The following is a 72,089-nucleotide window of genomic DNA, read 5'->3' as shown; positions in this document are numbered from 1 at the left end:
ATTATTATTGGATATTGTATGAATCACTTCACATAAAACTTTGTAAGAAAATTTGATTCACCATTCAATGCACTTTGGTGGAGCGCGACACGAGCAACTATGACAGGATAGTGTATATATTTTTTGAAAAAATCTAAAAGCAAAATCAGTCTGCATATTATTATAGTATCATCGACGTGAAACTAAATTTTTGGTCTATATCTCATTTTTTAAGAAAAATATATGGGTATTTGACATCTAATATAGTAGAGACCTTTAATTCGTGAATTTTCTTCATACATGACACGCCCCTAGTATATTTTCTTGATAAACTTTGTATCATATCGAGTAGAAAATGCCATACATTATTGTGTCTAAGGTAAAAGAAAAGATAGAAGTGTTGAAAAACAATACAACAACTATGTGTGGTTGTCATACATTGCTATTGACATCGGTATGAATGTTGTGACTGATGTCACAGTTACAACATTGATTTTGAAAAGAGTGAACGCTCATGTAATGAGTAACATGTGAATGAGATTCCATGTGAATATGCAATTATATGCATTCTATAAGAGCAAGCTAACATAAAGTTATTGCAATAAATACTTCAAAATTGATTAGTATAGAGTTATATATCACACATTTGCATTTTTTTTAATGGTAAATAATGTTTGACACAACTCTCTATTAACTCTTATTATAGTGTATCCATCGTAAGTGACATGTAGACTAGTGTGACCTTATTTAATAATGTCTTTAGTTTGTTTAATGCACACTCATATTAGGTATAATTAATGTTGAGTTTTAGGTATATTATTTTATATAACAGTTGACTATGATGTTTATAATAAATGACAAATTTGGACCATGAAAGATATTCCTCTACAAGATAATGAGTAATTACTTTATATATAATTGTTAACTCAATTTATATATATATATATATATATATGTGTGTGTGTGTGTGTGTGTGTGCAATTATTATAGGTATGATTGTGGTATATTTATTTTAATGCACTTGAAGTACTTAGTATATTTATGTTACATTGTTATATGGAATACTTAATTTTACACAGGTACACTGTCATGTATAGTTTTATTGGGTGTTTAAAATATAAGTTAATTAGTTGTTTATTAATAACCTTTTAAGGAAAACGTAATATATATGAAGAGAATGATGATAGAATACTATGATGATCTGGAGAAGAAGAAGGCGAAGGAAAAATATGCCAACAAAGTTGTGGAGGCATTCATGTTAGTGATGGAGATAACTAGTGAGATAGAGCCAAAGGTATATGATGAAAAAGCTGCTCTTGAATAAATGTAAAAAGATTTGATATGAATTATTATGTGCTTTAACATGTGTATGATGATCTTTGACCCTATATAGGAGTAATATCGCATATATTGTTAACATTTTCTTTCATATTAACAACTAGTTTTTAACTTAAGATCATGTGTTTGATGAATGGATTTGCATGTGATTATATATAGGGTTGAATATGTGCAAGCAGGGTGTGATATACCAAAATGACATAAATATATGAACGAATATGTGTTTGAATATATGAACAAGTGACAGATGCTTTAAGCATATCTTGAATTCAACATAAAAATTTTGTAAGGTGATTTTGGCTTAATGTATGAGCAAGAACTAAAGCGGTTCACATATTTGAAGTGTGTGGACCTCAAGACATTCACGGATATATTTATAGTCAATCTTATGAGGTTTGCATATTTGAAGTATGTGGACCTCAAGACATTCACACACATATTAATAGTCAATCTTAAGAGGTTCACAACTCATCAATTGGGTGGTTAAGTAACTGTGTGATTGTCTTAATGTCCACGTACTTTAACATGTGAACTTCATCAGTTAGGTAAACCCTAATATGTGAATATCATCAATTGGGAGGTTAAAAAACTGTGTGATTGCCCTGATGTCTGCACACTTTAACATGTAAAGTTCATTAGTTGAAAAATTAACTCTAATATGTGAATATCATTATCTGAGAGATTAAGTAATTGTATGATTGTTCTTATATTTGCACACTCTAACATGCAAACTTCATAAGTTAAGAGGTTAACTTCGATATGTAAACCTCATAGGATTGGGATATTAAGTGATTGTGTGATTGTCCTAATGTTCACACACTCTAACATGTGAACTTCATTAGTTGTGTGGTTAACTCTAATATGCATACCTCGTAAGATTGGGAGGTTATGCAACTGTGTAATTATCCTGATGTTTATATGCTCTAGAATACGAACTTCATCAGATAGGATGTTAACTCTAATATGCTAACCTGATAAGATTTGAAAGTTATGTAATTGTCTGATTATCGCGATATTCACATACTCTAACATGTGAACTTTAGCATATTTATATAACATTTCATGTTTTTATAAAAATTATATATCTGTCAATATATTCATTCAAATTCAATTATTGCAACATTAAATAATTACAACAACAATTATCACAATATAAAAAGTATGTTATTTACATAACATTAATTCAAATTAAGGATCACTTGTCAACCAAGAAATCTATGGGTTGTGACTCTTGTGGATATTGTAGAGCATGCACACATGCTCTAAGTTCATGGATGTCCTTATCCTTCATAGTGAGTAGTTCTCCCTAAGCTCGTGAAATCTTGTCCTTTATCGCAAGTAAATGATTCATGGTTATTAAGTCGAATGTCGTTAAGAGATTTTAACCTTGGTAACTACTAATTTTGCCTTTTTATCTAACTGATCAAATGCAACTCCCACTTAACTTGTTCTTTTATGCTTTAAACTCTTAGCCTTCATTTGCCCACCCCATGCCATTATAAACAATGTATATATCCTAGGGCGACAACTACATCGAAGTAGTATACAATGTCATCTTCACCATCGCACCAATTTTGCAGTTTCTTAAGGAACATGGTGAAGTAATCATTCGACCAATCCTTGAGACAATATGAAATGGTTTTGCTCATAGAGGATGGATGGCCGAGTGGTGGGTAACAATAGCCAAGTTGTCGCACTACTCGACTCAATAATTATTGCTTAAATTCATTCATGTTGTGCATTCATATGTCCTTTTTGGCGAGCTCCATTGCATGGACAACCACAACCATGTCATTATATTCATGTTCTTCATAGGGGCACCACATTACCTACATAATAAAATTTCAAATATTAATAAGTATATTGCATTATTTCTAAAATCAAGAACCCACTATTTTACGTATACTCACTCAAGCTTTGGTTAGCCTGAGTAACTTTGCATACAAAAAATTTCTTCATATGGTATGACTCTTCCCTATTCCATCATTTGTATCCCCCTCTTCTTCTTGTTCTTCGTTATCTACCTTATGTGACTTGCTCTACATTGCCATACATAAAAACTCACGCACTAGGTCATGTTTAAGAGCCTTATAATGTTTAGGTGCTCCCACGTGCAAACCTGTAAAATGAATAAGTTGTGCTACGAATATTACATCAAAGATCACAAATTCATGTTTTCATATAAATCAAATCACGATTTTACTTTTCATACCTCCAACAAAACTCACATGTTAGCTAAGTTTTTTCTAGTATGCTTTACCTTACTCAGTCATCAACATGATTCAAGTCTCGCACAAGTTGCACATAAGACACAAGGATGGTCTTTCTACTAGTATCAATGAATGCACAGGTGCCAAGAAAATACAACAGAAATAACTTTATCTTGTCTATGATTGACCTTCTCTCCCATGTAAGGTATATTATCATTCAATCTCCTCAATTTATTGTTGTCATATGTCTTCCTCAACCATGGCAGCTTAGCCTATCACATTCAAATTCATTATCGGTTGTTCTCAATATGACATGGCATTCATACTTGAAGTTTCAAACCTTGGTGCATTTACTGGTTCTTTATGACACTTAAATCATGTGATGCATGCCACATCTTTCAAAGTGATGGTGAACTTAAATTTGGAGAATTGAAAAGTGTTAGTAGCGAGATTCTAAAATTGCATGATGGCATCTATAAGATTATGACCAATAGTTCATGGTGCAACTTTAAAAAATCGTCGAAAGTGCATTGGACCCCATCAGTCTTTTTGGTCATCTGTCAAAGTTATAAACTACTTGTATGCTTGGAACCTATAGAACCAATGTGTCGATGACTGTGAAACTTTTATTATTTATGGTTGTGGATCCTGCAATGATAATAAAATTTGTATGGACTCATTCACATATCACAATTTAATATACTTCATACACACTCATGTGTCGCAATTTAATCATTGAACAAATACTAAAATTGATTCATCGTAAAATTTGTATGGACTCATTCACATATCACAATTTAATATACTTCATACACACTCATGTGTCACAATTTAATCATTGAATCAATACTAAAATTGATTCATCGTAGTATACTAGTTACAACTATATACATTAACAAATAACATATCCACTATTGCATACACAAATCATTGAATACATGATTATGGATTGCGATATATAATTGGTTCTCTTATAAATATATTTTTAATAATTGAATCAACACTAAAATTGATTTATTATAGTATATTAGTTATAACTATACACATCAATAAAGAATTGATCCCCTATTCCATACATAAATCATTAAATATATGATTATGGATTGCAATATATAACTGGTTCTCTTGTAAACATGTTTGATGCCACACCTAAATAATTGAATACATGATTATGGATTGCAATATATAATTGGTTTTCTTTCAAACATGTTTCATACACACCCATGTATTATAATTTAATCATTGAATTAATATTAAAAATGATTCATTATAGTATACTAGTCATAACTATACACATCAACAAATAACTTATATACTATTGCACACATAAATCATTAAATATATGATTATAAATTATAATATATAATGAGATATCATATAAACATGTTTCATATATTGAATCAATATTAAAATCGATTTACTATAGTATACTAGTTACAACTATACACATCAACTTATAACTAATCTACTATCACACATCTAAATAATTGGATACATGATTATGTACTATAATATATAACTAATTTTTTTAAAAATATGTTTCATACACACTCAAATATCATAATTAGTCATTGAATCAATATTAAAATTGATTCAATGTAATATACTAGTCGCAAGTATACACATCAGCAAATAATTGATTCATTATTGCATACACATCAAGTACCTGTCAACGAGCTTCAGTCTGGGCACTAAACCTTTTGACCCACAACGACCTCTTCATGGGAGCATGCACTTCCTCCTCTATCAGATGATCTTCCCCCTCCCTCTTCTCCACCCTCTTATCATTGTCATCCTACACCTCCATTGGGTCATCCTCCCTCTCGTCCACCTCATCCTTGAATTCCTTCCTTTATTGTGGTTTCTTCTCTGCTCTCTCACCACTCATACTTTGAGTCTCTACCTTAGTGTTGGCATCCTTCCTTTGCTGAGATTCTTTCCCTTCCCTCTCACCACCCACACTCTGACTCTCCACCTCAACATTGGCCTCCTCTTTTTGCTGAGGTTCTCACCAACCATACTTTGATGCTCTACCTCAATATTGACCTCTTTATTTTCTTGAGAAAGATCTTCTCCCACCTCCACCCTAGCCTTGGCCTCCTCCCTTTTATGAAGTTTCTCCTCTGCCCTCCCCAGCCTCACAATGTCAACCCTCTTGATTTCATTATTATCATTGTAAGTGGCTCTGTCTCCTACTTCTTTCAGTCAAACCTACAAGTTAGCAATGATCAGAGAATCAAAAGTTATGGGCATCTTAAACTTCTTGCCCACTGACTACTTACTAACACTCCCCTATTTAGATGCATCTTGAATGTACGACATGATACTAGATACAAACTCAATAACCTTTTTCTGTAACTAAATTTCTCATAGATGGATCAACTGTAAGTGTTTTTGAAGATACTTATTTGATCACAGTAATCTCAGTCTCCTCTTATTAATGCTTTATTTTTTATGAATCATATGAAAAAACCCATGTTTTTGGCCATGGAGTAGGTTTACTGTTGATCCAACAATCAACTTTCTATTGTACAACAGTGTATGAACCATCAGCCACTGGTAGGGGTGTCAATGTGCCTGGTTTACTCAGACCCGACCTGAACCAAACCTATAGGGTCTGGGTATGGTGATAAATAAGAAGACTTGATTAAGACCTAGGTTTGGACCTAGAGGTTCAATTAATACATGGACCCAGGTATAGTTTGTGAAATTGTATACCAACCCGAACCCAACCCGAGTTTCGATTAAGACCTGCAATTTTTCAATGTAAAAATGATAAAAAAAAATATGGTTTTACTGGGTGCGGTTTGGGTTTGGTTCATGTTGTTCTTATCGGGTCTGAGTATGGTTTTTCTTATAGTGGACTCGATTAGACTCGGGTTCGGACTCGATATTATACCCAAAAATCCGGTTCCACCTGAGTCCGAACCAAACCCGACCCATTGGGTATTTTTTCTGAAAATATCAATATTCAAGAGAGAGCAACTTTAATATGCTACATATGGTTTATGGTAAAAAGAGTAATTTCAATTGGCCTTTTGTTAGCATGTACATATCCTACATGTTTCTTTGATCACCTAGTAGATGTTTATGCCTTCGTGATACTTTCTTCCCTCATTATCTTTATAATATAAAATAAATAATTTTTTACACAACTAAATTTGAGGATATAGGCTTATCACATTAAAAAAAAAAGATGGGTAAATGAGACTCACATGAAATTGAAATAAAAAAAGAGGAATATGATATTGAATATGCAAAAATAACTTGAAAACCATGCAACTATTTTTTCAAATAACTTATTCAACCATTAGAATGAGTGAAACTTATGCTTACTGGAAAATCTCATCACTGATGATGTGTCAAAAGCTAAAAATCTCGTTGATGATGTGCTGACAATGACAGGTCATGAAACTCAAGTAATAATCCTTCCTTACCAAAAAAACTAATCGAAAAATAAGATTTGGACCACACAGGTTAGGGACCAAAAAACCCTTGCAAAGAAACACTAATGTTATACGAAAATGATCCTTTACTTACACAAAATTATATTTAATGCGCGTATGGAGATTCACAAACATAATGCACGAAGGTCACAAGATGCACGCAAAGGTGATGAGAATATTCGCGAAGTTGATAAGTTCAAATATTGAATATGTGAATGTTTAGTAAGTCCGCAATTGAGGTCAAAAGGTTTGCATATACAAAAGAGGTTCGCAAGTGGTATCTTCAAACGTCAAGAGGACATCTGCAAATGTATAGTACGAACATGTTGAACTCGAACTAGAAAACATGCGAAGGTAAGAACATTCACAAAATAACCTTAAGACATTCGCATGTTAAATATATTTGTGTTGCATTAATAGGAGGTTCACATATAATATTTGCAAATTTTTATTATGTTGTGAAGGTCACGACATACATTTGTGGACATCTTAACTTTATGTGATTTTTTAGTTAAAGGAAGTTTGCATGTTGTCAGTGAAAGTCAAGACATCCATAAATGTATGGTGAGGACCTGTCGAGCTTGAACTTTTAAATTCTTTAAGGTTTGCATCAAGCTTGCGAATCGCAGAAAATTTGTGTATTTCATATGTGGATCTTCTGTGTTGGGATTCAAGCTAACCAATGTTTGTTAAATTTTTATGCAAATCCCTTAGTTATTGATATCTTGATACCTTTGGATGATGTATGTATCTATCGTATGAATATCAAGAGGTTCACTTGTGTGAAGGGTAAAAATGTCTTACAAAAATTAGAGATCGAGGGTTTCGGTAAATTAGTAGGCATTTTTAAAAACACACAATTTTAGAAAGACCAATCATTTTTCAAAAAATCAATGGGTGGCTTCTTACTAGAAAGTGTAATAGACAAACTTTTTTTTTATAAGCAATTAGATAAACTTTTCAAGGTAATGGTTCCACTGTATTTTTTCTACTTATGGGAGAATGGTGATTGCTACTGGATCCTCGTTCTATGGGAAATATCTTTTGTCACAAAGATTTGTGGAAGCAATGACACGGGATGCGGGATTCGACTCACAAGTTTGATTTTTTTTTTCAAAAATAGGACACGATGACATATTTTTTTTTGTTTTTAATCAATAAGAGACAAACTTTTTAAAAAAAATAATATTTAAAATTGTTTTTATTAAAACATTGTTAAAAACATGAAACTATATTAAAAGTATTAAAATAAGGCCGTATGAATCAATGTGCAAATCAGCGTGTCCACGCGTGTCACCAAGGACACACTGCCATATGGCCAAAATGAATTGGCGTGCCCGGGTGACATGGGAAATTCCTTTGAAAGAAAATCTTCGACATCTTTCAAAAGCTCAAAAGCGTAGCATGGGAACCGAATCTAGTGCAGTATGCACTTGTTTCATGTTTGCATTTGGTAAATGGCAAGAGGGAATGTGGATCTTCTAGAATGATGCGGGTTCCCTCCTGCATAATGGGTGGGCCATAGTCAATGTGGTCCTATATCCAAGGATGCTTGGAGAGGGGAATATTGGCACTTTTTGTCACCACAAATGATAGTCTAAAATATCCGAATATGCATTATAGGTTTGACAACCCCAGTTCATTCATTGGGGTCCTCCATAAATGCAACTTTAGCATATGACGTTGTATTCCATCCATGTAGACTAGTATGGGACACAAATGGCATAGTACGAACGATTGGACTAATTTGTTTGAAAGTGGGTTACTGGTAGGGGTGGAGCCACTTTATTGGGAGGGTGGGCACCCGTAGAAAACCCTTAAGAGGGTATGGGTAGGGGTGTCAATGGGTTGGGTTTGGTTCAGACCCAGGTAAAACCAGACTTGGACCCAATTTTCAGGTATGATATAAGAGAAACATACCCGGATCCGACAAGAACTACATGAACCAGACCCAGATACCTGATAAAATAATATTTTTTGATCATTTTTACATTGAAAATTTGTGGGTCTTAATTGAAACTTGGGTTGGGTATAAAATTTCACAAACTATACCCGGATCTATGTATTAATCGGAACTTCGTGTTCGGACCCGGGTCTTAATTGGGTTTTCTTATCTATCACCATACTTGGACCCTATAGAGTTTGATCATGGTTGAGTTCGTGTAAACCAGCCCCATTGACACCCCTAGGTATGGGTGCCCACCCTGACCCGCATAATATGTGGAAGTGCCCATCGTGACTCGAGTCAGGGTGGGCACTGGTGCCCAATCCAAAGGGTCGACAAGCGATCCCTTTTTACCCCCAAATCCCTCCCCCCCCCCCCTCTCTCTCTCTCTCTCTCTCTCTCTCTCTCTCTCTCTCTCTCTCTCTCTCTGCAACCCAACAATGCATGCCTACCCGCAACCCTATAACACCTGTGAAAGGAATATAGATGCTTGGGAAAACTCATTTTTCTCTATGTATTTTTCACAGAGAAACCAAGTGTATATATATGCAAACATTGTTACATCAATGAGAATACCGAAAACTATAAAATACAATACTGATAAACGATAGAGACTATCATTTTTAATGGAACCAGGCTCTATCGTTTATCATAAACGATAGAGCTGATAACCATGGACTCCTCATGTTATGCCAAATTCAATCTTCTCAGAACTTCTACTAGCTTCCAGAGCATTCTTGTCTTTCAACGAATTCAGACTTTTATTGATATTGAAAGTCGGTGTTCTAGACTGAACCAACTTTGTGTTAACTCTATATTTATCCTTATCAATCACATGTATACTTATGTTTTCAGTAACTTTATCTTTATCCTTATCATGCCTCTGCAAGCTCAGCGTGGGGTCGGCAACATTGAGTTTGCTATGGATAATAGTAAATCATGAGATTGGTAGAGGCTTGGTAAGGTCATCGTAAAGTTGATCGACGGAGTTAACAAACCACACCTGAAGATGTCTTTTTTGCACATGGTCATGCAAAAAATGAAAATCAATTTCCACATGTTTGGTGCACGCATGAAAAACGGGATTAGCCACGAGATATAATGCTCCCAAATTATCACACCAGAGAGTAGGTAAAGAGGAAGGAACAAGTCCAAGCTCAGAGAGGAGAGATTTGAGCCAAAGAAGATCAGTAGTAGCACAGGCCAAGGACTTGTATTCAGCTTCAGTACTGGACCAGGCAACAATCCTTTGCTTGCGGAAGAACCAGGAAACTAAATTTGAGCCAAGAAAAACTGCAAATCCGCTAGTAGACTTGCGATCATCAAGATTGTTTGCCCAATCAGCATCAGAGAAGGTGCTGAGATGTAGAAAAGAAGACCGTGTTAGAAACAGGCCATGATGCATGGTTGCCTTGACATAGCAAAGAATGTGTTTGACAATAGACCAATGTGTGATTGTAGGTTGATGCATAAACTGAAATACCTTATTTACTGCAAGCGCAATGTTAGGCCTAGTGAAAGTAAGATATTGGAATCTGCCAACAATGTTGTGATATAAAGTAGAATCATGAAAAGGAGTAGCAACATCCTTAGATAACCAAGACGTGAAGCTTAACAACGTGGAGATGGGCTTGGCGCCAGTCATAGAGGTATGCTGGAGTAATGTAAGAGCATATGTGCACTGACTGAGAAAGAGCTCCGAGAGGGCATAGATAACTTCAATGCCCAAAAAATAATTTAGTCGCCCAAGGTCTTTAATGGAGAAGGCAATGCTGAGGCACTTAATCAAATCCTAAATAACAATAGAAGAACTGTCAGTAATGATAATATCATCAACATAAACAAGTAAATAAATAACCAGACCATGGTCTTGAAAAATAAATAATGAAGCATCTGAGAGTGAGATACAGAAGCCGCGGGACGACAGATAAGAACTGAGACACTGGTACCATGCATGCAAAGATTGTTTGAGGCCATATAGAGCCCTGTCAAGTTTGTAGATGTACTAAGAGAAAAAAGAATCAACAAAACCAAAAGGTTGTGTCATATAAATGTCCTTAAAGAGGAGACCATTAAGAAAAGCATTATTAAAATCAAACTGATGAATCAGCTAGTTTAAAGAAACAACAAGCGCAAGAACAACACAAATGGTAGTAGGTTTTGCTACAGGATTGAAGGCCTCAAAGTAATCAACACCCTTTTCTTGATGCAACTCCTTAGCAACAAGACGAGCATTATAGCGTGCAACAAATCCATCAACATTTTATTTAATTTGAAACACCCATTTGAAGTCAATAACGTTATAATGGGAAAGAGGAGGGACAAGGTGCTAGGTGTGATTAAGTTTGAGAGCATTGAATTCATCGGTCATGGTCGTGCGCCACTTGGGATCAAGATTGGCTTGCTTGAAGGAGGTTAATTCGGTTGGGAGGAGGACAATGCTAAAGCACTCAAGGGAGATGGGATAGCGAGTAGAAAGAAAGACATGAGGCTTAAGGGAGTTGGTCATGGAACGAGTGACCATGGGATGAGTGTGATCAATTGGCCGATTGACAACAGATGTAGGTATTAAAGATGAGGAGACGGGTGGATCTGAAACAAGGACCAGAATCAGAGGAGGACTAGAAACGAGAGAAAGCAGAGGAATTGAGTCATCCGGGGGGCGTTGGTTGAGGGGGGAGAAGGACATGGTTAGTGAGGCCCTAGTCAGAAAGATGAGGAGAGGAAGAAGAAGCAGATTGTAGTTCAATACCAATAAGGGACTCATCAAAATAGACATGACGAGAGATATATGTGCGATTGTGAGAGGGATCATAGCAAAGGCATCCCTTATGGCGGGAGACATAGCCAAGAAGAACACACAGAGAGGTTTTGGGCTAAAATTTAGAGGTATGATAGGGTGTTAAAAGAGGATAGCAACGGGCACCGAAGATATGGAGATTATTGTAATCGCCAGGTTTGTGAAAAAGAAGTTTGTATGGGGTCTTGCGATTTAGAACAAGGGTTGGGAGATGATTAATAATGTAAGTCGCAATATGGAAAGCATCAACCCAAAAAGAATATGGTAAAGAAGAGGTATGCAAAAGATTGAGCCATGTTTTAATGACATGTCGATGTTTGTGCTCAACAAGCCCATTTTGTTTTGGTGAGTGTAAACACCCCAAATTTTCACCCTCATCCAGTACTTACATTTCATATGTCGCTGCATATCATTGCGTGTATTTGACATGTCATTTCATTGCATTGCATAGCATTGCATGTCATTACATCTCATCATCGAGATCCAGAACTCTTGTTTTCAAAATATTTAATCCAGATTCGGGTTAAAACTTTTCTTTCAAAATCAATTTTAAAACCTGGGTTTTTAATCAACATTCTGTCATTTGCCAACCCCCAGGACCTTATATTTTGAAATGTTTTTCTCAGAAAACAATATAGATTTGTTTTAAACTCAATTTTCAACTGATTTTAATTCTCAGATGAGACCCATTTAGGTAGTGTCGCTTCTGGATTCTTTCATTTATCAAATTTCTCAAAAATTTGAGAGTTCTAGTTGGATCAGGACTCTGTATTTTTATCTGTTTGAATCTTTTTGAACCTTTTTAAAACATCATTCTGATTTTTAAACCAGTTATGGTCATATCCTCTGTCCATTTCCTCCGTTTTAGCCAAAATCTTAGAGTCCTACTTGGATCAGGACTCTTTTTTTTAGAGTCTCAGTCGGATCAGAACTCTACTTTTTACTATCTTTTCTACCTATTTTGGAGAAAACCTTTCAAAATCTTCTGTTTTAGCCAAAATCCTAGAGTCCTAGTTAGATTAGGACTCTTCTTTAAGAATCTCAGTCAAATTAAGACTCTTCTTTAGAGTTTCAGTCGGACTAGGACTCTGTCTTCTGTCACTATTTTTACCTGTCTTTAACCAAATCTTTCAAAATGAGTCAGAAACTTAGAGTTTTAGTCAAAACAGGACTCTGTTTAGAGAGTTCTAGTTGGATCAAGACTCTGATCCTGATTTCAATTTTGAAAGAATCTTTCAAAAATCTTTCCATTTATCAAAACTGTTACACTTTTATCAAAGAATTTTAAAATTATGAGGTTTTATCCCAGAGTCCTGATTGAATCAAAACTCTATCCAAAATTGGTTTTCATACTTCATTTTCACTGGTTTTCAAAAGCTTTGCCCAAATTTCATCATTTGCTTATCAGAAAATCAAAATTCATAGAGTTCTGATTGAATCAGGACTTTTTCTCAGAGTCCTAATTAGATCAAGACTCTGAACCAAAACTTCAATTTCATCATGTTTTCACTTGTTTTTCAAAATCCTCTTATTTGTTTTCTCAGAAAATCCAAAAATTGGAGAGTCTTAGTTCAATTAGGACTCTGTCCCCAGAGTCTCAGTTGAATCAGAACTATGTTTTATTTCAATATTTGTTATTGTTTTCACTGTTTTCACAAGTTCTTTCATCTGTTTTTCAGAAAATACCAAAAAAAATCTAGAGTTTCAGTCCGATCAAGACTCTGTCCCAGAGTCCTAATCTAGTCAGGAGTCTGTTCTAGAGTCTGTTTTTACTTCTATTTTCATTTATTTTCATTTTTTTTTCAAAAATTAGGTCATTTTGTAGAGTTCAGTTGATTCAGGACTCTATTTCAGAGTTCTGATTGAGTTAGGAGTCTAACTCTGACTGTATTTTCTGACTTGTTTCACCATTTTCGATGAAATCTTTTCAAAAACTCCTTTATTTGGCTTTTAAAAACCAAAATCACAGAGTACTAAAAATCCAGGACTCTAACCCGGAGTTTCAGTTCGCTTGAGACTCTACTTTCAAAACTTTGAATTTCAACTATTGATTTTAACCCCTTTTCAAAGCCATTTTCAGTAATTATTTCAAATTTTCAAAACTCTGATGTGGGGTTCACTCAGTTGGCGCCATATCCACAGGAGTTCTGACCAAGTTGGAACTCTATGCCATTTCAAAACTTTTGATTTTAAGTCTACTTTTGAATCTCTTTTGAAAAACCTCTCATTTTCAAGTTTTAAAATAATTTTTGAAAATTCAAGTGGAGCACACTCGGGGTGGCGCCACATTTGAAGAAGTCAAGGTTAGACTAAGGTTAGTCATTGTCCTAGTTAGGTTAGGGGTTTATAGGAGTCAAAATCAATTTTAAAAATCCATTTTATTTAAGTTTTAAACCATTGGTTTTTAAAGGTTTTAAATTCAAGTTTTAAAAACCAAATGTAGGTCCATACTAGGTGGTGCCACATTTGGACTTTCTAGGGTTTAATTATGTGTTAATTAGGGATTAATTAGAGTCCATTTAGGTTAGAATTCTGCAAAAAAATAGTCTTCCCCATGTGGTTTATCAAAAACAATTAAAAAGAGTCCAAAAATCAAAACTCTCCCTAAACAAATAAAAAAAATCTATAAATAGGGGACCTAAAGGGGGTCAAAGGAAGCTTTTTCTCTCTGAAATTTTCGTGGCTTCTCTCTCTTATCTAGCACCTCTGCCTTCCTCCATTGCAGCTGCAGCCCCAAGGTGAGTTATTTAATATTATTTTATTATTTTTTATTAGTTTTTTATGATTTTTTAATAGATTTCACCATGGAAACTCCTCTTTCATGGATTTAACCATGGATTCAACCTCAAGAACCTCAAGTTCAATTCAAAAAGATGATCTAACCCTGTTCCATGCTGTTTTCCATGATTCTAATACATTAGAATTGATTATTGCATTATTTTTTATATTCTTAATCAAGAAAATATGAGATTTACCCGTTAAATGGGTTAAATCCATGATTTCAAAGGTGAAAGCAAATCCAGCCATGGATTCCCTGTGTTTTATTTATTTTTTTACCTATTAATGTTTATTACATGTATTCCAGCATAGAAATTAATTTAATTTTACTGTTTAAGTATTTTTTTATTGTTTTTATTGATTCAAGCATGTTTTATTGAGTTTTATTAAATTTCTGTGTGTTTTAAGCTTAGATCAGTAAAGAGCATGTTAGTTCGTATTGAACTACTCACTGTAAATTTCTGATTTTTTTATATGTGATACACGGATATGTCAATGAACTACTGTAAAAAAATCAGGTGTTTTCAGATTTGGAAACTCTGTCAGAAAAATAAAATATTAAACCATGATTTTAAATCGTTTAGAATCATTGTTGAAATTCATAGGTAACTTGCAGTTGTGTTATTTCTCTCATCCGATATCCGATTTGAGATCCGTAAAGTATAGTAGATTCATGTTGATGTGAACTATTTACTGTGAAATTTTGATAATTGTTTGTTTCTATTTAGTATTTTTTCTCTGTCAGAGAGTCAGATTTTAAATTTAAAACTTGTTAGGGTTTACCAAAACCCTAATCAGATTTGTAATGATCATAGATCTCAAACCGTAGATCTGAATCATGATCTGTAAAAATAAAAGTTTATTATTTTTATGTCTACTATTCACTGCTGAAATTTCAAGAACTTTTGATGAAGTTTGTTATTTGTTTCTGTATTTTCAACCGAAAGTATCTGTTTTAATCAATGTTAGATTCGTTATATTTAAGTCCAGATTGCCGGAAGGGTTTCTCCCTTATCGGAGATGGTTTTTCCAATCTGTAAAATAGGAAATTTTTGTTTTTCTGTATAGTTTATCTCTGTAAAATTTCATGGTCAGTTGACTCCTGATTTGGGTGTAACACTGAAACTGGTCTATGACCATGGGTTAAAATAGCTTATTTTAGGGTTTTAATGCAATTTTTGAATTAGAATAATGTCAAAAATATATTTTTATGATTACAATATTATTTTAGGGTTATAACAAGTGCAGATGTCGATTTTTATGAATTTTGTAATCCATTGGATGCTTGAATGGATTGAATTGCAAAATAGGGTACCCGCAGGATCCCGAAACACTGCCAAAATCATGATATTTGTGATATTTCTTGATTTTCGTGTATAAGTTCATGTTTTTAGGGTTTGTTCATGTTTAGAATCATATTAGTATGTTTCATGTTTGATTTTATATTTATTTTAATCATAAATCCCAAGTTTTTACTAAAATCTATTTCAGAAAACCCTTATTTCAAGGCCATAGTCTTGCTATTAGGGGCATTTTGGTTATTTGACCTCAATTTTGAAATTCTAAACCCCAATTTTCATGTTTTTAATCATGTCATATCATATTTGGTTTGATTTATCCTCATTTGAATTTCAAAACTTGCATTTTACAAAATATCTTTCTGAAAACCCTGGTTTCAAGGCCATAGTTTTGCTATCAGCGGTATTTTGGTCATTTTGACCCCAATTTTGAAAATTTCAAATCTTATTTTTATATTTCTTCTATTTTACTTCATATTTTATTGTGTTTATCTAAGAGAATCATGAAAAAGGCTTATATCTAGCAAAATCCAACAATTTCCAGATATTGTGAATAAACCTAGAAAAGCCAACATATCTTCACTAACAAGTTTTCTAGTTTTGCAGAGACATTGAAGACTTTACTTTTATGCATTTAAATTCAATTAGTGATGTAAATTGTAATTAAATTAGGAATAAGAATTTCAATTTCTGCTTAGATTAGGATTTCTATTGCATATAGATTAATTCTGCAAATTTTAATATCTGATGAATGCATTATTCATGCACATATTACAAATTCACCATGGTCTACACAAATGGCATGTGCACAAGCTCTTATGGAGTTGAAAAACTTGGTGGAATTTGTATTTATGGCCATAGTCAGAATACGAATGAGACCCAGATTTGTGATGTCCGTATTAGCCACATTCAGTCTACACTCTTAGGCTAACTTCAAAATGCACTACATTTCTCAAAAATACAAAAGAATTTTCTCAATTTCTCAAAATCAAGTCTTTCAAATCCATATTCATTCATTTGCAAATTCCAATTCCCATTCAGAGAAATCGATTTTCTCAAAATTTTCCAAGTCTTATTCAAAAATCGATTTTCTCAAAACTCTGAGCTTTCAAGTGATATTTCAAGTATTTCTCAACTTCAAATCATGATTTTCCAAGTCATAATATCTTCAATTTCAAAGTTTGAATTCAGGGAAATCAAAATTTTCAAAGTTACTTGAAATTCCTCAGAAATCCATTTTCATAAAACACTCTATATTCTTCAGAAATCGATTTTTATTTTCCTCAGAAATATTCTTTCAACATGATTCACGATTTTCCAAGTGACATCTTTTCCAAGTATTTTAAATCTCAGAAGCAAACATCATGTTTTCAAACCTGCATTTTCAGAAAATTCATAGCACATGCCTGATTCTTTGTGCATTTAGGAAATAGAATATGATTTAGACAAGTTGGACAAAGCTAAGCACATTTTTTATCCTTGGTTTGATTACCCCTGGTAAAAGCGCCAGGAACGGTTGAACCTTGCACCGACAGACGAGTCCCATTCTTCAGAATTATCCCGCATTTTAAAACGGAGGTGAGTTATTTTCAAAATCTTTTTCAAATGTCAGTTTGACTTGCAAAAGTAAAATTTTGCGATGATAACACGTTTGGCGACTGTGATGGGACTTGTCTTCGCCTGATCAATTGTGTGCTTGACTTAGTTCAAATTGTCAAAATCGTGTTCCATGGAATGTCAGCTTTTATTTCATGATATCATGTGAACCTAGGAGCCTAGACTTGAACCCAGCTGACATGGATTGCATGTAGACTAGGCATGGTTTTGTAGGACCATATTGAGGAGAATTATTCATGCTCGCATAGACCTAGGTCTAATACAACACTCCTCAATCTAGGATTTGTATGAAAACAATATTTGCTTCTTCAAAAAAATTTAAATCTATATCTCTTTAGGTTTTAGAGCCTTCTGATTTCCTTGCATGTGCTCATGTTTTCAAAAACCACCCCAGCTATCTTTACTCGGTCTTCACGTTGTTGAGCTTTCTTCCAAAACCATAGTTCGGGACAAAGCCTCACAACTGGGCCACCTATTTGGGTGAAAACCCCCTGCCACGTACCAAGGGCCATAATCCAACGTATATCGGCAGGTGCTCAAGGATGTTGGAAAACTTGAACCTAGAACCAGAGAAATTGATTTTATGCCACGTACATCGAGCCTTTGCTTGAGTATATAGGCATAGCATGATTGGACACAGATGATCTGAACCTTAGAGTTAGGATTAAGGTCCTACAGCTATTTCAAAACTTGTGCATCTAGAGTCAGCTTTTAGGAAATGTTGTATGTGCATACTTGATTGTACAAAATGTGATTGAATGTCAATTTCTTTCATTACACTTTTCCATAAGTTTTTCTAAAAACATTGGACGATTTTCAAAAGTCTCCGGTTTTTTCATCTGTTTCCATATACTATCTAAAAATTCCTATTTTATTTAAACCCTAGACGATTTTCTAAATTCTCCTTGATTTTTCCTCAAAACTCCAGGTGATTTTCCATCCTTTCTTCCTTCTAGATCTTGAATTTCCTGCTTTATTTTCATCCTGTCTGTAATTTTTCAAAATTTATGTATTTTCCTGAGTCTTATTCCAAATTCTATATGTTTTCCAGTCTGATGGCATCCTGTCAACTTGATTCAATCTTTCCTGAAGGTCACATCTCCTACGAGATGCGACAAGGTCTTCCTGAACATCGAGTCCTCAGCACCAGATCTTTCATTCCCCGGTGGTATTATTCATGGCTCAAGAACTTTTCTCGTATGTTTCCGGACCATTTGGACGATTGTGGATTGGAACTGGCATCCGCAGTGAGAAAGCAGACAATCAACGGCAATTTGATCCACGCACTGGCAGAGCGGTGGAATCCGAGCACTAGTACCTTCTGGTTCTCATGGGGGGGAATGACTTTACTGATGGATGAATTCTCAGAGATTATGGGATTACCTGAACCAGATGGCAAGCCTGGAGATCCATTGGAGAAATAATTTTTTATCAATGTCAAGGGTCTGGATCCCCGAGACGCTTTAGCTCGCATGACAGGACGCAAGTCTTGGTCATTGATAGAGGAGAATGGAAATGAATATGTGGATCTGCTCGAAATCTACAAACAGTATGGGACATTTGTGGAAGTCAGTTCCTTATCTCGAATAGCTCGAGAAAGAATTCAGCATGTGATGGTCTTATGTACTGTGGGATTAGCTCTTTTTCCAGATGAACGAAATTACATGAATATCAGGATAGTTCAACTTCTGCGAAGGTGGAGAAGTCGACAGACCAGCCGCCTCTCCATAGCCATGGCCGCACTCGCTTTTCTATACCGAGGGTTGACCCGTTTTACACTCGGAGAATCAATTCTGGTCGAAGAATGCACCTATGCATTACAATCTTGGTTCCTCCGGCATGTGTCAGTCCGAGCCAGTTCATTCAGATACAATGGTGAAAAGCTTATTCCAGTTGCTCGATACCGATTCTTGATCGATAACCTTTAGGAGGAAGAATTCGTATGGGACTACTTTGATCGTCATGAATCACCTCTCAGATATACTTATGCATACGGCAAGCGGTTCAGGCCACTTGGCCCATTCTTTTGCGCATACTACCATCTAGAGCGTTGTGTCAGGTAGTTCTCTCAGAGACAGAAGCGCATAAAAAATCATCTATTATCAGGGATCTTGCCAGAATTTCATCTCACATCAGATCAGTGGTCTGGAGCATATCATTCTGCCAGACATGGTTGGGGTCTTTTATTACTCTCACTATTTTTCCTGGTCCTCGAGTGTCCTCTGATTATCAGGAGTGGTGGAAAATTGTTTGTTCCCCTCTCCTTTGTCAAGTGTATTATTAATAAAATCATGTCTTTTTCCTTCAATAAAATTCTCTTAATTTTCATCCTATCTTGGTTTGACGACCTCGCCTAGGTAACAAGGCGCATTTTTAGTTGTTTATTTTGCAATGAATAGCAGCGCAATTGTCGTGACCCTAGCGATGACTCAGTCCCTAGTAATGGGATATCCTTCAAATTGTCTACCAGATATTCAGCAAATATTTCCTATTCAAAACCATTTTCAGCAGCTAATCCTCAGTTTTGCCCTACAAAGAACACTTGCATCCTTACATGGTTCAGACGAGGTCCGGAAAGAAAACTACGTCAGTCCAGATTACCAGTTCCTCATCAACTTCAGTATAAGAAATGGTCTCTTCACAATCTGCCAGAAATGGAAATCAGTAAGCTAATGATGACATCGACCCACAGATGTATTCATTGTTCCAAAGAATGTTGAGTAAGTTATCGTCTGAGGAAACATGGGCCAACTTAGGAAAGGCCCAAAATAAGAAAAAAGTCAAAGGCCGAACAGTGAAGAAGAATGCGAAGATCACCAGAAAGCAGAATCGTTATGAAGAAACATATGATGAATCAGCAGGAGATACTGATGATGAATATGAAACTCAACAAGCATCTAGAAGGTCTACTCAAAAGCAGAGGTCAGATTATAAATCTGGGAATCAGTCTGTCAATGACCCTACTCAGCCACAACTCCGAGATGTGATGAAGATGGTCAAGGATCTGCAGGCCCGTGACAAGGACAAAAGGGTCTTCATAAGTGAAGATTTTTATGACGGACTGGATGGGGATGATGATCTTGACAATCTCCTCAAGAAATTTATCAAATTCGATGGTTCGGATGACCCAAAGGCACACCTCACCCTTTTCTTTGCAGAATGTTCTAAGTTCAGGAGAAATAACTGAGCCTTATTTCTTTGTTTCCCTCGCAGTCTGGAGGGTATTGCAGCAAAATGGTATTCAGAGCATGTTAATCCTATAGAGATGAAAGAGTTTGACAAAGTGGTCAATTTGTTTATTGAACACTTTTTATTCAATGTTGAGGCCCTCCCGACTCTCAGTCATCTCTGCAGTCTAAAGTAGAAGGAAAACGAGAAAGCCAGGGATTTTATTCGTAGGTGAAGATCCGCTTGTAACAAGATGTGTGATCTAATATCAGAGGGACATGCACTATCTTTGATCTTGAGTAACTTCTCGCAACCCCTAAGGGGACTGATTTTCACCTCTCCATCCAAGACCTTTATAGAATTGACAGAACGAGTTGAATGGCTCGAGTTGAGTATGGAAAATGGATCTTATGAGAGTTTCATCTTCACCAAGAATAGCAATCAACAAGAATCGAAAAAAAAATCAAATTCACCTTCTTTTCCAACGCCGGCCACAGTGACTGCAAAAATAGCAAAAGCAACCATATAGGCCAAAAAAAAGTCTTCAAAGCAAAATAAAAAGTTGGATCAACAAAAAGAAAAGATAAAGCGAGATGGTTGGGGTAGCGATCGCCAGTTTACTCCTCTCAAACAAACACTCAAAGAAGCCCTTGAATTCATGCTGACCAAGGGATTAGTGAAGCTCCCAAAGGCCACAACTCCTCCCACCATCATGAGGGTTCATGAATCAGTTCTGCAAGTTCCATCGGGCAGTAGAGCATGACATCGATCATTGTTTTGTCTTCAAAAATATTATTCAGGACTGCATTGACAAGAGCCTCCTTGCTGAAGATGAAGAAGAAGACGAGCTGGCCATCCTGACCAAGCCTTTCCCAGATCATTCAGAAAATTGATGATGCCAAAATTTCTTGCTTTCTTCCTTTCGTTTTGCCAGTCACCTCGTAGGGGCAAGTCCGCCCAGTTTTTGCAACCTTTTGGTCGAGTACTTATAAGTATGCAGTCTTTTTGTTATCAGTTCTGCTTATCAATAAAATGTCCATTTTCTTCATCCAATACTTCTTTCTTTTGTCCTATTAGGGCACCTTTTCAAAAATAAATAAATAAATAAATAAATATAACATTTTTGTTTTAAAGAATCCTCTTTGTCATCGGCTTCTATTAAGCCACATTAAATTCCCTTTCTTTTCGAGATGAGAGGCAATCCCAACATCATTCATGAGAGAAATGAAATTACCTATGAGGGTTTTTCAAAAATCGTGAAATTTTAAAAAAAAATTATGAACATCTTCATTATGATCACCCAAAAGTTTAATACTTCGGTCCAATATTTTTCAAAATCAACCATCGCGGTGATCTTCTTTTCTTAAATTTAATTTTGAACATTATCTTTAAAAATCAACCCTTGTGTTGATTTTCTTTTCTAAAATTATTATTAAACCAATTCGTTTTCAAAATCAACCCTCATGATGATCTCTCAACCTCCGTGTTGATTTTCCTTTCAAAGATCAGCTCTCACGCTGATCATTCTTCAAAATCAACCTTGCAGTTGATTTTCTTCCCAAAATGATTTCTCCCTTTCAAAATAACATTCTCCTTTTACTTTAAAGATCCCATGTGCAAACACTTTCTCACTTCTCATTTTGCTTTTATCATTTCAAATGGATAATATAATTCTGTTTCCTTTCCTCAATTTTTAAGCATCAATAAAATTATTAAATTTGCCAATAATTTGACACCATTTTATCTGTGTCTCTTTCCTTTTCATAATATGTCTCTTGTGAGGAATGACCTTGAGGATGTCTCTCAATCAAGAAGCTTGTCACCTTATTCCTCGATTATCCTTCTTTGTATTCAAAATCTTCCTCCCTAGTTACACTGGAGCATTTTTTTTTGAAAAATCTATCTTTACCTTAAAACATCATGTATGCAGGCAGGATAAACCAATCTCTCTTTTTGCATGTATATGCACCCACTTGCATTAATTTTGCATTCATTTACATTTCATGTGCATTTGCATTTCATTTTGCATTAATTTTGCATCCATTTTCTTCCCCTTCAGGTTAAGGGATAAACCTGAATCATTTTCCATGATTTCCCCAAAATTCTCCAATTTCTATTCATATCCCCGTTCAGGATAAGGGGTTAATTTTGAAAATCAGACCACATACCTCTAAATATGATGGTCTTTTTCATTGCAAGTCCAATAATCCAGTCCTCAAACTAGCCATTCTCAAAACTTTCAATCTCAGTCCTCGCACTGTCGATTTTCTTTGAGATGCGAGTTTTGACTCGAATTTTTCAATTTCCCTTTAAGATTCGAGCCCCGACTCGAACCTTCCAGCTTTCCTTTGAAGATTTGAGTTTTAAATTCGAGTTTTCTCTCCTTCAAGATTTAAACTTTCAAGTTTTTCAAGCCCCGACTCGAACCTTCCAGTTTTCCTTTGAAAATTTTGAGTTTTAAACTCGAGTATTCCTTTGAAGATTTGGGTTTCGACCCTAATTTTCTTTCCTTAAAAACCAAACTTCGTAACTTTCCTTCAAAGGCTCGAGTTTCGACTCGAATTTTCCTGTTTTCCTTGTAGAACCCGAGTCTTGACTTGGTCGTTCTTTCAAAACCAACTTCTGAATTGGACTTACCTTCAAAATTCAACATTGTGCTAAGACTTACTTTTAGAATTCCAATTTCGTATTGGATTTACCTTTAGAGTTTAGGTTCGTGTTGGACCTTCATCCAGAATCCCACTGATGTGTCAACTCGGATATCAAGCAATTTCTTTCACCAAAGATTCCAAGAATATTTTGCCAATTAGTTATGAAAAATGGTTGTTGATCTCAAAATCTTTATTGCATAAAATTATTACCTCAAAATTACCTTCAGTATTGCTTCCAAAAGGACAAAGCTTTTGCGAAGAAGGATTCAAAATTCAAAATCTTCCTATTGGCCAACCAAAAGGATGAAGAATAAATCTGCGATATGGCCAACAAAGAAAATTCAATGTTGTCGCAAAGCCATAAGTGATTGATATTGATCGCAGTCAATGGCACACTTTTAAAGATCATTCTTGGAAAATAAAGCAGTCGAAATATCCTGGGTGATACAGAAAAATCCACTCAATCTCCAAATCTCCTCAATCACCTAAGCTGCAATTAAATATCTGCAAAATGAATATCTCAATTGTCGTCAAGATGAAGACAAATTATGCGAGTTAGACCCCCGGGGCCAAAGAAGATTTGAATCATCTCCAAGATGACGGAGTTTGTGACGGATCCTTCCAGGGAAAGTCCAAAGCATTGTCGAGATGAAGGCAGATGCGATGAGCCTCCCGACAAACCCTAAAAGATATTTAATTTCTGCTATCATCAAGATATTTCCAACCAAAGAGCCAATAATATAATCCCTAAGAGAAAAGAAGGATCAGAACATCTCTGAGATAAAGAAGATTGTGACGTACCCTTCCAAAAAAAAGAGAGAAAGAGAGAAAAGTCAAGACATCTCCAGAATGAAGGATGATGTAATCCCCGAATACCCAAGAAAGCTCCAATTCTGTCAAAAAGAGAGTGCAGAAAGATCATCATGAGAAAAGAATCCCAGGATATCAGACTGTCGAATCTATCAAGAATCTTCTTTAATTTTGTGAAATTCTTTTATCAATATTCTTTCACCAATAGCTCTCACAATATCAAAAATACTTTCTTTTTCGTCCCTATCAAGGAAATTGATAGCTTCCTTGAAAGAAAGTCAATTGTAAGCAATTTGAATTTGAATCTTGATTCTACAGAGTTAGCCCAATTGGAGGTAATACTTTGGGTGGAAAAGAGAAAATATTTTCGTGCTGATATACATTATTGTTTAGTATTTTAAATCAACAAACAATTTTTAACATTTTGTCCATATTTTCTTACTATCTTGACATGAAGTGAAGAGCTCAATGCCCATCTTGACACATTCTGGCATCACCTTTTGCCTCCTTGAGAGAGTAACCTTTATCATCTTTCGCGTTGTTGAAAGATTAGCCTTCTCTCCAAAAGGATAGCCTTTGTCGTCCTTCGCGTTGTTGAAAGATTAGCCTTCTCTCCAAAAGGATAGCCTTTGTCGTTTTTGGCGTTGTTGAAAGATTAGCCTTCTCTCCAAAAGGATAACCTTATTCATCTTTCGCGTTGTCGAAAGAATCGCCTTGTTTATTTGGATCACCTTTGTCATCTTTCGCGTTGTCAAAAGAATCCCCTTGTTTCTTTGGATCACCTTTGTCATCTTTCGCATTGTCGAAAGAATCGCTTTATTCCTTTGGATCACCTTATTCATCTTTTGCGTTGTCGAAAGAATCACCTTGTTCCTATGGATCACCTTATTCATCTTTCGCGTTGTCGAAAGAATCGCCTTGTTCCTATGGATCACCTTATTCATCTTCCGCGTTGTTAAAAGATTAGCCTTTTCTTCGAAAGGATAGCCTTATTTATCTTTCGCATTGTCAAAAGAAATTGCCTTCCATTGCCTTATTCATCTTTAACGTTGTCGAAAGAATCGCCCTGCTCTTTTGGATCGCCTTATTCATCTTTCGCGCTGTCGAAAGAGTTGTCTTATTCTTCTTCAAGAAAGTCGTCTTATCTGTCATCCAACTTACCATTTTTATTCCCAATCAAGTTAAGGGTATAAACCTGGGCCTCATTTGATGAGGTATTTCATTTTTTGCCCAATCAGTTTAAGGGTATAAACCTGGGCCTCATTTGATGAGGTATTCCATTTTCCGCCCAATCAGGTTAAGGGTATAAACCTGGGCATCATTTGATGAGGTATTTCATTTCCCGATCAGGTCAAGGGGTTAAACCTGAGCCTCATTCTGATGAGGTATTTCATTTCCCGCCCCATCCAGGTTAAGATCTAAGCCTGAGCCTCATTTCGATGAGGTGAATCTTCTTCTTTGTTCTCCATTCCGTATCTACCATCATCATCTGAATTAAGTCCTTCACACTTAGTTAGATTTTCCTAACTGGGGCATTTTTTTATATATATAGTCCAAATTCGGTGTGTTTTCTTTGCCACTTAGTTCAGCATACAACCGGCTTAGTACCAAAGAGGGGCATCTGCAAACACCCCAAATTTTCACCCTCATCCAGTACTTACATTTCATATGTCGTTGCATATCATTGCGTGCATTTGACATGTCATTTTATTGCATTGCATGTCATTGCATCTCATCATCGAGATCCAGAACTCTTGTTTTCAAAATATTTAATCCAGATTCGGCTTAAAACTTTTCTTTCAAAATCAATTTTAAAATTTGGGTTTTTAATCAACATTCTGTCATTTGCCAACCCCCAGGACCTTATATTTTGAAATGTTTTTCTCAGAAAACAATCTAGATTCGTTTTAAACTCAATTTTCAACTGATTTCAATTCTCAAATGAGACCCATTTAGGTGGTGTCGCTTCTGGATTCCTTCATTTATAAAATTTCTCAAAAATTTGAGAGTCCTAGTTGGATCACGACTCTTTATTTTCATCTGTTTGAATCTTTTTGAACTTTTTTAAAATACCATTCTGATTTTTAAACCAGTTATGGTCATATCCTCTGTCTATTTCCTCCGTTTTGGCCAAATTCTTAGAGTCCTAGTTGGATCAGGACTCTTTTTTTTAGAGTCTCAGTCAGATCAGAACTCTACTTTTTACTACCTTTTTTTAGAGTCTCAGTCAGATCAGACTCTACTTTTTACTACTTTTTACTACTTTTTTTAGAGTCTCAGTCAGATCAGAACTCTACTTTTTACTACCTGTTTTGGAGAAAACCTTTCAAAATCTTTCGTTTTAGCCAAAATCCCAGAGTCCTAGTTGGATTAGGAATCTTCTTCAAGAATCTCAGTCGAATCAGGACTCTTCTTTAGAGTTTCAGTCGGACTAGGACTTTGTCTTCTATCACTATTTTTACCAGTCTTTAACCAAATCTTTCAAAATGAGTCACAAACTCAGAGTTTTAGTCAAAACAGGACTCTGTTTAGAGAGTCCTAGTTGGATCAGGACTCTGATCTTGATTTCAATTTTGAAAGAATCTTTCAAAAATCTTTCTATCTATCAAAACTATTACACTTTTATCAAAGAATTTTAAAATTCTAAGGTTTTATCCTAGAGTCCTGATTTGATCAGGACTCTACCCCAGAGTCCTGATTGAATCAGGACTCTATCCAAAATTGGTTTTCATACTTCATTTTCACAGGTTTTCAAAAGCTTTGCCCAAATTTCATCATTTGCTTATCAGAAAACCAAAATTCTTAGAGTTCTGATTGAATCAAGACTTTTTCTCAGAGTCCTAATTAGATCAGGACTCTGAACCAAAACTTCAATTTCATCCTGTTTTCACGTGTTTTTCAAAATCCTCTTATTTGTTTTCTCAAAAAATCCAAAAAATGAAGAGTCTTAGTTCAATTAGGACTCTGTCCCCAGAGTCTCAGTTGAATCAGAACTATGTTTTATTTCAATATTTGTTATTGTTTTCACTGTTTTCACAAGTTCTTTCATCTGTTTTTCAGAAAATACCAAAAAAAATATAGAGTTTCAGTCCGATCAAGACTCTGTCCCAGAGTCCTAATCCAGTCAGGAGTCTGTTCTAGAGTCTGTTTTTACTTCTATTTTCATTTATTTTCATTTTTTTTTCAAAAATTAGGTCATTTTGTAGAGTTCAGTTGATTCAGGACTCTATTTCAGAGTTCTGATTGAGTTAAGAGTCTAACTCTGACTGTATTTTCTGACTTGTTTCACCATTTTCGATGAAATCTTTTCAAAAACTCCTTTATTTGGCTTGTAAAAACCAAAATCACAGAGTTCTAAAAATTCAGGACTGTAACTCGGAGTTTCAGTTCGCTTGAGACTCTACTTTTAAAACTTTGAATTTCAACTATTGATTTTAACCCCTTTTCAAAGCCATTTTTAGTATTTATTTCAAATTTTCAAAACTCTGATGTGGGGTCCACTCAGTTGGCGCCATATCCAGAGGAGTTCTGACTCAGTTGGAACTCTATGCCATTTCAAAACTTTTGATTTCAAGTCTACTTTTGAATCTCTTTTGAAAAACCTATCATTTTCAACTTTTAAAATCATTTTTGAAAATTCAAGTGGAGTCCACTCGAGGTGGCGCCACATTTGAAGAAGTCAAGGTTAGACTAAGGTTAGTCATTGTTCTAGTTAGGTTAGGGGTTTAAAGGAGTCAAAATCCATTTTATTTAAGTTTTAAACCATTGGTTTTTAAAGGTTTTAAATTCAAGTTTTAAAAACCAAATGTGGGTCCATACTAGGTGGTGCCACATTTGGACTTTCTAGGGTTTAATTAGGTGTTAATTAGGGATTAATTAGAGTCCATTTAGGTTAGAATTCTCCAAAAAAATCGTCTTCCCCATGTGGTTTATCAAAAACAATTAAAAAGAGTCCAAAAAATCAAAACTCTCCCTAAACAAATAAAAAAAATCTATAAATAGGAGACCTAAAGGGGGTCAAAGGGAGCTCTTTTCTCTCTGAAATTTTCGTGGCTTCTCTCTCTTATCTAGCACCTCTGCCTTCCTCCATTGCAGCTGCAGCCCCAAGGTGAGTTATTTAATATTATTTTATTATTTTTTATTAGTTTTTTATGATTTTTCAATAGATTTCACCATGGAAACTCCTCTTTCATGGATTTAACCATGGATTCAACCTCAAGAACCTCAAGTTCAATTCAAGAAGATGATCTAACCTTGTTCTATGCTATTTTCCATGATTCTAATACATTAGAATTGATTATTGCATTTTTTTTATATTCTTAATCAAGAAAATATGAGATTTACCCGTTAAATGGGTTAAATCCATGATTTCAAAGGTGAAAGCAAATCCAACCATGGATTCCTTGTGTTTTATTTATTTTTTTACCTATTAATGTTTATTACATGTATTCCAGCATAGAAATTAATTTAATTTTACTGTTTAAGTATTTTTTTATTGTTTTTATTGATTCAAGCATGTTTTATTGAGTTTTATTAAATTTCTGTGTGTTTTAAGCTTAGATCAGTAAAGAGCTTGTTAGTTCGTATTGAAGTACTCACTATAAATTTCTGATTTTTTTATATGTGATACACGAATATGTTAGTGAACTACTGTAAAAAAATCAGGTGTTTTGAGATTCAGGAACTCTGTCAGAAAAATAAAAGATTAAACCATGATTTTAAATCGTTTAGAATCATTGTTGAAATTCATAGGTAACTTGCAGTTGTGTTATTTTTCTCATCCGGTATCCGATTTGAGATTCGTAAAATACAGTAGATTCATGTTGATGTGAACTATTTACTGTGAAATTTTGATAATTTTTTGCCTCTGTTATTATTTTTTCTCTGTCAGAGAGTCAAATTTTAAATTTAAAACTCGTTAGGGTTTACCAAAACCCTAATCAGACTTTTAATGATCATAGATTTCAAACCGTAGATCCAAATCATGATCTGTAAAAATAAAAGTTTATTATTTTTTTGTCTACTGTTCACTGCTGAAATTTCAAGAACTTTTGATGAAGTTTTCTATTTGTTTTTATATTTTCAACCGAAAGTATCTGTTTTAATCAACCAAAAATATATTTAAGTCCAGATTGCCGGAAGAGTTTCTCCCTCATCGAAGATGGTTTTTCCAGTCTGTAAAAGGAAAATTTCTGTTTTTCTGTATATTTTACCTTTGTAAAGTTTTAGGAATTTTCATGGTCAATTGACCCCTGATTCGGGTCTAACACTGAAACTGGTCTGTGACCATGGGTTAAAATAGCTTATTTTAGGGTTTTAATGCAATTTTCGAATTGGAATAATGTCAAAAATATATTTTTATGATTTCAATATAATTTTAGGGTTATAAAAAGTGCAGTTGTGATTTTTATGAATTTTGTAATCCATTTGATGCTTGAATGGATCAAATTGCAAAACAGGGTACCCGCAGGATCCCAAAACACTGCCAAAATCATGATATTTGTGATATTTCTTGATTTTCGTGTATAAGTTCATGTTTTTAGGATTTGTTCATGTTTAGAATCATATTAGGATGTTTTATGTTTGATTTTATATTTATTTCAATCATAAATCCCAAGTTTTTACTAAAATCTATTTTAGAAAACCCTGATTTTAAGGCCATAGTCTTGCTATCAGGGGCATTTTGGTCATTTGACCTCAATTTTGAAATTCTAAACCCTAATTTTCATGTTTTTAATCATGTCATATCATATTTGGTTTGATTTATCCTCATTTGAATTTCAAAACTTGTATTTTACAAAATATCTTTCTGAAAACCCTGGTTTCAAGGCCATAGTTTTGCTATCAGCGGTATTTTGGTCATTTTGACCCCAATTTTGAAAATTTCAAATCTTTTTTTTATATTTCTTCTATTTTACTTCATATTTTATTGTGTTTATCTAAGGGAATCATAAAAAAATCCTTATATCTAGCAAAATCCAGCAATTTCTAGATATTGTGGATAAACTTAGAAAAGCCAACATATCTTTACTAACAAGTTTTCTAGTTTTGCAAGGACATTGAAGACTTTACTTTTATGCATTTAAATTCAATTAGTGATGTAAATTGTAATTAAATTTGGAATAAGAATTTCAATTTCTGCTTAGATTAGGATTTGCATTGTATATAGATTAATTCTGTAAATTTTAATATCTGATGAATGCATTATTCATGCACATATTACAAATTCACCATGGTCTACACAAATGGCACATGCACAAGCTCTTATGGAGTTGACAAACTTAGTGAAATTCGTATTTATGGCCATAGTCAGAATACGAATGAGACCCATATTTGTGATCTTCGTATTAGCCACATTTAGCCTACACTCTTAGGCTAACTTCAAAATGCACTGCATTTCTCAAAAATATAAAAGAATTTTCTCAATTCCTCAAAATCAAGTCTTTCAAATCCATATTCATTCATTTCATTCATTTGTAAATTCCAATTCTCATTCAGAGAAATCGATTTTCTCAAAATTTTCCAAGTCTTATTCAAAAATCAATTTTCTCAAAACTATGAGCTTTCAAGTGATATTTCAAGTATTTCTCAACTTCAAATCATGATTTTCCAAGTCATAATATCTTCAATTTCAAAGTTTGAATTCAGGGAAATCAAATTTTCCAAAGTTACTTGAAATTCCTTAGAAATCCATTTTCACAAAACACTCTATATTCTTCAAAAATCGATTTTCATTTTCCTCAGAAATATTCTTTCACCATGATTCACGATTTTCCAAGTGACATCTTTTCCAAAAATTTTCCAAGTATTTTAAATCTCAGAAGCAAACATAATGTTTTCAAACCTGCATTTTCAGAAAATTCATAGCACATGCCTGATTCTTTGTGCATTTAGGAAATAAAACATGATTTAGACAAGTTGAGCAAAGCTAAGCACACTTTTGATCCTTGGTTTGATTACCCCATGTAAAGGCGCCAGAAACGATTGAACCTCGTACCGACAGGCGAGTCCCATTCTTCGGAATTATCCCGCATTTTAAAACGGAGGTGAGTTATTTTTAAAATCTTTTTCAAAGGTTAGTTTGACTTGCAAAAGTAAAATTTTGCAATGATAACAGTGAGTGTGGGCATAAAAACCGATGTAGTATGCCATGTTCCTGTAGAAAGTTGTCAAACTCATGACTAGTAAACTCTCCACCATTATCAGTTTGAAAAGAGCGAATAGGTTGTTGGAGTTGCTTTTCAATAACACTTTTGAAAGTCTTGAAGCATTCAAACACTTGAGACTTTGCATATAAGGGAAACAACCAGAAGATCCGAGTAAAATCATCAACAATTAGAAGATAAAACCGAAAACTGTTATGCGAAGGTACTGAGGTAGGCCCCCACACATCAGCATGAAGAAGTTCAAGAGGGGAGGAAGCCAAAAAAAAAAGACCATCCAAAAGGAAGTTTGTGAGCTTTATCGACAAGGAAACTCTCATAAACTTTTATGAAATTATTTTTATTAACAGAAATAATATGACTGGAATTTAAAAAAGAAATATTTTTCTTGTTGGTGTGTCCAAGACACTGATGCCATATGTCAAAAGAAGATGATTTGCCTGCATAAGTTGCCACCTATATGCAATTATTCGATTTAATTGGGCAGAGTCCAGCGTTGGATTTTGGTCTTCTGAGACAAATCTTGCTTGTCTGATGGTCCTTGACAAGAAATTCATGAGTAAATTCAAAGATGCAATCATTGTCTTTACTGAACTCGCTCATAGATAACAGATTTTTCATGATAGCAGGAAAATGAAGAACATTCTTTAGATCAAAAGAAGAACCATGAGATGTCAGAGTAAGATTACCAATGGAAGAGATGTGAAGCATCTTACCATTGCCAACCATGATTTGCTCACTGCCATGATATGGTGACTTATTGAAGAGTTGTTGATCATACATGGATAGATGATTTGTAGCACTAGTGTCAGGGTACCAGTAATCATCGGTGGCTTGCTGAAGTGCCATGGCAGAGAAAGCTTTAGGAATATCCCAATAGTTTTTGGCGGTATAGCCACATTTGCCGCAATACTGACAAGTAACAACTCCACGGGTACCTGGACTCTGAGGTACAGGATTGTTAAAGGATGGATTTCGAGAAAAAAAATTCCCTTGTCCTCTACCATGATCATGATAAGAATTACGATCATGACCTCGCCCTCTGGAGGTAGTGAAGGTCATTTGCTGGGTTTCAGAAGTTTCTAGAGGTTGAGCATGATTTAAGAGCACACGTTTCTCCTGGTTGAGAAGCAGATCATAAAGATCATGAAAAGAATAGTGTCTGATTAGTGGTGACCGATGTCACGAAGCTTTCATGCTCAAGGGGAAGTCCATTCAAGGTTATTTGGACTAAGTCTGCATCCTCTACGAGATGATTGGCAGCAACAAGGGAGTTGATAAGAAACTTTATGCAGTCTAAATAAGATAGCATGTCCATATTTTCTTTCTTGATGAAAGTCGGATCTTTCTTTAGAAACATGAGTCTCAAAGGAGATTGAGACCCATAAGCTTTTTCCAAGACAAGCCATGCTTCATGCGACATTTTTGTTCTCATAATTTGACCGAGAACAACTTCAGACATAATTGCTTTAATCCAGCTGAGGACGAGTTGGTCAAAATGAATCCAAATAGAATAATTTAGATTGTTGTTTTTTTCATCGTTTGCCATGGTGGTGAAGGGATCCGGTTGAGGGAAAGTGCCATCGACGAATTTGAAAAGGTCCTGACTAATCATAACGGATTCGAGCTGCGATCTCCATAGTAAGTAATTGTCTTAATTCAGTTTAATCAAAACTAGACTGACGATAGCATTCCACTGAGTCACTGGAGCAACAGAGAGCAATGTTGAAGCCATTGAAAACTTGTGGGAGGTGAATTTCTATAATACCATGAAAGGAATATAGATGCTTAAGAAAACTTGTTTTTCTCTGTGTATTTTTTACAGAGAAACCAAGTGTATATATATGCAAAAATCGTTACATCAATGAGAAAATAAAAAACTATAAAATAATACTGACAAACGATAGAGACTATCATTTTAAATGAAACTGGGCTCTATCGTTTATTAGAAATGATAGAGTTGATAACCATGGACTCCTCACATTATGCCAGGTTCAATCTTCTGAGAACTTATACTAGCTTCTAGAGCATTTTTGTCTTTCAATGAATTCAGACTTTTATTGATATTGAAAGTCAATGTTCTGGACTGAACCAACTATGTGTTAACTCTATCTTTATCCTTACCAATCACATGCATACTTCTTATGTTTTTGGTAACTTTATCTTTATCCTTATCAACATGCACCTCTGGTATTGGCGGCGGCGACCTCTGATGCACCCCTCGTAGGTCCTCTCTCTATATATCTCAACCTCTAGCCTATGTCATATCCACTCAATTCCTTCATCGGTTCTCTATTTGGTGGTAGCCTCTAGTGCACCCCTTGGTAGTTGCTCTCTGTCTCACTCTCAAAACATGGGTCAGGTCCCTAGGTTTTGTGATCTACATTATGCATTCAATCGTCCATCGTTTGTTGGCTTCTCCAACAAGGCAACATGTCATTCTTGGTTTTCTTTTTCTTCTTGTACTTTTTCTAGGGTTTAGTTTTTTTATTTTTTAATTAGCATTTAAGTTTTTCAAATGAGATGAACGTTTAATTAGGTATTGAAATGTTTCTTTCTTTCCAATCAATATTAAACATAACTCCACGCTTGATTTAGTTAGAAACTTAATATTTTAGGGTTTTTTTTTTCAATTAGCATATATATGAATGATGTTTGTTAGGGATTAAGATTTAGGTTTTTTATTTGAGTTTTTTAAATAACATAATTATTTAATTAGGTTTAAAGTTTTTTGTGTTTTTTTTCAATTAGCGTTTAGGTCTTTGATTTTGTTTTTTTATAAGATCAATATTTCATTAGGTATTTTTTTTTCAATCAACATAAACATGATTCTACATGCTTGATTTTAGTTAGAAGTTTTGGGTTATTTTTTTCAATTAGCCTATATAAGAATGGTGTTTGTTAGGATTAAGTTTTTTATTTAGTTTTTTAAAATAGCATGAATATTTAATTAAATTTTAGATTTTTATGTTTTTTTCAATTCACATTTAGGTTTTTATTTTGGTTTTTAAATGATATAAATATATAATTAGGCATTTTTGTGTTTTTTAATCAACATTAAATATGATTCTACATGCTTGATTTGGTTTTTTGTAAAATAGCATAAATGTTTAGTTATGGTTTTAAGATTTTTCTATATTTTTTCAATTATCATTAGACATAAATCCAAGAATAATTAATAATGAATGCTTGATCTTTGTTAAAATGTTAGGTTTTGGTTTTTCTATCAATTAGCATAAATGCATAATTTATGATGCTTCTAGGAATTAGGGTTTGATTTGGTTTTATTTGTTATTTTATCAATTATCATAGATACAAGATCTATGGTTTTTGTTAGGGTTTAGGTTTTTGATTTTTATAATTTCAAATGACATGAATGATTAAATTGGGGTTTTAGAGAGTTTTTATGCTTTTCTTTTTTCTTTTCAGTTACCATTTTAATTAGTAATAATCATCACATTCTATGTTTGATTTCTATTAGGATGGGGGGGGGGTTGTGTTTTTTTAAATAGCAATAATCATGATTCTATTTTTTATTTCTATTTTAATTTTTGAGATTTTTTTATGTTTTTGTTGATCTGTTTTAGTATTTGATATATTTATACTTTATGAAAATAGTTTGGCCATTCAAATATATTTGTTATAATGCCATGCTTGACTCAAGGAAAATATTTTTTTTGCAACATAGCGAAAGACTTTTTCGAACCAATTTGAAACTATCTCCAAACTCGAGCATATAAAAACAAAGAAATTTTCTATGAATTTTCTATGATTACTAATAAATAATAGTGGAAATTTTCTTAAATACAGTTTTTAACTTTAATCTATATCTAAATTGTATTTAAATTTTTATTTGGAATTTAATTAATGATTTTAATTAAATTAGCATTTAATTGCTAATTTTAATTAAATTAACATTTAGTTGGAGTTAAATTCAATTTGGCAATTAATTTAGAATTTAGACGGCATTTAAAGTATAATTTACATTTAATTTATATTTTAAATTAATTAAGATTTTTACCATTAAAAATATTGAATTGGGTTTAAGTAGACATATTGGATCTAGATAGGGGCCCAAGTGTGGGTTGACTCATGTGAATGATGATTTGGATCCACTTGGGAAGAAACCCAAGTGGGAGAGGGCAAATATGCTTAGAAGGGCAAGTGGAGCAAGTGGTGGGGGGAAGACCACCAATTAGGGCATCCCAAGTGAAAAGGAAGAAGAAGCTTCTTTTTCTCTTTATTGTTAGGGGTGGCAAAACCTGACACGACCCGCCAACCCGCCTCTTAGGCGGGTTCGAGTTTGGAAAAAACAAACCCGTTTGATAAATGGGTCGACCCGCCTAACCCGTTTATTAAACGGGTCGGGTTCGTGTTAGGGGTATGCCAACCTGGCTGACCCGTTTAATAAACGGGTTAGGCGGGTGGGTCAACCCGCCAACCCGACCTGTCAACCCGTCGACCCACTAACCTGACCCGTCATCCCGACCCGCCAACCTGACCCACGAATCTGAGAACCCATTTACCCGACCCAACCCATTTATTAAATGGGTTGGCGGGTCGTGTCGGGTTACCCGTTTATTAAACGGGTCGGGTTCGTGTTTGCCACAACCGACCCATTTAATAAACAAGTCGGGTTCGGGTTGAGGTATGCTGACCCGCCAACCTGTCGAGTCGACCCGCCAACCCGACACGATTGCCACCCCTATTTATAGTATTGGAGTTAGTGGTGGGGGCAACCAAAATGAGGAAGAGATGAGAAGTTTCTCCCACTCTGCTTGCTCTCTAGATGTCACCCCTACTCCCTCTAAGCCTTCTCTTTGAAAAATGTCGATACCTTCTCTCTATGGTTCTACCAAACCCTAACTCTAATTCACATATAACCCCTCCCATCTCATCTATCACGATCATCTCATCTCAAAGCATATTCCTATTCATGGTTTTTGAGCACCTTCTTCCTCTCTCCCACTCACATTTTGAAGGAGGGCCACACACTCTCAAGGAGGCTCACACTCTCTTAATCCACATTTTGGAGGAGGAGATCATCTCTTAATTCACATTTTGGAGGAGCTCTCCCACTCTCATTTTAAGTTTTTAAGAATGAGGCTCTCACACTCTCATCCCTCTCACTCACACGGTTCTTGGAGGAGCTCATTACATTTTGGAGGAACTCATCTTCTCTCAATCCACGTTTTGGAGGATGAGATTCTTGCATACACGATCTTGGAATTCTCTATTGGTTTTCTTGAGAATTCAATTTCTACAAACAAGAGTCAAGGAATACTCAAATCTTATATGATTGTAAAGTTCTAAAGTATGTTAAATCTAAATTCTAAATGCATGTTAAAATTAGGTTTTTGTGTAAATCTAAGTTTTAAATGCATGCTAGAATGATATTCTATGAAAATTAGAATAAATAAATGTATTAGATTCTGAGATTTTATAAAATTTGGTTTTTATATGCATGTTAGAATTAGGGATTATGTTAATCATAATTTTAAATGCATATTAGAATGATGTTTTATAAAAATTATAATTAATTCATGTGTTAAGAATTGGGATTTTTTTCAAATTCAAATTCTATATGTATGTTAGAATTAGGGATTATATTAATATAAATTTTAAATGTATGTTAAAATAATGTTTCATGAAAATTAGAATTAATCTATGTATTAGAATTGGGATTTTTTCTAAATTTAAATGATATATGCATGTTAGAGTCATATTTTATGTAAGTTTGAATTTATTCATCTGTTAGAATCATGATTATATGCAAATCTGAAATTACATGCATTAGAGAAGTATTTTTATGCAAATCTAAATTTATATATGCATTAAAAATATATTTTTATGCAAATCTAAATTTATACATGCATTAGAGAAGTGTTTTTATGCAAATCTGAAATCCCACATGTATCAGAATTGTGTTTTATGCATAACTGAATTTATACATGGGTTATAATTATGTTATGCAAATATAAAATTAATTGAGCATTGGAATAGTGTTTTTTACAAATATAAAATTAACTATATGTTTGAAATTATAATTCATGCAAATATTAAATTAACATAATGTTTAATTTCAAATTTGATGATATTCATATGTGCACAAAAATTTTAGATTTAAGAGTGTACTTGTATGCACTAAAATTTTAGATTTGATAACATACATGCTTGCACAGAAATTTCAGATTTGATAAAATGCATGCGAGTTATTAAATTTCAAATTTGAATTAGTACAGATTTGAATTGGTACTCATGTGTACATAATTTTCATATTTTAGTTGATGCTTATGTGCACATAAATTTTAGAATTGAATTTGTGCTCATATGCACATAAATTTTATATTTTAGTTTATGCTCATATGCACAAAATTTTCAGATTTGAATTAGTGCTCATGTGTATATAAATTTCATATTTTAGTTGGTACTCATATGCATAAAATTTTCATATTTGAATTGGTGCTTCTGTGCACATAAATTTCATATTTTGAATTGATGCTCATATGCACAGAAATTTGAGATTGAAAATGATACTTGTATACATAGAGTTTTTTAGATTTATTGTGGTGTTTATATACACAAAAAGTTTAGATTTAGTGAGTATGTTGGTGTCATGTTTACGTGCACAAAATTTTTAATTTGTTGAATGTGATTGTGCAATGCTTATATGCATAGAAAAAATAAGTTTTGATATGTGAGAATTGTATCATGTTTATGGACATCAAAAATCATATTTTTTATGTATGAGGTTGTGCAATGCTTATATGCATATCAAATTTAATTTGATGTACATGAATTGTGTCATGATTATATAAAAAAAAATCTGATTTGATATATATGAATCATGTTATGCTTATGTGCACTGAAAATCAATTTTAATTCTATGTGATTTGTGTCATGTTGAGGTGCACAAAAAATAAGATTTGATGCTTATGTTGATACTACGTTTATGTACATAGTGGATGTGTTTAAATATCATGCTTGTATCTATATATTAGCATGATAATGATATTATGCACAATGTTTATATGCAACATGATGTTAGGTAAGTGTTATAAGGCATGAAATGCATTCATGCACTTGTGATACTTATGAATGAGCTTGAGTTCAAAGGAACCGATGTAGTGCGGTATATAATTATATTGTATTGTAAGGCATAGAAAAATATGCATGTATAATGCTTATAAATGAGTTTAGGTTCAAAGGAATTGATGTGGTGCAATATTGCACATATATACATGTGACATATAATTATATTGTACTATAAAACATGAAAAAGCATGCATGTACAATGCTCATGAATGAGCTTATGTTCATAGGAAACAATGGCGTGCATTATTGCACATATACGTGTGGCATGTAATTATATTATACAGTAAGACATGGAAAAATATGCATGTACATTGTTTTATTTTAGAACAAGCAGGGGGGGCGATGAAAACCTATGGAATGTGATAAATATACCAAGTTATAAAAAATACATGCACACACAAATTGATGGTTATTGCTTTTATCGATGAATACTCACTTCAGTTGAAGCCGTCAAAGCAAGCATGAATGAGTTGGGGTCAAGTCAAACCTAAGAACAATATGTACTAAAGGTTACCCTAGAGGGGTACTTGAGCTATTTAGCCCTTAATTGCTTTATAAAAGAAGGCACATGTAATAAAATAAATTTGACCCCTAATAATGAACAAGACCCAAAGATCCATTCATTTTTAGGCTTTCCTTGGAGAGGCTAGTGGTACAACCTTCTATATGACCTCATTATTAATGTTTCTACTAGAGTGAAGCATCTCACCTGGTCTTCAGTCCTTGGGGTATAAGAGAGCAGACTACCAATGTATCAAGTTCAGGGTGCATCCTAATTGTTGCTAGCCACTGCGGGGTTCCTCTTGGTCATGAACCACATGCTTTGAATACTAAATAGTTAGACATAAAGAAAATAGAAATACATAGCATAACACCCGTTATGGTCTCTTCTGTCTTTGGGGTCCCACGAGTATCTGATAGAAGTGTTAAGCAAGAGAAAAAAAGACCTGTTATTTGATCACAATTACTTTTATTGAAAATATGCCCTAATTATGTAATGCATAATTATGAATATTTGCATGATATTGAATAGTGTTGTAAGAAAGCCATTTGTGAGATTATATAATAATTTTGGTTGAAACTATTATGTTGTGTTTATAATTTGAATACTAACAATATGAAATTGATAATAATACATCATGCAATTTGATGTATTTTGCTTGTCATAATAAAATGCATGTATCCTGAATAAATGGAATTTTTATGTATGCTTAATTTTGTGCAACATGCAATGTTATTGCACCTACCAGACTCGATGAGTCCGACTTTATATAAATCATTCAGGTGATGAGCAATTGATTTGCAAGCGATGGCTATATGTGACGACGGTGCCAAGAACCTTACTTTCTTTAGGATTCTGGAAAACTTAAATTAGAGTCTTATTAAGTCATTTAAAAATGTTTAACTAGACTTTTACTAAGTTATTTAAACTTGTTTATTTTGAATTGATGTAATAGGATTATATCATTTTAATTTGAAATTAAACAAAATGGTTTGAAATTATGATCTATGGATCGTATGATATGTTTTATATTCAGGTTCTTTTAGTGGAACTGAATTATGAAAGTGGATGTTGACCCAAGTCTAAGGGATTAGGATCCAGTATCATGATGTGTTAAAATACCTCTGCCTGCCCAAGATTTGTAACCAAAGGCCAAATAGAATTATTCTATTGTATTCTGATGTTTTGTATTGTGTAGTCTCTTTCTAGAACTAAATTCTATGGAGCTATTAAATGCTAGTGCTTGCGCACAAGCTAACTCCCTAGAGATTGGTTTAGTAGAGTGATATCTTATCAAGACTTGTCCTTGGTCATCTTTTCTTGAACGTGGTTCTAAGGAGCTATTAAATGTTAGCACTTATGTACAAGCTGACTCCTTAGAGCTTACTTTTATTAAGGCAATGCTATAGAGAAGACCTCACATTAAATTGCACATTTAAAAAAATAGCCAAAATTTTGGGTTAAATGTTTGGAGCGTTATAAGGCGCATCACATCTTGTTACCCCAGAACACCACGTCTAGCCAACTATGAGTATTTTTCTATTCAACTTTCTTTTGCAATTTATGTAATGCTTACAAAACATTGAAACTTAAATTTTATCCTGTTACTTGGGAGCACCATGTATGACCAACTATGGGTACTCAAGCCTCTTTGGTGGTGTTCATTCACACAAATTTGTATTTTTCACATTTTAATCTCAAAGAGAACACAAGATTCACACTATAGTCTGAGACACATCGTTTCTCAGACTAAAATATCATAGGTGCACTACTATCGACATACAACTGTAGCTCAAATGTGTATGAGAGCGTAAAGTTTACTTAAACCGTCGTGGTAGGGAAAGAGTTCATATTTGACCCAACAAGATTGCCTTAGTCCATGTCCAACGGGACTGTAATTTTCACAAGGTTGGTGCAGATGCAGTTTCATACTTGATTCACTTGCTCGATCTTAATAGTACAAGACAATGTCACCTCATCTTTCAGAGTGATGCATAGTGCAACTTTCTTAATTTCAGAGAACTTTTTTCTCACTGCATGTCATTTCACACAATAATCGTACATTCTAGGCAATATTTTGTCAACAATTATACTCAGGTTAATACCCATAAATTTTATATTATTCAATCATACGTATCATGCATCACATATGCCAAAATTGCAAATTTAAACACAAATAGCAAAAATTTAACACATCAAGCAATAACTTGGGTCAAAACCCATACATTTAGGTTATTTATTCATGCACTTTATGCATCATATGACACTTGACACACGCATATTTCAACTTGAATGACAAAAAATTAACACACGAACAAACACTTGAGTCAATACCATCAAATTCATATTATTCGATCATGCACCTCGTGCATAGATCGTACTTGCCATACTTGCAAGATTTAAAGTATAAATCACAATTTCAGTACACGAAACAAATATTTAGGGCAATACCCAATACAAAACATGTCTTTTGAACATGCCTCACATTTATAACCTACCACTTGCCACATTCGTAAATGCCAAACACGCATCACAAGGTTTTATATTTGAAACTATTGTAAGGAGTCGATGCCCATTATGTATATGAGAATTCTAAACCATTACAAATATGTCATTCATCCATGTATATATGATATACTCTAAGTAGATACTATCTAATGCATGCAAACCACCCTGTGCAGTTAATTTCTAATGTATGCATCCATACATTCCGTCCCATTTTATATATCATCACACACATTACTGATAATCATAAACTTACATCGCATTCATTCATATGTATGTCAGCGGCATACTCATACATCATATTACTTAAGCATTTGTATGTATGTCTCAACTACATACACATAAATCATAATACAACAACATTTGTATGTCTCAACTGCATACGCACAAATCACATCGCATCATCAATCATATGTATGCCTCAACTGTATATATACATACTTATCACATCACAACAATATTCGATATTTTCAAACCACCACAATCACATGTACATCGTGAATATCTTCACTCACTCAAATTTCTCTGATGGTACAAGACCTTATCCATGACAATGTACCAACCAAGTTAAGCATTAGGGGGCCCACGTGAGCATAAACACGAGTATATATTGACCCACTAAGGCATAATTTACGAAGGGAACAAGCAGTAACAAGAGCTTGACCTCAGAAAATAAGTAAAACAAAGATATACACCTCAGACACATGCACAAACAAACATTCTCATATTATGTCATAATGACATACGTATCAATTCACAACACAAACAGTCTATATGTATGCCTTGGTGGCATGCACTCGCATAACACATAATTAAAGTTTCTTGTTACCTAAGTTAATTAACAATATATGCTGGTTTAATTTTTTATATTAAGAGTTCAACCTGCAAGACAAAACACTTCAAAACGTTTCAGATCAACCCAATTTTACGTTCCATCTGCCAAACCTAACTCTAGTTATTTCAATAGAATACTCTAACAAATATATCAACCCAATAAGGTCTTTTTTTGGGTTCTAAAAGCATCAACCGATAACTATGTATGCACCCTTGCATAATTAGGAACCCGGTAAGCATAGGGGAATCATACCCCATGCCTTGGTAAAGATTTGATAATTATACCTCCAAAGATGTGTCCTTCGTTCGAGGCTTTTCTGAACTTTTCAAATATGCATGTATTCTGGTGGTGGATTGATAACTCAAGGGGGGCGCGATAATGAGTGACTATGATGCAAACCACGATATAGCACGTTCATTGAGAGACAACGATGCAGTTCTTGAGGTAGTGTGTGGCATAATTTTTTAGACAACATGCAATTCACGAGACAACAACGACGATGATACGACAACAACAACGAAGCAAAAGGAGAGACAAAGAGAGAATGGGACGAGAGGAAGGGGGATGGACCTCACCACTCCATTTTCCTCTCCTTTCTTCCCGTGTTTTTCTTTTCTTTCTTTCTTTTTCTTCTCTTTTTCCTTCTTTCTTTTTTTCCCCTTCTTTTTCGTCCTATCTTTTCTTCTTCCTCTCTTTCCTCTCCCTCCTTTATGACTGATCCATAGAGAGAGAGAGAGGCCAGAGGAAGGTGGTGGCTCAGGCGGTGGTGGTCGGCAAAGAGGAACCGAGAGAGAGAGGGAGGAGAATGGTGGCCAACGATCGTAGGGTCATGACGGTTAGCAGGTGGCCGATGTCTGCTGGGAGCTTCCTGGTGGTGGTTCGGTGGCATATGGTGGTCACAATGGTGGTGATGCTCGGGTGAACAAGGAAAACTGAGAGATGGGTTCAGTGGAGGGTGTTTCTCGGCTAAAGAGAAACAAGAGATAGAGGTAGGGATGTACGAGTGGTTCTGTGAAATGGAGAACGAGAGAGAGGGTGTAAGGAGAGTTAAAAAGAGAGATTAAGATAGGGATACAAGAGAAAGGGTATAAGGAGAGAGAGAGAGAAAAGGGGGGAGGGGGTCGGTTCACGTGGAAGGGAGAGTGGAGAAATAAGGAGAGAGAGAGAGGCTGCCACGTGGTAGCTTCCCATTGGGTAAGGAGTATTTTCCATGAAAACAACCCTTTTACCTTTCTCTTCTTCGTATTTCATTAAAAAAATAAATATTTTCTCTTTTTTCCTCTTCTTTCTTATTTTCTTTCAGAAATGTTCTTTTGGGCTCAGATCATTTGGATCTTGATCCAAACCACATACTTACCTAACTCGCTTATTTTAGATGAGCTTTTTGGATTCCCGATCAATCCGAATATCCTACGGATCGATCCTCTAGAGTTTGTACCATTCCATTTATAGTTTACACCCATTATCGGGTGTGGTTCATTCCAACCCGCTTCGAACCCAAACTCGATGGGTTTGGGTCACATTCAAATCCAAACTTATATAATCTTATGTAAAAAATTTCAATTTATATATTTAAAAATTCTGGAGTATTACATTTGCAATGTAAACATTAGATTGATATTTCATACTTGAGACTTCATTTATTAGTATTTGTTTCACTGTGCAATTGTGCCCACCCTAGTTTATATTTCTGGCTCCGCCCCTTAGTTACGAGAAGCTATTATAAGAAACACATTTCCTCAAACCATTTTCAAAACAGAAAATGCCGTGTTTGTGAAAAACACCAAATTTATCGAAAACACATTTCCTATGTTAAGGGAAACACATTTGTAAACATATTTTCCATGCATTTTTCTAAGTGTTTTCTTTTGTGGGATACATGTTTCTCATGTCAGGTAAGTTTTTTGTTTTTGTTAAATGTTTTCCATTATTTTTTAAATTTATTTTTTTGGTTCGTTTCTCGTTTCTTGTTTCATATGTGCTTAAAAAAACCCAAGTTTCTCGTATTTGCAACCGTATCCATGTGATGCTAATTGAAGCTCTTAATATAATGTGTAGCATTGACATCACCAGGACAGTTCGGATGACGCCAAAACTGGGTTTCAATTAGACTGATAAATGAGCCGAACAAACCAAACATGGGCTTCGCTTATTTACCAATAAACTGCACCCATGACTCGGCTCGTGCTCGATCTTAGCCAAGCCAAGCTATGCTCATCCGTAAATGAGACGAGATAAACAGAGGGGCTGGCTCGTGTAAAAAAAAATCATGATATATATATATATATAGTCACTAGAATAAAAACTGAAAATATGAGAATTAATGGGTAAACCACAATTTTTATAGATTTTTTGTTTTTGTTTTCTCGAATGTGATCCATGCTTGGTCTTATAAGAACTCCCTCTTCCGATTTTGATGCATAAACACAATTTTTTTAAGTCTTTAAATCACTGGTTCATAATCTTTACAAATATTCAAACATAAAAAAAATCACATTTTTTTTTATAGAAATACATGACCCAATGATTGATTCCTAGCAGATTCATCATGCCAAGCACATCCACGATGGTTGGATTTTCAAAAAAAAAAGTGTTGAAATTGCCCATATTTCTAGTTCTTATATTCTAGTGACTATATATAATACTTACAATATATAGTTTATATTTAAAATTTAATAGTTTATATTTTACATATATATATTTTATGCATATTCCTCTTTATATGTATATTCTTTGCACTATTCAATTTATATATTGCACTTAAAATATATATCACACAGAAAATATATATGAGTTTACTTGAGCTGAGCCGAGCCTAGTCGAGCCGAGCCGAACACCTTGTGTACGGGCTCAACTCATTTAAGCTAAACAAGCTGATGCAGCAGCTCGGCTCACAAATAAAATCATCTGATGGCAAAAAGGGATCGATTCGATGATTTTATTTTTGTTTCATTTTTTTTAAGAAACCGGTTCGCCTTGTGAACCGATTTTAACAATATTGGTTTGGATGATGTCCAAAACTCGGTTTGACCAAAAACTGAGTTTTACACTTGCCCCCCTTTTCTTGTGGACACCGAACACCCTCTTACCTTGCCTCCTTCCCCAACCCTAGAAGAGTGCCTCCGTGGTTTCTTCCGGCGACCTTTGGGAGCGGCTGCCGGTTTCCGGCATCTTTATCGGCAGAGACTCTCAGGGGTCTCATCGGCGGTGATTTTCCGTCGAGGTATGATTCTCTCTCTTCTTTTTCCTTCCCCTTCTTCTTGTTCTCTGTCCCTCTCTCGTCTCCTTCCTCCTCCTCATTCTTCTTCCTCTTCTTCCTTCCCTTTTCCGTTTTCTTCTTCTTCTTCGCTGTCCTTCTCTCTTTGTGCGTGCAGCCCCTTTTCGAGCTGGCTTTTGTTGTCTCACTGTTCCTTCTTCTTGTGATTTAAGATTTTTTTGTAATTGTTGCTATTTTTGAAAAATAATGTATGCAGCAGCTTTAGCATTAAAATTATCATGAAATGATTGAATCTAAAGGCTTACTCTGAATCTGATTACCATCAGTTTTATTTGTGGTTATTTTTAAGTTCGTTATCCTGGATTTTCTCCTCTACCAAAGATGGCATTTTTTATGTATGCTTTGTGTGACTGATTAATGGTATGGAGGGATACATTGATTGTTGAATTTCAGAATAGATTTTCTGACTTGGGTCGAATTGCAGAATAGATTTTCTGACTTGTGTATGGCTGAATGCATTGCTGTGGTGCTTTTTGTGTTTGATAGGCTGTCATCTATCATTCACATGGCATATTCTCCTACTAATTTTAAAGCTCCAAATGATTTAGACTGTGAATGTTTATAATTTTTCTAATGTTTTGTTTTGTAAACATAAGAGAATCTTCATAGTTAGTTATATTAGCAAATGGTGCGACTGTTTAATATTGGTAATTATTTTGTTGAGGTGGTTCTGATTTCAAAGTTTGTGGTGCCATGAGATAACAAGTTTGTTGTGTCAAAAATCAACATGTCCAAAGGCTATTCTTTCTACTACTGTGTTCTTATGCAACTAATATGTTAGTTGCCTTTGAGATTGTAATATCGATATTCAGCAGCATTATGGAGATATGTTAATTGCCTATGAGTTATTTTCTTTAATTTTTCCCTACAATCCATAATAGTTCTTGGATCCAATTTGGCTTCACACACACAATAATTTGGAAGTGATATTTATTGCTCTATGAAACTGATTATTTCTACAAATGACATGATGAACTGAGTGTTCTTATGTAAATTTGTTTTACTCATGAAATCATTAATTTATATTTAAAAATTGTTTGTTATAAGCAAATCTATTCAGTAAATTGCAAAACATGTTTTTTTGTCACCCAAACAACATTTTTCAGGTAACCAGGTTATATACAAGTTAATAGTCGCCATCCAAAAAACAAAACCAGTTTCTCAGGATGTTTCAGAAACCAGGTATTTAACCAGGTTTTCTTAACATGTCATCCACACGGTACCTAACAGAACTAGCCAATTCCAACTAAATTTGCCAAATAAAACAACACAAAGCTATTGGTTTTTAATGTTAAAGCTAAATGGCTAAACCACTTGAAAAATCAAGGTTAAGGACCATAGTTAATGATGGAACTAACTTTGCAGTTTGCAAACTATGCAAAGTCAGCTCCATATGAAGCCCGTGAGCTTGATTTAAGCATGTTTATTTACTAATCAGGCTAAGCTGAAGCTTAATGTCAAGCTTGAAGCCTTGAACTTAAAAGAATTTTTCAAGAGTTACAAACAAACACAAAACCACCCAGTGTCATACCCCTTGAAGGCCTAGTCGACATCTAGGTGGAACTTGTTGGTTAACTAGAGATCCAAAAAAAACTTTTAAGGAACACAGAAAATTATATTAAAATACTAAAACTAACATATATATATATATATATATATATATATATATATATATATATATATATATATATATATATATATATATATATATATATATATATATATATATATATATATATATATATATATATATAAAATATTTGGTGCTATTGAAGGCACAAAATTATATGGAGCTATTGGGCTGGAAATCATAGGTTCAAGCTTTATCGACTCAATCCGATCACATAGATGTGTTCAGGATGGTTTGTTTGCTAAGGATCAAACCTTGGATCATGTTATTTTGATCCAAAAATATGATTTTTTGAGTCATGAAATTTCAGTGCATTATGGACTGTCAATTTTTTATGCCCTTAAAAAACCTGCTTATGTGTTGCAATCACATGATTCAAAACTCATTTCCCACTAAACAAAATTTGTTGATCACATCCATATGATTTAATCTACAAAAGAAATCTAAAACTTATGATTTCCAGCTCAATACTTCCATATAATTCTGTGCCTTCAGTAACACCAAATATTGTGTGTGTGTGTGTGTGTGTGTGTGTTAGGACCCTTTTTCATTAGGACCCTTCATAATCATAGTTGTAAGTGTTTTTGGTTGATTTAAACCTATGTCACATGGGTGCGGGTGCGGGGGTGCGGCAAAAAAAAAAAAATATATATATATATATATATATATAAATATATATATATATATATATAAATATATATATATATATATAAATATATATAGAAGGGGGGTCCAGGGGTTCCATCCTATTGTCTAAAAAAAATCCAAAAAATGGACCAAAATGACCCTATGCGCGGTCAATGCACCCAGGGGCGGGTTGACCGCACCGGGTGCCGCACCCACACCCGCGTCGCGTCGACGCGGGTGCGGCACCTGTCTGGCCGAATCCCTGTGACATAGATTTAAACTGTACCACAGTAAATCTGAAGAAATTACAACCTTGCTTACTCAAAAAAGTCAAAATGAACAAGGAGAAGGGGGACACTTGGCAACTAGTCACTAGGGACAACCAGTCGCTAGTTATGGAGTAGTTGGCAGATTAGGACCTGCTGACTAGGTATTATATCCAAGGCATTAGGTCTGTGCCAAGGTGCCTGATCGGGACTTTGACTAAAAAGCTACGTAAAATACATCCACACACACACACACACACACACACACACACACACACACACACACATATATATATATATATATATATATATATATATATATATATATATATATATATATATATATATAGGGTAATGTTTGCCATCCTTGTGGGTAGGGAACCCCCTAGTGGAAAAATGTAATATTTTGATTTTTTTCAGTTTTTTGCACATCTGACCTTCCAGATGTGATCTACATATTAAGTTTAGTTGAAACTGACCTTTGGATCATATTTTTTTGGCGTATATGTCAGATTTTATGAGGGCTGAAAAATCAATGGCCTACAATGTACTAAATTTTCACACCTCAAAAAGCATGTTTTATGTCCAAAAATTATGATTCAAGAGTTGATTCCTACTAATTTGGCTATGGCGAACACATTCATGAGGCCAGATTTGGTCAAAATAACCTCCCCTTATGAGTTCTAAGTTCTGACTAGGCGGTTCCTTACCCACAAGGGTAGCAAATGCTATATATATACATATATATGTAAAACAAACACTTGATGATTCTTATTTTGATTGGGGAAACAAAAATTCATAAAAAATTTAATTCAACGAAACCACATAGGCCTCAAGCTTGCACTTTGTCATTAGAAGCCAGAAGATAATGCTATATAGTACTATAATTGTAATACTATTTAGTTTTTAGGTTTTGATTTTTAGGATTATGACTTTAGTTTAGTGGCATATTGCGGACCATATATTTTAATGGTTAAAAATTAATGTATATTTGTTTCCATTAGTTCCATTTGTACTTATAGGTGGATTCCTAGTTGGCTTCCAAATCAATTCTCAGTTCTAGCATTTTAAAAATTTGAAAATGCTTCACTTGTCACTTCACTTTCTGCTTGTCAGCCTAACAACCTTGGTTTAATAAACCACATATTCGAAATGGGTGCGTGTTTGTGACACAAATAGACTTCCTTTCTAAATTCAGTTATTTATTTTTCCTTTTGTAGCCTAAATATGCAATGCACTTATGCACATCAACTTGGCCCACTTACAAGAGTTGGACTTACATGGTCTGGATGTAGTTTGCATATGTGTGTATGTGCATGCATGCATGTGCATGTATGTGTTAGAGGTTGTAAATGTCATAGAGTCTATCCAACCTTCACTAACTTTGGACCATAGTTACCAGAGTAAGAAGTGGATGAAAGAAGAGATGCATGAAACATGACGCGCAAAGTGAGTGTTTTAAAACTGCCTTAATGTGTAAAGGCTGAAGTATTTTGCAAGCATAAGAGAAGGCAAGCAAGACACAATAATAGACAATAGGATGTAACAAAAAACAAAAAAAGAAAAGAAAAGAAAAGAAAAGAAAGGAAAAGATAAAACCTATGTTTTTACTTTATCATGTGTATGTTTGACAAGAATAATTAATTTTGGAAAAGAAAATCCATTTCTTCTAACATGAAAAGTGCATTTCCACTTTGATTTCATATTGGGAGAAGAGAACTTACCATAAAGTTTCACAAGTGTGAAAGAAGAGGGGGTTTCACACTTCCGAGGCAAGCTTCCAAGGTTTTAGAAGCTTACAGTAGTTGTGCTTTTGACTCTATGGACATTCATAACCCAAATCTGGCCAATATAGTGCTCTTTTTTTTTGGATGTGCCAATGCTCATCCGATCCGTTATAACTGACTTGGACCACCAATTGATCAGATTCTATTATGAAAATGCATGAGATCTGGATGAGAACTCAAAATTGACTGATCAAAAACCTGTGTGTGTGTGTGTACACATGTAAGCATCAAAACTCATACATTTACACCTTGTATACAGCAGACTGCAACTCATCTTTTAACTTTCTTTGTTTAGGTTGTTGGAGCTTTTTGCCTGCCTGAGACCACTTTGTAATATACCAGTCCATATTCTTTATGGATCTAAAGGAAAAGCTAAATAAATTCAGGAATCAGCAAGAGAAGTGCCAGACAACCCTTGTAGGCATTGCTGCCCAAGCAACATCTTCAAAGGCAAAGCAGCCTCATAGGGCCATTCCTGCAGCTTCTACAGTTTCACAGAAATCCCCTGTTCCAGTCAAATTTTCAAATGATACTGAAAGGCTTCAGTATATCAATGCGATTAGAAAATCCACAGCTGGTGCACAGATCAAACGTGTTATAGACCTGCTTTTTGAGGTATCAGTTAACTGCAATTTTTGTTTTTGCTTACTGTCTGCTAGAATATAAAACTTAGACATCTTAAAATGATTTCAAATGATTCATGACTAATGTTTTGACTTGGCAAGTCAATGTAGTCAATATATATATATATATATATATATATAGATAGAGAGAGAGAGAGAGAGTACCATACTGTGTAGTTTACCCCATTTAAAAGGTCATAGTTGCAAGTGCTTTTTGCTAAATCTGAACCTATAGATGTGTTTATCATGGGCTGCATGCTTTAAATCAAATTATCTCAATGGGAACACCTGATAATTTTTTACTATAAAATATAAAGTTCTAGTGTAGTTGGGCCGTTGATTTTTAGATTTATTTAGAAACCCATCTAAACATAAAATTTCCTGATAAAATACATTTTTGTAGTAGATAAACTATAAAAAATCACTTTTGTGGAAATATGCAATAAAAAAGGTCTGCTAGATAGCATGGTACTAAAAGTCAGTTTATATGTAACTTTAACCTTCTGAAAGCAACAGGTTTTATGCTGATCCAGGTCAACTAGGACAAATCACGGGTTGACCCATTGGATTTTCAAGGAATGCTTTTGTATTGTCCTTTTTTACTTAACCTTGCATTTATTGATCTGGTTTGCCCTTGTCCTTTCCTGAAATATTGAACTGTTGGATGTGACATTGGAAAATCATAATGCTTGTTGGTGGATAACTGAGCCAAAAATGACAGTGTGGTCAGTTTAGCTTTTCTGAAGCGCTTTTTAAAGCCTGAAAGCTAATGTTAGTTTCTATCTAATAAATAAATATCTTGTTTAGCATGTTTTATTTGCTATTTTCATGTGTTGTGTACTCGAAGATGATGTTTTGGGCTATTTTTTGACAATCAGCATCTAACCATCACATGTCATTGTGGTTTAGAACCACAATGCATTCTCTCTCTCTCTCTCTCTCTCTATATATATATATATATATATATATATATAGGAATGAAAACCTACCCACTAAGAAATATTTTATCTGATTTTAGGTGTTTTTTTTTAAATTCTGACCTTACAGATGTGTTCAGCATGATTGATTTACTAGAAATTGACACGTGGATCACGCATTTTGGATGGAAAAATGGTATTTGGAGCCTAAAAAATTTATAAAAATTTTAGACCGTTGATTTTTGAAACCTTATAAAAACATATCCATGCATTGTAATAAAATGCTCCAAGAACTGATTCCTATAAAAACAAGCACATAACTCACATCTGTAAGGTCAGAATTTCGAAAAAACACAAAAAATCCAATAAAATGTTTTTTAGTGGGTAGGTTTGGTATGTTTTCATTCCCCTATACATATATATACACCAACCAAAGGAAGGCACAAACCATCCAAACCACTTTTGAAAAACGATTTTTAAAGTGTTTTTTGGCAAATATGACCATACATATGTGATCTCCATGGTAAAAAACCTAAGAACCAGCTCTTATAGCAATTTTTTTGATGTGTACTTAGGATTTTGTAATGTGTTAAAAATCAACGGTTAGAAAAATTTGAAGTCTTCTAGATCATAAAAATCCAATCTATGCATAAGTTTTTTATCATGAAGATGACATCCGCATGGTCGGATTTGCCAAAAAATGCTTTTAAATATGATTTTTAAAAGTAGTTTGGATGGTTTGTACCATAGTTGCTAATCGAGGAAGCGGGAGTGGGAAGCGGGAGTGTGAAACGAGGCACTTCTAAAATTTTATGAAGCGGGAAGCGCAAGATTTGGGAATCGTCTCGAAAGCGAGAAGAGAAATAAACCAGAAGTGAGAAGGGAAGCGAACCAAAAGTGACCTAGGAATCGAAAAGGAAGCATAAAGGGAAGCGACTTAGGAGAAAATAAACGCATCTACTCAAGATCTAGAGCACAAAGTTGTGCACAACCAAACAAACCTGGACTAGTTTGTGCACAATCGGATCTAGAGGTGCATGATAGCTTCTACAACATTCATCCAAAGGCTGATTAGTTGCTAAACTTTTTTTTCATTAAACATCGTTGAGCTAAAATGACAAACATTTTCCATGCTCAAATAATATCCAGCTTCAAGAAAATTTGTCTTATAGTAGAACAATATGTTTGCTCATTTACAATGGATTGCCAACATGCTATAGAAGCATAACATGCTCAAATCAAAATATTACACTCAAAGATTTTAGTAAAGTAGAAGAAAACTACTTGCATCAATAACTTAGACATGATATAATTGCCACGTGGAAGAGACTAAAACAGAATAAATCTCAATCAATACAAAGTACAAACAGAGAGAGAGAGAGAGAGAGAGAGAGAGAGAGAGAGAGAGAGAGAGAGAGAGAGAGAGAGAGAGAGAGAGTATGCATACCTGAAGAGGCCCATCATCAGAGGTCAGTGGTCGGTGGAGGTTGCCGAGAAAGAGAGAGAGAGAGTTTTGTTCGAATGAAACAACCAAAACCCTACTCGATTTGGGTTTTTTTCATGAATTTTTGAAAAATGACCATTTTACCGTTTAAAAAAATACAGTTTCTTTTGTTTTTTGGTAAAATACAGTTTAATAAGGGTACAATTGTCCAAACCTAAAAAAATCATGAAACTTGCTTCCCTTAAATGATAACTCACTTTGCAATATTGGGGAGCGTGCTTCTCATAAATGGGAAGCTTGCTTCCCAATATTGAAGAAGCGTTCTTTCCATTTTAAAGTTGTGCTTCCCTATGCGTTTTGGAAGCTCCGTGTTTCGGGCTTCTGAAGCACGTTCCGAGGAAGCGCTCTTCCAAAGCCCTATGGGTGCTTCTGGTAACTCTGGTTTGTACTTTGTACATTCCTTTGGTTGGACGGTTATATATAAAGAGAGAGAGAGAGCAACCCGTAACAGTGGACGAGAAAATTGTCCACTGTCGGGTCGAGTGTGCACCCGCCGTTGATCGCGCGCTTGATCAGCGGCGATCGTTATTTCATTGAAAAATTGTCCTTTAGTGGCGCTCGTGACCACCGCCAAAGGTCTCAGCAGAAATTTGACCATTAGCGACTGTCCACAACCGCTCTAATGGGTCTTTTTTTGCACAAAATCTATGTGCCCCCACGTCTGGCTTTCGAATTTTCACCCGTCCACTTTTACAGTTATCTCTCTCTCTCTCTCTCTCTATATATATATATATATATATATGAAAATTGAACATATTAGGCCCTCTTTTCTCGTTCTGTCCCGTTAGGCCTCATAATTTGAAATGTTTTATGATAGATTTGAACCGGTTGATGTGTTTAGCATGCTCAATTTAGTGGGAATTGACTCTTGAATCATGTTTTTTCAATGGAAAAATGTATTTTTGAGCTTGGAAAATTTGTTATCTTATAGCCATCGATTTTGGATCACCTAAAAAACCTCCATACAGATAAGATTCTGGTGATCCAAAAGCCGGTTCTCACTAAACAAAACTGGTACATCACATCTATGGTGTTAGATATGAGAAAAAAATTCCAAAAACTATGATTTTTGAAGTGGCCTAACGGGGCAGGACGAGAAAATGGGGCAAAAGGAGCGCATTACACTCTTTCTCTCTCTCTCTCTATATATATATATAGTGAAGGGTAGGTGCTTAATGATACGTGCTTAATGATTTTTTTTTGTTTTATTTTTAAATTCTGATAGTACAGATGTGATCTATGTACTTGATTTTATAGGGATCAGCTCTTGAAGTGTTGGATTCCGACACATGGGTGGGTTTTTATAAGTTCGAAAAACCAACAGTCCAAAAACTTTATAAAATTTTGAGGCTCCAAATATCATTTTTTTCATCGAAAACACATGATCCAAGTGTGAATTCCTTGTAAATCAACCATGTCCAATACATTTATTGGGTTAGAATCAGAGTTGCTAGTCGAGAAAGCGGAAGCGGGATGCAAGGCACTTTCAAAATTTTAGGAAGCGGGAAGCGTGGAACGACTTAGAAGCGACCCAAGAATCGTCTTGGAAGCAACCTAGGATTCGAGTGGAAAGCATAAGGAAAGCGAATAGGAATCGAAAGGGAAGCGAAAATGTAATTATATGTTTTTAATTTATCAAAAAATAAGATTTATGTTATTATTGACAAAATAAAACATGAGTATCTAAAAACTGAATCATATATGCAAAGTGCAACCATTTGACAAATATATTTGTTGCAATCATTTATTAAATAATAAATGAAGTAAAATTTAGATTTCATAATTTCATATTCATGTTGCAAGCATTTAATAAATAATACATAAAAAGATCTATAATTCATAATTTCATATTCTGGTTGCAATTATTTAACAAATGCATCATGTTGCAACTTTCAAGCATTTAATAAATAATACATCAAGAAAAAATCATAATTCACATTCCTGTTGCAACCATTTAACAAATGCATGCAAGCATTTAATAAATAATGCATTAAGAAAACTAATAATTTTGATTAAGAACTATACATTTTTCAACGAAAGAATCAAATGACTTGTTATTTGATGTTTTGAATCTTGTGATCTCTGCAACATAGAAAATGAGAAATCAATAAACTCAAAGATTACATAGAGATATGGTTAAATTTTTAAGTGCACAAAACAAATTACACATTTAAGCACTAAAAAAGTAAAAACATAATTTAATTTAATGCATTTCAAAGTTGAATTAAAGTATAAACTATAAGCTATAAAGTTCTAAACTTTAAACTTAAAATTAGCATAATCCACTACTCCACTTCATCATGCAAGCTTCAAAACAAAAATACATATCACCGAAATCAAACCAACAAAATATTACAAGACCATGACAAAAAAAAATAACATAAAAGTTTTTAAGTTGGACTACTCCAACTACATCATCAAAAAAATCATTAAGAATTCAAGAGTTTATTTCATTATTAACAATCGATAATCTGCCATCTTTCTCTTCCCCCTCAGGTCACTAATAGATCCTGAAGAACTTTCTGCATCATCACGTCATCCTTATCTTCCACGACCATGTCTTCTATTCCTTCCTTCATTTTCTATAATTAATATGTTAAAAAATAAAAATGCTCAAAAACCTTAATCTAAAATATAAAAAATACATATATAGAATAAAGTAAAATAAAAAACACAAGATGCATAACGCATACCTTGCCTAGGTCTCCTGCTAAAGAAACAATCAATCCAACCTTGGGAAACTGATGGTCGCTCTTGTATATCTGCACTAGGTCTACTAGCTTTGTTGGATTGACTTGTATCCTCTTCAACCTCATTTGTATGTATGATTATCGGAGGCAATGAAGTTTTTGGCTGTGCATCTTTGGTTTTGGTTTTGGATTTGGAAATAGTGCTTGATTGTTGTGCGCTATCATCCAAATCTCTCCAACGCATGTATGCTAATCTCAACATATTTTCTTCTACAATAGGAAGTTTCGAATTGATATCCCATTTTCGACTAGGTCCTTCTTTATAGCAATTATTGCACCTTTTTATAACAAAAATATAAAATATGAATGCTAATAAATAATCAATGATAGATAAATATTTTACAATATATCAAAACAAAAGAAAACACTTTAATTATACCTGTCAATCAATCAAAGATTCGAATGAATATACACCAAGGTGTCAACACGATCTTTATTGAACCTGTTTTTTTTAACATTATGAATGTAGCTATAGGTGCTCCGCACTCTTTCTACAAAGATGTGTTAATAGGTTGAGATAAAACCTTAATGGTTAATGCTCTTGATTCGGGTGTATCACCACCATAAAAATGCCACCAATTAAGAACCGTCATTGTATGATTCAATGCATCTATTTTTGCTGCATTTCGGCTAAATATTTCACTTCTTGATGCAAAAGCCACAAGTTGTGACCTATAAAGTATATAAAGTTCTTCATTTCCAGCAGGCATGACTTCAAGCGCGAGCATTGCACCATCTAAGATATCATTGTCTTTTTTCTGCAGAAAAAAAATTTTGTTTAACTATAACAAGAAAATGCAAATGAAATAATAAAATAATTAAATCATTAAACTTTATTAAATAGATAAAATAAAATTTTTACCAGGAGAAACTTGTTTGACCCCTCCTGGTGTTAGGATCTTGAGATACTCTGACTCGTTATATTTTGGAGTAAGCATGTGGGCTTGGACTATAGAGGAACACATTCATTTTATCCCATTTATTTGAGACAATTTTATGAATCTTTTCATACAAATCTGGTTGTCCTTTTAGATTGTTTTTGATTTTTCTCAACATGTTCATTCATTCATATATTTCATCAATTATAGGGTCATCCTGATCACAAAATTTGATCATTAATGCTAAACGAACATAATCCCAATATTCTTCATTAATAACAGTTGTTTTTTTCGTAACGACCCTCATTTTTATAGTCTCATCAGTGCATGATTGCTTCCACTCACTCAATCTATATGATATAACTGTAAGCCTCAATCTCTCCCTCACATAAAGCAAGTGCTTTAGAGTAGTATAATGTGAAACAAACCTTGGTTTTGCAATATTTATTAGCTCCAATTTTTCATTACTTCTAAAGATTACTAATGCTTTTGAATGATTGGTGATATATTTCACAATTTCTTTACTTTGCAAATATGTCTCCCAACTAATAAAACTCATGTGCCAAATCTTTAAAGATCAAATTAAAGGTGTGCGCAACACAAGGTAATCAAAAAATATACTTATATGTTTGTTTCAATTCTTCACCAGCTAACTTGCAATTTGCTGCATTTTCTGTAATCACTTGCATTACATTATAAGGTCCTACAATTTTAAATCAAATATTTAAAAACTCGACAATATTTGCAGCCGACTGTTGCACATTAGAAAAGTCCCTCGTATATAAGAACATCGAGCCAAAACAATTTGATGCAAGTATATTTATCAGGTGTTTGTTCTTTATGTTTGTCCAACCATCCGAGACAATGAAAACTCCAAACTCCTCAACCTTTTCTCGAAATTCACTCCTCTCTGCAAATATACTATTTCTCACTGTTAAGCAACGTTGTTCGAGCTTTTTTATATGATGGAGGTTTATATCTAGGCACTTTATTAGCTGCTGATATTATCTTTTCTCAATACGGTGATCGAAGAACATTAAAAGGTATGTCATTTGCATAAAAAAACCTAATAATTTTATGATCTACATCGTCTCTTTCTACCTTTTTAAAGGTATCGCGAATATCAAATGTGTTTTGGCTTTCACTGGAGGTAAAAGAAGATGTAGTTATACTACTAGGCTTCAGTTTATCAATTCTTGTTCTTTTCAACTCAAATGTGTTTGATGAAAGTTTCACTCGTCAAACTTGCTTCTTAATTTTTTTTGTCAACTCTGCATTTTTTGCAACTATAGAACAAAAGGCAATCCCAACACTTTGTCCCTTTGGAGCTCTCATGAGATGTGCAAAAACTTGAGTATATGACCCATGATAAATATTTTTGCAGTGCCTGCACATAAAAACCTGAGTTCTACCTTGCTTTTCTTGCCCACTTTTCTTTTGTTTCAATACATAATGCGATAACACTGCTGTTTTATGTATGCTAGGTGGTTCTACTTCTGGGTCATCTTCATCATAGTACTTATCTAAGTCATATTCTTCTTCATCTTCCTCATCAAAACAATTTTATTTTTCTTCCACAAACTGATATGGACAATCAGACCCCTTATCCTTTCTGGCATTGTCATTCCCAGCTGCACTAGACGATGCATGCTCCAAATTGCAAAAAGAATCGTCATAATTGTCGAGATCGTAGTTTGTGATGGTCATTAGGGAAACAAAGAACAAGCAAATATACCTGCATCATAAAAGTATATGCATCAATCTAAAACACTTTAAAAAAGCTATTACTAACAGCAAAGGATGGAGAGTGAAGAACACAAATCATTACTCTTATAATCTACCAATTACTAAAACAAAAAATATATATTTTGCATTAATGCAAGCTACAAAAAAAACAGCAGATAAATGGAAAACAAACAGCAACTAGAGTCATAAACCAACCATGACAGGCACATATACTCTTCAACTATCAAGTTTTTAGTGAGCCTTAGAGAACATGTATTTCTTATTTTATTTATTTATCTGAGGATACATGCAATTCCTCATCCACGCATGATGGTACAAAATAATTTCAAGTGCCATATCATGGTTTTAAGAGTGAATACTGAAATTTATGACTGTCAACTTCCATATAATCATTTTTCAATCCCAAACAATTCCTCAAAGCTTGTACAAGAATATAAGTTAAATAATTAAAATTGGGTTTTTAGGGCAAATTCAACCAAAAAAAGTCAAAAGGTAAAACAACTAAACTCATCATTGCGTTGTTGAACATTAAAGCCAGGTTGATGAGGATTTTGAAAAAAGCCAAGTAATTTTCTTTTAAATGCAACATGGGTAATTTACAATGACAGGGATAGAGGTATGTAATTGCAAGCAAAATGGCAAGTAGTGTATGCAGTGTGCACATGAAGCATGTTACATCCTACAGTAATGAACAATAACCTACTCAGTTTCCTAGACAAGGGAAACCTAAACATGCTACCATCTAATGAGAGGCATCCACGAACCAAAAAACACAAACAGAAACTCCAATGAGACAGAACTGTAGCTGCACAAATTCAGCGATGAACTTCCATGTGCAAGCACTCTAACAGTCTTGACTTCATGAACCATGTGGTGACCTTAAGTTATCAAGAGAGTTGAACAGCCTATACATCTCATAAGTCCACCTCTACATATATTTCTTGAAGATAAGAAGCCATGCCTATGTCAAATTTGGATAAGAAACGGTGCATCCTAACATCACGCATTGTATGATCTTCAACATTTCAAAACCATAAAGCACCCAATGTGAAAAAGCTGAAACGCATATAGAAAAGGAATAAGGAGATTCAATGCAGATACACAATGTAACTCCAGAACTTACAATCATAAACAAAGGCAAAGAAAGCAACAAAAAAAAGAAAAGCAAGTTAATAAAAAATCATGGCATCTAGAATCTAAATTAATTACCAATTCAATTCTGCGCAAAAACCCTAAACAATCCCAAAACAGAACACAAACCAAAGAAAACACTTCCTCACAATGAATCAAATAAAAAATCCACAAAAAATCACAAAAAAGATATATTTTCCTCACCACAATCCTTCTCTCAAATTCCAACAAAAAAATCAACAATATCAAGGAGCAAAAATGAACAGGGATTGCAAAAAAAAAAAAAAGAGTGAAACCCTAGAAATCGGGATCCCCCCCAAAAAACAAATTGTTAATGGCCCAGCCTAAGTGGGTGCGAGAGAGCGACCAAAAAAAATCATTTCCCCGCTGGGCTGAGTGGGTGCGAGAGAGAGTGACAGTGAGTGAGAGAAGAGATGGAGAGATAGAGAGAGTGAGAGGAGAGTCATAGAGAAAGGAAAAAGGGGCATACCTAAACATCCTCATCGTCGGTTGGTAGAGGACGTCGGTGAAGGTCGTCGAAAGTCGTGGAGGTCATCGATCGGTGGCCGAAAACTTGAGAGAGAGAGGGAGGAGTCGGACGACAGACTGCTCGGTGAAAAAGAAGAAAAACCCTCGGCCTTCTCTTGTTTATTCACGAGTTTTCAAAAATCCCCATTTTGCCCTTATTAAGAAAATTTTTTCTCTTTAATTTTTTGGTAAAAAAGGTTAAAAAAGGGCAAACTTGTCCATCAATTTTAAAAAAAATTTAAATACTCGCTCACTCGATGACCATTTCCCTTTAAAGGGAAACACGCTTCCCTTTAAAGGGAAACACACTTCCCAATTGAATCGTGCGCTTCCCCGCACGTTTTGCGCTTCCCCTAATCTATAGGCGCTTCCGGTAACTCTGGTTAGAATTGTGAAAAAACACCGGAAGAGCAGAAAACCCATTAAGCACGTATCATTAAGCCCTACCCCATTCAAAATTTGAGTGCTTTTTTCATTGATCAGACCCTATAGATATGAACTACAATAATTATTTAGTGAAAAAAAAGTTTTGGATCATGTGAATATGTCATACATGTAGGTTTTTTAATGTATTAAAAAATCAATGGTTTACAATGTACCAAAATTTCATGACTTAAAAAAACTTATTTTGATGTCGAAAAAACATAATCCAAAACATGATTTCTATCAAATAAACTATGTTAAGTACATTTATAAGGTCTGAGAAAATGCAACCTACAACAATGATTTCTTGTAGGTGGGAGTAGGTACTCTTGGATATATATATATATATATATATATATATATATATATATATATATATATATATATATATATATGATGCAGCGAGGGTGCGATGCTCACGATAATGGGTGCCCTCATTGTTGCGTCTCGATGCAGCGACAGGAGCAATCGCCCGCGTAACAGGCCTGACGCTGATGGTCATTGGTGCAAAGGCGGAATCGAGCACTGTGCTGCTAACGAGTGCCGACATTGGCTGTTTCTTCAAGGCACAAATGACAATAATGACACAGAACCACGATTTCTCCAGTTGTGCGATGCACAGGTAATATGAATAAAAAAGAAAAGAAAAGTTACCGTGGGATACACGCTGACTGCTTTATTTCTTTTAACTAATCAATTGACAACCGAAGGCAATAACAATAGGGAAAAACAGAACCAGCATGGACGTAATGACAAAAAAGAATAAATGACAAAAGGGAAAATCTGCAGGAAGGAAATAAGAAGAAAGGGGAAATCGACTGAAAAAAAAAGACTCAGTAAAAAAAGAAAACCAAATGACGGCGACTATTCTTCAAAATCCTCAGCTGTGCACGCAACCCTTGGAGGGTCTTTTAAAGGCTTCATTCGGGTCTGGGTCTCGGGTCCGGTTCCTGGACCCGAGACCACTCCTGAGTGTTGCTGGATCTGGGGCGTCTCGGTCTGTACTCTCTGTGCTAGTGGATGTCCCGGACCTGCTCTGCATCATTCTCCTCTGGTTGGGAAGAAGTCGGCTCTGACGACTTGTTGTCACCACGGTATGCATATAAATCAGACACATTGATGATAGGCAACATGTATCGATATTCCTGGACAATTCCAAATTAAAGCCTGTAGATTGGTTTTGAAATTGACCGTTTATACCATCTGCTATGGCACCCCATAGAAGCACAAGCTGAATTTCTGTCCCTCCAGCACGCGGTCTTAAGGCTTTGGCTAGAATACCAACAATACAAGCATACTTACCAAAAACTGAACCACCTTCTACCTTCTGAAAACTTCACTATATCTGCCCCGGATGCATAGTGGCTCTGCTCATCGTCCATAGAGAAATCCCCGTTCAGGATCTTGTTCCCAAAAACACTGTAGGCTATTGTGGTATACTAGCGACCAGGTGCATCATGATCAATTCTAGAACCCATGTTGTCATACAACCATGCCTTGATCTCCCTATCAAGAGCACTGGACAAGGTAAACTGAACACGGTCCTTATCATGAGGACATACTGAATAAACAGGAGCTTCATGACCCTCAAATGTAAACTGTTTAGCACCAGTAGCTGCTTCCCACACCTTGATAATCTTGTCATCCCCGCAGGTGATTATACCGAGCTGTTTGTTAGGGTGAGCAAAAGCAATGTCATTAGCACCTCCAACATGAGCGTCAACCTCCAAGTGATGATCCGTCGGACAACTCGGACCAACGACAGAGGTCCCATCGCCGATCGTCCCCTTTGGGAGGCGACCATCATCAGTGGGATTCAGTGTCAAAAATGGAGGCTGACCAGCCGACACAGAGACTATCGGTCTTAGAAGGACAGGTGGACCAACATCCCTGTGCAGGCTCACTTTGACGCCATCCAGTTGCACGACAGGTCGGTGGAAGGTTGGCCGGACTGGATCGGCTGCTCTTACATCCTCAAGACCAACAACATCGATGCCTAATCCACCACTCGTTTTCAGCATGGACGTTGCGTGCGTCTTCCTGGACAACTCGATGGCCTCGAGCCGTTCTTCGCATCCATCCATACGCTTCGACAAACCGGCTACCTCCTTTTCTAGGCGTAACATATCTTCCTGCATCTCCGTCACCATGTCGAGTATCCGCTTCACGATCTTCTCTCGCACCTTTCCGCTCGTAGGACTGTTCCTCGCTTCTTGCGTCATGTCGTTGACCAAGGAGGAGGAGCTGTGCTCTGATACCACTTTGATGCAGCGAGGTTGCGATGCTCACGATAACGGGTGCCCTCACTGTTGCGTCTCGATGCAGCGACAGGAGCAATCGCCCGCGTAACAGGCCTGGCGCTGATGGTCGTTGGTGCAAAGGCGGAACCGAGCACTGTGCTGCTAACGAGTGCTGACGTTGGTTGTTTCTTCAAGGCACAAACGACAATAATGACACAGAACCACAACTTCTCCAGTCGTGCCATGCACATGTAATATGAATAAAAAAGAAAAGAAAAGTTACCGTGGGATATACGCTGACTGCTTTATTTCTTTTAACTAATCAATTGACAGCTGAAGGCAATAACAATAGGGGAAAACATAACCAGCATGGACATAATGACAAAAAAGAATAAATGCCAAAAGAGAAAATCTGCATGAAGGAAATAAGAAGAAAGGGGAAATCGTCTCAATAAAAAAAGAAAACCAAATGACGGCTGCTATTCTTCAAAATCCTATGCTGCACACACAACCTTAGGAGGGTCTTTTAAAGGCTTCAGCCGGGTCTGGGTCTCGGGTCCGGTTCCCGGACCTGGGATCACTCCTGAGTGTTGCTGGATCTGGGGCGTCCCGGCCTGTACTCTTTGTGCTCGTGGATGTCCCGGACCTGCTCTGCATCAATATATATATATATATATATATATATATATATATATATATATATATAGTCGCTAGACTATGAGAATTGAAATATGAGAACTAGAAATATGGGCATTTCCAACACTTTTTCTTGCAAATCCAACCGTGCTGATGTGCTTGGCATGGTGAATTTGCTAGGAATCAACCATTGGATTGTGTATTTTTGATAAAAAAATGAGATTTTTAATGCTTAAATATTTATGATTATGAGCCATTGATTTTAAATCCTTAAAAAAATCTTGTTTTTGCATCAACATTGGATGATTCAAGAGCAGGTTCTTATAAAACCAACCTTGTATGTCACATCCGTATGGTTAGATTCTAGAGAAAAGAACAAAAAGTCAATGAAAATCACGGTTAACACTGTAGTTCTCATATTTCCAGTTCTCATATTCTAGTGACTATATATATCAAAGAGTCACTAGAATATGAGAACTACCAAGTTAACCGTGATTTTCATGGACTTTTTGTTTTTTTCTCTTAAATCTAACCATACAGATGTGATCTATATGCTTGGCTTTATAAGGACCAACTCTTGAATCATCCTATTATGGTGCATAAATGGGATTTTTTTCAGGCTTTAAAATCAACAGTTCATAATCTTCATAAATATTCAAGCACTCAAAAATCACATTTTTCATAAAAAATACACGATCCAATAATTGATTTGCAAAAAAAAAACATTGGAAATGCCCATATTTCTAGTTCTTATATTCTAGTGACTCATATATATATATATATGAGAACTAGAGTGTGAACTAGGCATTTCCGATGGTTTTTTTTTTTGCAAATCCGACCTTGCAGATGTGTTCAGCATGGTCCATTTGCTAGGAATCGGCTGTTGGATCATGCTTTTTCTACAAAAAGAGTTTTTTAGATGCTTGAATATTTATGAAAATCCTGAGCCATCGATTTTCAAGCCTTGAAAAATCCTGCTTTTGCATCGCAATTGGATTATTCAAGAGCTGGTCCCTTTAAAACCATGCATGTAGATATCCGTACAGTCAAATTTAAGAAAAAAAAACCCTGAATTCACAATCTAGTTCTCATATTCTAGTGGTCTTATATATATAATGTTGAGAGAGAGAGAGAGCTTGGAAGGAGACTGGTTAAAGGTTCTGTTTTTTTGCCTAAAGTTTGCATTCTTTAAATTAGTTTGCAAGTGGTTGGATGTCTATGCTAGATTACTTCCTAAGTGGTGACTGAATTCTCCCCCTTTCTTTTTCCATATTTGTGTAGACAAGGCAAACCCTCACGCCAGAGCAAATCAATGAGGCCTGTTATGTTGATATCAATGCAAACAAGACTGTCTTTGACAGTTTAAGGAAGAATATCAAAGTGAAGTATGATGGGAGGTGCTTTTCTTACAAGGTACATTTATTTTGCAGTCATTTAATGATATATGGTTTGCTAATTGTGGTTCATCTTGCAGTTTCTGGAATCTGTGTACATAAAAATATGTAGAAGATATTGGGGGCTGGAACGTGTCTTCATCTTCTAAAATTTTACAATAGGATTCTTTCCTGTAAAATCTTGTGCCGTTGTTGAAGTTAAGGAAGAGGCAATGCCCTCTTTGGAGACTTTTGGGTTGGGGTAAGGTGTGACGCCAAAAGACTTCTGTGGCTGTAGCAGCCAAGCATTTTGCTGGACAACAGCAACAAAACCTAGGAGTGAAATTCAAGGCTTAATTTCACAAATTAAGATTGTAAAAACATCAGTTAATAGAACATATTGAAAACATGGACTTTTTTGGAAATACCACAGAAAGAAGAAATCTTTTATTTTGTTTTTAAATGTCAACTTAAAAATTTGTTTTCTAATGCTTTGTTGCTGTTAAAAATATTTTTATTCAAGAAAAAAAATTGATGATGTTCTGGCCATGGATGCTTATGCATACTGTGGCAGTTGTATTTTGCGCCTGATCGGCTGGAGCATATTGTAAAAAATCGTGCCTGCTCCAGGACAATATAAGTTCAGAATATATAATTTCTATCTTGCCATAAAATTTATACTTTCATAATTCTTATACTAAGTTTGTCCTTTTTTTCTAATGCACGGCTAAAACACCAGATTTATCTGGTTTCTTTGATATGCAGTCAAAACATAACATAAAGAGCAAACAAGAACTTCTGGTTCTTATACGTAAAGCTCCAGAGGGAATTGCAGTCATTGACCTCAAGGATGCATACCCATCTGTTATGGAGGATTTGCAGGTACGTGATTATTGGTTTTAAAGTGCTTTCAGTTGCATGCTGGGCACAGTTGTATTGTCCTTTTGCTTGGAATTTGGATGGTTTCAGATCCTCTCATTATCATCTATCATACAATTTGGTGTTGCCTTTGATGAGTCAAAAGTTGCAGAATTGAATTTTATTCATTCTCCTGCTGCCTATCACTTGATATACAATTCTTTATGGAATTGCATGAATTTCAAGTTTGTGAAAGTTATAATAAGTTTTTTAGGGAAACTCGTATGATGTAGAGTTTTCTGAAGTTCATAAAATTTTTTATGAGAAACTGTTCAGTTTGCTGCTCCGTTTAGGAGCGTTCCATTTGGATGGGAACACTGTTTCCATCTGTTACCAAAATTTGGTGTCTCCCAAATATGTTGTTGCTAAAATGTGGTGTTGGAGATGGAATTGCCAAGAAAATCCTCTTGCAAATGTTGTTGAAATGTGGTGTTGGCAATGGCAACTCCATCCCCAATGGATTATTTTGGCAAAACCACATTTTCCCGAACTACCCAGGATGTCGGGGAAACCACAACTTGTTGCTCCCAGAACACAGACGGTGTTGGGGAAACTGCAGTGCACCTTCAATTCAAGGCTTTCCAACAGAGCCAAGAGATTTTCATTACTTTTATGTGTGCACGAGAGCATACATGTGTGTGTGAGAGAGGGCTAATATTTTCATTCTTTTATGTGTGTGCATGAGAGCGTGCATGTGTGTTTGTGTGTGTGGTATATTCTTTTCCACTAACAGTCCAGAGATCACTTTCAGGATCTTAAAACAGCCAGCGAAGTTTGGTTGCTCTCAAACTTGGACTCTCAGGAGGATATTGTGTATCCAAATGATCCAAGGGCAGTAATCAAGGTAGATGATGACCTCAAGCAGCTTTTCAGAGGGATTGAATTGCCTAGAGACATGGTTGACATAGAGAAGGACCTGCAGAAGAATGGGATGAAACCAGCAACCAACACTGCCAAAAGAAAGGAAGTGGCGCAGGTGCAGGGAATCAAGCCTAAACCAAAGCAGAAGAAGCGGGAGTTTAACAAGAGGACCAAACTGACCAATGCCCATCTTCCAGAGCTCTTTAATTTTAATGTTCCCGGTTCATGAGAATCACAGGCACGATGATCATCTCGATTATCAGGTGAGTTTCAAATTTTTTTGCTGAGATTGATGTACTGCAGCACAATAGTTGGTCCATTTAAGGTGCACTATTTTTCAATCATATTTACTTGAGCTCATACTTTAATAATCATACAAAGGGGTCACCATCATCATCATCATCATCAAGTATTAACTCCCCCATGTGGGATTGGTTTTCTGTGTCCTTGTTCTTCGTGGTTATGATGATTCTGTATAGATGGATCCATCTTCCCCATGTGTGTAATATAGCTATTGTATAGTCTCACTTGATTGTCATATACAAAACATTTTGCAAATTCCTGGCTTTTTTTATTCGTGTAAGATTTGCTATATTATTATGTATGCATGTGTGTGAAGATGAGGGGCAGAAAGAGACATAGTAGTGACATGGTGACTATAGATTTTAAATGTCAAGCCAACACTTACATCCTGCCATGTCTAAAGTCGGGCCATGTCCACTATTAAGAAAGCAAATGTGTCTGTATTAAGAAAAAAATGAATGAGATGGTTGTTGCCATACTTCTACAACTAGTCAACAAGGGTTGACTAGTGAAACTTAAAAGACGTTGGGAGGGTCCAACAGCTCTATTTAGAGCCGTTGGGCCTCTCTCAATGTCTCTTTAGAGGCTCTTTGGAATGTGTATATAAAGGGATGAAGCCCTCTCACTTATATAATGCTTCTTGCATGGATTTCATTTGAATAAAACAATATTTTTTTATTTGTGAGTGTTTCTTATGTGTTCATTGAGTGGGTTTTATGTGTGAGCCTATTTATGGTTTTTTGTGTGTTAATCTTGGTGCTTTCGTGGATCTTATTATAGCTCTTTTAGGTATCTATTTCGGTAACTTGGAGTACATTGTTAGAGGTTCTCATTTTCTTACATGGTATCAGAGCTTGGTGATCAAGCTGAAATTGTTTGTAGTACATTGGGAAGTGTGTGTGAGGATTAGTGGATGAGACCGATCCGAAACCCAAACTAATCCTTATCAAAGTAGAAAGTGAGAAAGAGGTACCTCTTACGGTGGTTGAGAAAAATAAGACAATGACCACTTATGAGAAGAAGTAAAAAGAATGAAGTATGTGATATGTTATGATTATGTCTTAGCTCATTAGTAATGTCGACATTAAGAAGTATTCAACTCTTGTTAAATTCAAACATGCAAACAATACATGAGATTATCTTAAGAGAATGTATTCAATTAGGATATTGCACATGTGTGCAACTTGCAAGATAAAATACAAAATATGGTTGAAGGAGACAAAATCATTAGAGAATATTATAATGGTTTGTCCGAACTATATGAGAATTTATTGTTTTTTAACCAAAGTGGCATTGTCCGGAAGACATAGAACTCCGCCAAAATCAAATAGACGTGTAGTATTTTACCAATTTATTAATGAGTTGCGATCGAAATTTGAATTCACAAAATTCGCTCTTCTTTATCGAGGAAAAATTTCTTCAATAAAAGACACTATAAAAGAATTAAGTATGGAGGATAATAGACTTAAAAAGCGCTTTTAAGAGTGATGATGACTTGGTTCTAGTCATATCTAGACTAGAAAACTATATTCATACCTATAAACCACCACACTATAGAAGGCCAAATGATGAGAAGAAAGACAATGAGTATGAAAAAGAAAAGTTATTTATTACCATTGTCGTGAACCGAAACGCGTAAAAACATATTATTTTAAATTGAAGAAACCACATGAGAATAAGAATCAAGTGATCCATTTATTGAAAACATGTTCTTGCCACAATTAGTGGAGGCTATTTAATTTCTACTCAAAAAAGCATCCTCATTCAGTGGAGCTACGGTCTCTTCGGTTTCTCCGATTCCGGTAAATCTCTTTGGCTTCTTTACTTAGGTGCTTCTTTTCATATGATACCAAATGGTGATATGTTATTTGAATGTCATAACTTAAGTTGGTCAAATGTTTTCACTGTTGATAAAATATTTCTTAAGATAAAAGAAATATAAAATTTTTAAAATATTTTTTAAAATTCAAAAAGATTTTGAATTTTAAAAATTAGCTATATTTTTAAATTAAACTTAAATCTTTTATTTGTTTCTCAATGATCTGACCATGGATGTGATGTTTTATTCTCCTCTTATGGTTGTCGAGTGTAGGATCGTCAGACAGTGAAGCTTATTAGAGAAGGTTATAGAGAATGAGGCTTATACTACTTGAATTTTTTAAAAAATACCTAAAAATATATTTTATTACAATGTTTAAAAATTGGATTTGGATATATGGCATAAGAGACTTGCCATCATAGTATATTCAAGATTCAGTTTTTTTCAAAGATGAAAAATATTAATTTTAAAAATTTTATATATGAAAATTGATATTTCATAATTTAGTCAAAAACTAATTTAAGTATGATATTTTCATCTTTCGCACCGATTCAAGGGGATAGTTTTTATCAAAAGAATTTAAAGATTACCTAGACCTGTATAGTATCACATGTCAAAAAATCTTGTCCCTGTACCCTTTAGCAAAATGGTTTAGCTGATATTATACAAATAACAAGAACTTTACTTATTACCCATGTGTTTTAGCTTGATGGACTTTGGTCCAAACCAGGCTTGATAAGTAGTTGGTTCAATTTAAAACTTTGGGTACTTTGCATCTGTCACAAATACCAACAAAAAATTTAAATTTATCACAATTTTATTAGAATAAATTCACAAAAAACAATAAAATTATGATAAATTAAAAATCTCAATATGTCACGCTTTGAAAAGTTTTGTTTTCTATTATACTTTCATATCTTTAATTTTTGTACCTCTCTAATGTTTTTATTCAAAAGATATTGATGTTTTCAATATTTTTTTCTATAATCAAGGAAACTTCCTCGCTCACTAGTAGATCATACGAAGAAGACCTTGTCAAGGCTTGCTGCCTATGCCATCTGTTCCTTTCTGTGGACTTACTTTATCAGTTAGGGGGCATTTTTGTCACGGAAGCTCTGTGCCTCAATCCACGCAGAGCCTTCATTCATGGTAAATGAATTGGACCCCTCCCAAGCGAAAATTGTTTCTGCTGAAAGAGGGGCCATACGTTGATTTTGGGGCTCTTTTTTTGTGAGGAAAGGGAGCCCCGTGGTGGGCTCCGTGGAAACACATCAAAAGTTTTGCGTTTTTGCATAAAGCCCTAGCTTTCCACGGCACACAAACGCGCCCTTAGTCTTGCCTATGAAAATAGAATAGTCAAACGGCATTCTCAAACTAGAAGACACTTTCCTTTTACATATAGATCTATGTATTAAAAAATGGGCTTTCACTCTGCCATGCCGACAGGGTCAGAAACCCTTGTTCTTAGACTATAAAAAGTCCTTTTGAACAGACCACCTTTCACGTTTGGAATCAAGAAAACTTCTATAAGAAATTAAAATTTTGCTTAGGAGAAGTTTTAATATAATAATTTATCTAAATGAAAAATTTTCACTTGTTTGTGTGCATGAGAAAAATAAAATGAAAATTTTAGAAAAATGATGAGGGTGGTGGTGGTGGAGCAACTTCTCCACCATGGTTGCCACCCACCGGCTGAGGCATGGAGAAGGCTCTGTGGTGGTGGTGGTGGCCCTGGTGAAAATGGTTGGAAAAAGGGTGGCACCATTGGTTGCAGAAAGGGTGCTGGTGGTGCTTGGTACCCATCCAAAATCAGAAGTGGCGGTAGTGGTCTCCCTTCTTAGGTCGATGATTGGCTCTTTGGAACCTCCAAAACCATAGGGATAATGGAAACTATCACTCAGGTTCACCCTGGCCGATGGGTGGGAGGAAGATGAAGATGAGAAAGAGCTCCAAATGGTGGTGGTGGTGGTTATTAAGGAAAACAACCCACATCACACGGAAAGACAATCATATTCAATGGACTCTATCCAAACCGATGAGGAAAGTGACAAGGAAATGAAATCCAGTGGGCTTCAACTACCTCAGCTGATTATTAGGAAAAGAAAAGGAAAGTGATCAACGTGATCATATTTCTAAAGCTGTCATTTATAATATATAAAGTTTCTGTTTTCATAATATCACTGAACATCTGTCCAAGACTCCATCTGTATAAATCTAAAGCTTGCTCGAGGTTTAGATAAGTCACTTTCATTTGCTATAGATTCCAATAGGAGTGAGTTTATTAAAAAAAAAAGAGAGTAACATGCTTGTATTGCATCGATAGGTCCCACTAAAATGTGTTTTTCTGCGAAATGCCCTTACTTTCTGCAGCATGCAGACAACAATAAGAGGGCATTTGTGTGCAGTGGAAGAACACTCCACTCATGGGTTTATGTGAAGTTTTCTTCCATTGAAATATAATTGAACCCCCCTCAACGGGAAAGCTTTTGCAGAAAGACGGGGGGATCACGTTGAAAATGATCATTTTTTTCCGCAGAGAAAGAGAAGGTAGTGTTTGCGTAGCCACTATAGGGCCTGCAGAAACACTTCATGCTTGTGTATTTCTACAGAAACCCCCTACTTTCGTGGCACACAAACATGTTCTAAGGGGGTGTTTTGGTGCGCCCACTTATCTAACCAAATGAGATAAGTTGAAAAATCACATCATTTATAATAGAAGATCCCACCTCTTGTTCATCTGGACAAGTGGTTGCATTCAAACACTGATTAAGAGTGTGTTTACTTGAATGCCCGATCTCAAACTTGAAAATTGAACCAATAATTAAAGATGCATGTATGTCTTGTGGGAACACCAAGAACCCATAGATACCTATAGGGCATGTTTGCATAGTGCAGAAAGCCAGAGGTTTTTGCAGAAATGCACATTATTTCATGCATTTTTGCAGGGCTCACGATGGCTATGCAAACAAGGGAACCTCCTTCCGCATAGAAGGAAACCCCAAATTGACCCCCCCCCCCCTCTTTCAGCAGTAACATTTTCCGTGGGGGGGGAGCTCTCTTCTGTGACACAAACGCCCCCATATGGGAAGAGTTTGAGATTCAGTGTTCATTTCCCCTAAGCTTTAATCCCCTTTCTCCCCCTGAAATCCCGTTTGTGACATCAGGAGCAATGACAAAAGGTTATCATGGGAAAGAGCACACTTTTGTAAATAATGCTGCCATACCGGCTTTCCTATGAAACACCTTCCCCACCCCTCCCTACCGAAAGAGTTCTCAGAGAAGGCATCGAGCCCCACGGGGAAATGAGGTGCCCAATGAGCTACCCCGTAAGTCCCTGCATTTTCCCACATGATCATTTATTCCAAGCAGGAGAGAAAGGGGGCCATTTTCGTATAAAATTGCATCCTCTCCCATGAATAAAAGCGGCCACTTAGTTCACCTCTTTCCTCTGTGTTACCCATGTGTCCTAGCTTGATGGACTTTGGCCCGGACCAGGCCTGATAAGTAGTTGGTTCGGTTCAGGCCACCTGTGTACTTTACATCTATGTCACAAATATGAACATAAATTTTGAATTTATCACAATTTTATCAGAATAAATTCACAAAAAACAATAAAATTATGATAATTTTAAAATCTCAATATGTCACGATTGTACTTTCATATCTTTAATTTTTGTACCTCTCTAATGTTTTTATTTCAAATATATTGATA

General features: G+C 35.0%; 1 protein-coding gene across 1 annotated transcript; it reads left to right on the top strand.

Moving 5' to 3' along the window:
* Positions 1 to 45,213: 45,213 nt before the first annotated feature.
* LOC149828302 (transcription initiation factor IIE subunit beta-like) lies at positions 45,214 to 66,813 on the top strand. The gene is made up of 5 exons (XM_090016812.1): positions 45,214 to 45,363; positions 50,023 to 50,342; positions 64,385 to 64,516; positions 65,242 to 65,358; positions 66,146 to 66,813. Exons 2-5 carry the CDS (start codon positions 50,082 to 50,084, stop codon positions 66,482 to 66,484), a joined length of 849 nt encoding a protein of 282 aa, XP_089872938.1. The 5' UTR covers positions 45,214 to 45,363; positions 50,023 to 50,081; the 3' UTR covers positions 66,485 to 66,813.
* Positions 66,814 to 72,089: the final 5,276 nt, after the last annotated feature.

The sequence above is a fragment of the Nuphar pumila genome, chromosome 9, assembly GCF_984573655.1.
Source record: "Nuphar pumila chromosome 9, dmNupPumi1.hap1.1, whole genome shotgun sequence".
Lineage (NCBI taxonomy): Eukaryota > Viridiplantae > Streptophyta > Magnoliopsida > Nymphaeales > Nymphaeaceae > Nuphar > Nuphar pumila.
This window is presented reverse-complemented; position numbering and strand designations above follow the sequence as displayed.

Bases quoted from the DNA above. Each gene is read 5' to 3' on its own strand.
- LOC149828302 (XM_090016812.1), top strand. From the start codon at position 50,082: ATGGATCTAAAGGAAAAGCTAAATAAATTCAGGAATCAGCAAGAGAAG. The intron at 50,343-64,384 runs GTATCAGTTAAC...ATATTTGTGTAG, and splicing joins TTATAGACCTGCTTTTTGAG to ACAAGGCAAACCCTCACGCC. The intron at 64,517-65,241 runs GTACATTTATTT...TTTGATATGCAG, and splicing joins GGAGGTGCTTTTCTTACAAG to TCAAAACATAACATAAAGAG.